This window comes from Dreissena polymorpha, chromosome 6 (genome assembly GCF_020536995.1).
Source record: "Dreissena polymorpha isolate Duluth1 chromosome 6, UMN_Dpol_1.0, whole genome shotgun sequence".
Taxonomy (NCBI): domain Eukaryota; kingdom Metazoa; phylum Mollusca; class Bivalvia; order Myida; family Dreissenidae; genus Dreissena; species Dreissena polymorpha.
This window is the reverse complement of record NC_068360.1, coordinates 30,412,943-30,485,031: the sequence shown is the minus strand read 5'-3', so window position 1 is coordinate 30,485,031 and position 72,089 is coordinate 30,412,943. Positions and strand designations below refer to the sequence as shown.

The 72,089-nt window shown below is 35.1% G+C and overlaps 2 protein-coding genes across 3 annotated transcripts in view; one reads left to right on the top strand and one right to left on the bottom strand.

Annotated features, from left to right (window-relative positions):
• The window catches only part of LOC127834668 (microtubule nucleation factor SSNA1-like), an 8,888-nt gene extending 168 nt beyond the window's left edge, over positions 1-8,720 (bottom strand). The window contains exons 1-3 of the mRNA XM_052360691.1: positions 8,572-8,720; positions 3,339-3,538; positions 1-2,286 (exon numbers count right to left, since the gene is read on the bottom strand). The exon at positions 1-2,286 is cut by the window's left edge and continues 168 nt beyond it. Coding sequence (XP_052216651.1) covers positions 2,185-2,286; positions 3,339-3,538; positions 8,572-8,623 — 354 coding nt within the window. The 5' untranslated portion in view covers positions 8,624-8,720 and the 3' untranslated portion in view covers positions 1-2,184. The remainder of the gene's footprint in view (positions 2,287-3,338; positions 3,539-8,571) is intronic.
• Positions 8,721-16,899: 8,179 nt separating this feature from the next.
• LOC127834068 (F-box/LRR-repeat protein 6-like) lies at positions 16,900-62,294 on the top strand. Of its 2 annotated transcripts, none has more exons than XM_052359647.1 (11): positions 16,900-17,068; positions 28,443-28,573; positions 30,291-30,433; positions 32,006-32,105; positions 44,735-44,939; positions 47,917-48,048; positions 49,377-49,499; positions 50,855-51,262; positions 52,093-52,250; positions 54,029-59,707; positions 60,802-62,294. In XM_052359647.1, the coding sequence occupies exons 2-10, from the start codon at positions 28,446-28,448 to the stop codon at positions 54,153-54,155; spliced, it is 1,524 nt and encodes a 507-aa protein (XP_052215607.1). In that variant the 5' UTR covers positions 16,900-17,068; positions 28,443-28,445; the 3' UTR covers positions 54,156-59,707; positions 60,802-62,294. The 2 variants fall into 2 exon arrangements, with proteins under 2 accessions (XP_052215607.1, XP_052215608.1); XM_052359648.1 differs by lacking the exon at positions 16,900-17,068 and adding an exon at positions 23,786-23,938.
• The last annotated feature ends 9,795 nt before the right edge of the window (positions 62,295-72,089 follow it).

Genomic DNA, 72,089 nt, shown 5'->3' with positions numbered 1-72,089 from the left:
AAATCCAGGCTTAACACGAAACTATTGTATCTTACATTGAAATGTGAAGCAGATACAACCGTTACAAGATGAACCCTTGAATTTGTTTTAAATTAAATTTTCATATGCTTTTAACATGTAACTGACTGTTGCTTATTTCAGGCTTATTCAATCTTTTTATTAACGTTCAACATATCAATATACTATAAATGCATGGCTAGTTTTGTATAATTTCTGAACAATCATATACCTTTGATAATCTCTAAAGAATAATAAAATATGAGATGTGTTTGTCAGACACACAATGCTCCCTACTGCGCCACTTTGAATATATATTTTTTTTCATTACATCCCTTTAAAAATATTACTTCCATTGTGAAAATGATCTGTACCTGCAAAATGATAAATAGAAATTATCTCCCTTTAAAGCTTGTTACTTCCCTTGGATGTTGTTATTTTACCTTTGACCTTGACCCTTCACCACTCAAAATGTGCAGCTCCATGAGATACACATGCATGCCAAATATCAAGTTGCTATCTTCAAAATTGCAAAAGTTATGGCCAATGTTAAAGTTTTCGGACGGACGCACAGACTGACAGTTCAACTGCTATATGCCACCGAGGCATGAAAAGTAAATCTGAAAATTTCAAGTGCAATATTTTTAAATGAAATATTTCTGTCACAAAAACTAGTTCTGTTTTTTTTTAAAGAAATAACAACAAACTGTTCGATTCACCAGTATATAACTGTTCATGAGGGTTTGTATGTGTAGTGGTACACAAAAGCACAATTATGATTAATCCTTAGATTTACTGCAAACACGGACTCTAGATTACAATCAATATACACTCCGTGCTGCAAACAATTGGACTAACAACCCCATGGCTTTGTTATACATTTCTGCCAACTGGGTAATTTCACCAACATCAAACATAACCTCTATCTCATGTGTACAAATAAAAAACAGAACAAATGAATGATACAAAATATCACAATTATTATGAGTATAACTGAACCATACAGTCTAAACACTCATTTAATACAATATGACCATCTATAATTGCAGATGTTTAAGATCTCATGCTATTTGATACTATAGATCTACCCAATATTGTTGAGGAATTTCGCAGATCTTGATGTTTACTATTATAAACCATACAGGAAACGTGTAAAAAATATAGGCACAACATTGAAGCATTTATCCTCAACATACCATATACAAGAACTACCAAATGATTTATAATTATTTCAATTATAAGGAAAAAATAAGAAACAAGAGCTATCTCCATAGGATGACATATGCCCCCGAAAAACACCTTCATAGTTGTGAAAGACAGCTAAATAACAGAACCAATTTTTGAAACCTAAATTCTGACAATAACTTCAAGGTCATGGCCACAGGGGTCAATATTTGTGTGTGTTTGGAAAGGTGTTTTCCAAATACACATGCATACCAAATGTGAAGGTTATACTTCAAGAGACACAGAGTTATATTAGCATTTTTCAAAACCTAAACGCTGATTTCAAAACCTAAACACAGGCCCAAGGGTTAAGGTCACAGGGGTCAAAATTTTTTTTGGTTATTGAAAGGTCTTGTCCATATACACATGAATACCAAATATGAAGGTTACATCTGAAGCGACATAGAAGTCATGAGCATTTTTGAAATCTAAACGTAGATTTTGAAACCTAAACGCAGACCCTAAGTTCAAGGTCAAGGGGGTCAAAATTTGTGTGCGTATGGAAAGGCCTTGTCCATATACACATGTATACCAAATATGAAGGTTACATCTGAAGCGAAAAGCAGATTTCGAAACCTAAACGCGGACCCTAAGTTTAAGATCAAGGTCAAAGGGGTAAAAATTTTTATGCGTATGGTAAGGCCTTGTCCACATGCATACCAAATATGAAGGTTATATCTGAAGCGACAAAGAAGTTATGAGCATTTTTTTTTAAAGTGTGACAGACAGACAGACAGTGCAATCACTATATGCGCACCTTCAGGGGCATAACAATTCAAACACAATGCAATAACTTTGTCATATAAGAAATGCTATAATATGGCATCAATTTCAGCCAAATGCCTGTAATACATTAATAAATAAAGACTGCAGGGTTTTAGTTTCTGTGAAGGAGGTTTTACATCATCAACATCAACAAGTGATATCAGTGAAAGGGGCAGGATTAGAAGCACGATTTATACATCAGGACATTGGTGCTGCACTAGACTTCGCTGTAGACTTTTCTCTTAAACTCTGTGACTCTCTCTTTAATACGTTCAAAAGGGTCTGTGAACTTTCCAGTATCTGAAACAGGAATTTTTTTTATTGGTACATTGTATATTGTATATGTTATTGTTTTTAAAACGTGAGGAAAACCATCTAAATATAGTGTTGTATCTGATGCATCTGATTTACGAGTTGTTCTTCATGCATCTGAGGAGAGTTCCTCTTAATGCATCTGAGTACAGTGTTGTTCTTAATGCATCTGAGCAAAGTGCTGTTCTTAATGCATCTGAGTAAATTGTTGTTTTTAAAGGATCTGAGTTTAGTATTGTTCTTAAAGGGACTGTCAACCAGATTGACGGTTCCTTTAATGCATCTGAATAAAGTATTGTTTTGAATGCATCTGAGTAAAGTTTTGTTTCCATCAGCCTTTGCAGTTCACACAGGCTTCTCCAAGACAAGTTGAATTTTTTTTTCTGCACTTTTGTTGCTCTCTTTTATTTCAAGGAACATTCTTCAAACCATGCTAAAGACAATAAGAGCACCGCATAACCAGTGCCAACGCTCAGCTGTGGGTGCAGTTTTCAGTAAATGAAAGCTTGTCAGAATTTTTTATATTTTTTTTTAGAGGTCACAGTGACCTTGACCTTTGACATAGTGACCCAAAAATAGGTGTAACTCATCAAGGTGCATCTACATATGAAGTTTCAAAGTTGTAGGTGGAAGCACTTTGATTTTAAAACAAAATGTCAAGGTTTTAGCACGCCGCGGACGGCACGACGAGCTGGCTATGACAATACCTTGGGTTTTCTCCAAAATTAGCCGAGCTAAAAAAATCTTAAAGAAATGAGGTCCAATAACCTTTAACAGACCTCACCAGATTTTATTGGACCTTATTCTTCTTTGACCAATCAATAGAAAATACCTTTTATAGAGTTAATTTTTATCAATATGAGATTCACAATGGTTTACAATTCTAAATACAAAAAAACAACAACTAAATTTAATCATTTCCTGTTAAAACCTTATTATGGTAAAAGTTTCACTTAAATTTAAATGAATAAAAAAACACACAGTTCTATCTATCACATGTCCTCAAACAAGTTAGATTAAAGATCATGTGAAGAAAATACCTTCATGTATGCACCCTCAGTTTCAGCGATGGTTTTGTCGAACTCATTTCTTGAAGCCATCTTTTTACTGAGGCTCTCATTGACCTTTGCCAGGCGCTCTGTCAGGATTCGAATGTCATTTTGCAGTTTTTGTTTCTCCTCTTCTTCTTGAAGAATCTGCTTGTGGACTTCATCCCTCTTTGCACAAAGGTCATTAATGCCTGAAATCAGGTTAATTGTAATTATATCCCATAAAGTGTGATTGAAATTGGAGCACAAACATTTCTTGCGCCAAATATAAATAAACTATCATGCATTACATTATTAGTATTATTAATACATTGCCCTGGGTCAAAAAGAGGCCATGATACGAATTTATTTCAAATTATATCTGATAGAATACAGTTTTTTTTTCAGAATTATTGTAGCAACATTACTAGATACAGCTATACTGCATTAAACAATGGTCATGTTCTTGTATTCATTCTGTCCTAAAGCCTCAATCAGAAATAAATGTCATGAAGTATTATTCATCTTTAATTTGAATGTTTGTTTTAAGACATCTGCATTATTAAAATTAAAATATACAGAATATAGAAACATTATATCATATAACACCATCAACACAATTGATAACTAGTATTTACATGTATTATTATTGCCGACAATTAACATTTGAAAAAAAAAGCAACAAATATAAAGACCAAAGGTTAAAAAATATGTTTATAATGACTCATACTAGTAGTCATATATTTATAAAATATTGGTGATGTAACAATTTTATGAAAATTACCCTTGACTCAACAAGCATATAACATATAGATTGACAGACACACAACTGGGGTCATTATTTAACAATTACTGAATTGCAAACATAAAATATGTGCACCGAGCAAATTAGTTGCAATAATTCAACTCTCAGCTTTATAACCCAAAGGGTTGCTGAAAGTTGCAATGCGCCGTCTATTGTACAAAGGTGCACAATTTTATGACCACTGCAGAGGCTAAGGAACACTGATACTGCTAAAACATTTACCTGTCTAAGGCACAAACTAATGCAAATGGTACCATTAACTTCATTAAATTTAAAGCAAGAAATAATTGCTTTTTATTTACCTTCTTATTCTTTCATACGCTCTATTCACCATATTGGGAACTGGTTATAGTGTTATTTGATGTAACCAAGTCAATAACGATGTCGAACAGTTGTCGAATATTTACACTGTTTGAAATTTTAAAATGAAAATGTCAGCAAGAATAGTATGTTAAAATATTGTCTTTTTATATAGGTTGCATGCAAAGGATAACGACCGTAGGCTGCCATTCAGGTAAATTAAAAAGGGCTGAATTAAATGGGTTTTTGAAATTTATTCATTGCTTTCCTTAATTTGCAACCAACGACGTCTGTTTAGTGATGCGCAAAAAATCTGTGCGCAAACTGCGATTTTGTTTATGAAGGGGTGCATATGGACTATGAGTAAACAATAAGGTAATATTTTGTTTTTAACTTGTTTAATTAACACAGTAAACTTTTCATTTATTGCATGAGCAGAGTTGGATTAGATCGGATTGGAAAGTAGTTTAGGCAGAAAAAGTATTTGAACGGAGTTTAATCTGATTTTACAAATGCCAGGGGTTTTTCTGCCTACTTTGGGAAAAGGAGTCTGACCAAATTGGGAATTTTTATCAACAAAATTTCCCATTTTGGGAATTTTTGTGTCGTGAAACGGCTCATTTTGGGAAAAAAAAGAATTAATCATGCTTAAATAAGTCTGTGGTTTAACAATTTTCTTTATATAAACACATGCAAAACAAACACTGCCCAAACACAAGTTACAGCAACCTTTTTTTTGGCCGAGCTAAAATAGAGCCATGGGTATTTCATTTCATACTTTAATGTATTAAATGACGATTGAACTACAACTTTCTTACAAGGCTCTGAGCATTCAGTTGCCGATTTTGTGATTGACGGCCCTGGCATTACTTTGGTTGCTGTTACATTTTGCTGCGTATAGTCCGAGTCTGTCTGTTCAGGGTTAATCGCGGCAGTAATTTCGGAAGATTCTGAGCGTTTCGAAAACATCGATGATATTGTTACACATCCTTTAGCGTCTATTTTTCGTGTTTTTTTTTAAATGTAATATTTACTATTGTGAGAAGCCATGATTGAAAATAAGCGTCTACAGATATGGTATAGAATGTGTATTGTGCGGCTCTATATACTCTTTTGTATAATGCGGAACCACTGGGGGCTGACGAGGTCAAAGCGTTGTCCGTTTCGCTACGACGTCGAGTATATGTTTTACTACGAAAACATTGTTTAAATACACATGACATCGAGAACGGATAAGTCGAAAATTGTGTTTAAAACATGTAAGATTATGATTTTGTAATAACAAAACTCTGAATTTAAGCACAATGTCATTTCATAGGTCTGTTACATCAAATTATAATCCAAGATGTGTCTGGTTTATGCGGTTAAACATGAAATAGACCGCTGATTTATCAAACCGAAGTCAAGTTTCACTTTTAAAAAATGCAATTAAGGTTTACAACTGTGTTTAATTGACACAATTTTACAATTTCCATATTGATCTATGTATTGTTAAGCCACTGGGGTGTTTAGAAATGTGTAGGGTGACCCAGTTATCAGAAATAAAGGCTACATATTATTATAAGGCATGATCATGTCTCTGACAGCATACGTATATGCCTCGCTACGACAACGCTTTAGCGTGCATGCGTTTCTCACAGAAGACGTATTGGTTATCTCTCAAAGGCAAAATAAAGAAGAAAAAAAATTAATACAGAGTCATGGAGTGGCTGGATGTTTCCTTTGAGACAGAGGTAGTAACAACGGCACAACATGATCCGAAGCGCACAGTCGACATGGTAATGCACATTATTATGATATAATTACATTCACGACTAGGCCAAAGGAAACGATTAAAATCGAAAATCCATATATAAGGTGACAGTTGAGAGTCGAGAACCTAATGTCGTCGGTCTCAATAAAAATGACGCATCTTCACCTTTTGACAATCCCTTATACGTTCATTTTGATAGAGACCGACGATAGGTTTTCAGCATACGGTACTCTTTATCAAATGACATTCGATTCTCGTTATTCCCAACTCGCTTATCTCGAAACTCTGCTTATGTCAAAGTAAATCCCATGTTCCAACTTCGATCATTATTTATCTCATACGGATTTTGATTTTTACATTGTATATATCAAAGCGATTTTCTTGAAAATCGGTAATCGTCAACTAATTTTGAGGTGAATTTCATGTTCGTATACATGATTGTACCTGTAAAATCCACACCTGTAACAGCCGTACGGTGTGGAAAGTAGGACCCCAATGGCACAAATCCGCAATTGCATAATCAATATATTGTTGTAAAGTTGTGGCAGTGGGTTTCTGTCACAGGTTATTATTAACTGCGTACATGACGGCCGGTAAATTTACTTCGTGTTACAATGCGGTTAAGGCCCAGTCTCACTATGATGCCGGCGGAGCCCCAGTGCGTGATCAGGCATCTACCGGGATGAACCGGGGCCCTACCGGGATGAACCGGTGCTCCACCGGGATAAACCGTGGACGACCGGGGACAACCGGTGCTCCACCGGGAAAGTATTAAAATGTTTAATACCTCCGGGATGAACCGGGAGTCACCGGGTAGGACCGGCAACGACCTGCGTGGCACCTGGAACAACCGGGACTGTACCGGGAACAACCGGGACGGCACCTTAGCTCCACCGGGGCCCAAAACCACCCCGGCAGAGCTACGGCAACGCCCCGGTGAATGCCGGCAGAGTCCCTTTATAGCTACGTTACATAAGTAAACCGGTGCTCTGACGGTACCGTCCCGGTTGTTCCCGATGCAGTCCCGGTTGTTTCCAGTGCCAAGCCGGTTATTGCCGGTCCTTCCCGGTAACTCCTGGTTCATCCCGGAGGTATTAAACATTTGAATACTTTCCCGGTGGAGCCCCGGTTGTCCCCGGTTAAACCGGGGCGTTGCCGCAGCTCTGCCGGGGTCTGATGCCGGTATAACCCCGGTGAGTGCCGGCGCAGTGACGGTATACCGGGGCTCTGCCGGGACTCTGCAGGCTTTCACCGGGTTCAACCTTTTCGTTTGGATGTTCATGCGCACAGTCAAGCACGGCATCTTTTGCACTGGGAAATGGCAGTCTGCAGTAACTGAAAACTGCATGTGATATGTCCAGAAATGGATACAGAAACTTCGTTGAGCAACCCATACATTATATTTGTACTTCGTTGCGCAACCAATACATACTCTGTGCGAAACTTTTACATAAAACGACTTGTAATTTCCTTCGAAACAAAGAATTTGCATAATTAAAATATATGTTCGTAACCTGTTTTGTACTTTAAAATGTGTAATGTACACTGAATCGAAGTAAAATGTAGTTTTATTTAATTTAAGTTACCGTAATAGGCTATTTTAACAGAATAACCACCTTATGCATTGCTTCAAATCAAAATATTTCGACTTTAGCTCAAAATAAACTTAAAGGTTGCAACTACGCGCATTTGTTATTAGTTTGTTATTGAAAATAAGTACCTACCATTACTGGATGTTCCGTTCTCTAATCCATAAACACAAGAAAATATGGAACTCGCCTGATTAAGTAGTGTATTTACACCATGTTTTCGTAGTAAAACATATACCCGACGTCGTAGCGAAACGGACTACGCTTTGACCTCGTCAGCCCCCAGTGGGAACAGTTCGAACGTCATCGCTGAGAGTAAATGCATCCGGCAAATACACCAAAAATCTGTGTCACTAAAGGTTTTATTACATCGCGAATGAAGGGAAGTCACTCTTTCAATATAAATTATGTTTACTTTTTACGATTTTGGAAGATTTTATTTTTTGGAATTGGGAAAAATGCAATCAAAATTCGATTGGGAACGGGTCCGTTTGCTTTGGGAATGCCTCCATTTCCCGGAGGCGCAGACAGTGCTGAAAAACCCCTGAATGCATACCACCTGTAGACACTTACAATGTCCCTAATTAAAAAAAATAACACCCAACTGAGTACAGTTTTCACCCCTTAACCAACAGGCGCCGGTTAAGATGGAGCGCTGTATCGCAAGAATAAGAAATGTACTGTAGTGCTCTTTAACCTGCTTGAAGTTGAGCCCTGAGGTGGACCATTTCATTAGCAACGCTCGTAGAATAAGCCGATTTTCTAAAAAACGATGTTCAAATGTATTTAATTACTTACATTTTACTAATTCGTTATTATAGCTCTGAAGAGCAGCGCCTTGCTGGGACATTTTCAAAACTTTGGGGTAAGGAATAAAGTTTTGAACCTGTCACGACAAACTATTTGTTTACAAGATACGGAAATGCTATAAACGTCATCAAAATATGTGGTCCGGTTTACAGTCAACTCGTACCTAAGTCAACTCGCACGGTAGTCAACTCGCACGTTTTTTGGTTAACTCGCACGGAAGTTAATTCGTACCTAAGTTAACTCGCACGGTAGTCAAATATTGATGTATTAATGGGTTCTAAATGAGTAATTTATGCATAAAAACAAATGATTAATACTTTCAGAGTTTAGTTAATACTTTTTATTGAAAACTATTTACAAAATAAAAATAAAAAAAATTCACAAAATATTGTTTATACCATGGAAAAGTTATCGGCACATTAAAACTGACATTTTAAGTACTTTAAAAAATATATTTTTTAACAATTATTTTAATTCTTATAACATTATTAATACACATTATCAAAGCTTTATATATGTACACAAGTAGACATACATCTATATACTTTAATTGTAATATGTATTTCAATATATTTACACACAGTATTATAGCTTTACAATATGTACACAAGTAGACATACATCTACATACTTTTCTTTTAATATTTATTTCAATATTTACACACATTAACAAAGCTTTACAATATGTACACAATGAGACATACATCTGTATAATTTTTTTTAAATATTTTCACACATAATCAAAGATTTACAATATATACACAAGGCGACATACATCTATATATTTTTTTTAAATATTTATTTCAATATTTTCACACATAATCAAAGATTTACAATATATACACAAGGAGACATACATCTATATACTTTTGTTTTAATATTTATTTCAAAATGTTCACACAAACAAAGATTTACAATATATACACAAGGAGAGATATATCTAAGTATTTATTTATTTATTTATTTATTTTATTTCAATATTTACAAGATATTTACATTGTAGTTCAATCAAGCACAGTTCTTGTACTTTGTGCTCATCTGTTTTATACATCTTTTCAAGCACAGTGCTTGTACTTTGTGCTCATCTGTTTTAGTATTGCCGTTGCGGATACCTCGCCCCGCCTGTACAATGACCACAACCTGGCAATCTGGCCTTGCATGGTTTTCTGCTGGCGTCGCTGGTAGCGAGTCAGTTGCAGCTCCGTAACCAGCTGTACGTTCCGAAGTGCAACGTTTGCCTCGTCAGAAAGAAGACGGATGGGGAGGTACATGGGAGGGGCAATCCCCGCTCTCCCATTGAGACGTCTGTGCCAACCTGTAGTTAAATTTGAAAGGAAAATTCTTTGGAACCCGCCTGTGCTACATTCTGTGCAGACGTTGAAATCTGAAACATATAAAGCGCACCATAGCAAGGTGTATGATAAGTACTAGTAAAAAAAATAAATTATACCAAACTGTCCCGATACACTATGAATAGAAATTATGGAAAGTTGTACAATACCTGTTAATTAACAGGCGTGTCTTCTGTCTCCATGTCATCGGTCGCATTGCCAAGTGCCGCAACTTCTTCGGATCCCACCTGTGTTCCGTTCTGTGCAGACGTTGAACAAGGCTTGCAGACAAACGTCCGTTTCACCGCGAATGGCGGCAAAGTACTGTTTTTGTGTAATGCCTACAAAGACAAAACATTTTCCCCCATAACTGTTACGAACATTCAAACCATTGCATCCTAATTAAAAAGGTTTATTTAATTTCAATTAACGAAGTCTCAAATATTTATTGTATACTGTTAGAAACGCTTAATTTTGTGTCCGGAATTGTGCATCTTATTTTCGGGTAACAATATATCAAATTAATAGAAGTTTAGGCACTTGCATTAAGACCCGGTTTCTCAAAGCAATACTCATTTTGTAAACACATTTTCCATTTGGAAGTTCAAATCATGCTTGTAATTTATGAAGTTGTAGAAATATTTAATACATGAAAAAATAATAGATAGAAAATGGAATTAATAAACAAATAAATAGTGCATGCACATATTTATTAATAACTATTAATTATTAAGACGTTAAACAATTAATGAAGATCCCGTTACGCATGGAAAACTTATTGAGCACACAATTATAGGAAAAACACGTATAACAAAAATGTCAACGTGAGTACAAATACGTATAGCTTATCTTAGTATCATATAAACCGCGCATATATGATTATCATACCTACACGTATTTAAACATGGTTGTACGAAACAATGATTAATTTTACAATAATTCTCAATCATACAATTTTACAAGAATCAAATGTTAATTTATTTAATACTAATAAAATTAACTAACATTTTTTGAAATTTGTACATGAGTTACGGTTCTACATTAATTAATTAAATATTAAATTGTATAGCATGAACAAATAAAAAATATTTATTTAAGTATTCCATACTACAGCCTTATCTCTAGACAACCCCTATCAGTAATAGCCTTATCTACCCCTCGATAATCAGTACCCTCATCAGCTCTGAATGACTGACAGATTATCTGTTTATTGTAACTTTAGTGGTGAGAAATAGGGTATTGTTACTGATTAGGTGACAGATGTTTTCAATATCTTTCATAGCTCATTAAAGGTAAAAAATATAAGCTTATACAAAGTTTATAACAATTAAATAGAAATTAGAATACAAACAATTAAATACTTTCCACTATTATAAATCAACACGCGAACAATTAAACGTATTTGAATTAATAATTACATATATTCCGATATTGGTTAAAAATACTTGGATCGAGTGATAACAGTATCACAAAAACAAACATTCGTCTACAATACAATACAAATAAACAACGTTTATTAAATAACTTCAAGCAAAGCTGGTATATTGAGAAAAGCTGGTATATTGAGATAACTACTTGACAAATCAGAAATAAGAAATACAACACACCACTAACACGATTTCGATTATCTTCACATTAATTAGAAATCTAAAGAGGTCGTTATAATAACAATACGCGAAAATAGAAAATGTAAGTTTTGCAACGGACACGCTATAGAAATGAGTATCACTTTTCACTTGTTTGAAATATTATAGTATACAATGACATGAATGGTACTTACCGGTTTCGCATGTTCGGTGTTGCCATTTTGGCAACTATCGCATTCAATTGCTTGCTGCCTTGGACCCACATTCCTTGAACACAATATACACGGTAATCCATCACATAAAAAACGCATGAACTCACTATACGTATGTATTCCGTAGCACATATATGTTGATAATGATAACCTATTCTTAATTTAGTCGATTTATATACAGTACTAAGAAACTTTGATCTATTATGAAATAACCGCATGCAACCAACATCACCTAATTTTCGTTTTAACTTTCTTTAATTTAACTCACACCTGATTATAAGTATATAAGACCTTTCACACCTATTACAAACATTCATATAACCCGTGAAAAACACCGACCACAAGTGTAAAAGAGCCATTAAATGTGACAACCGTATATTCAGATTATTGAAAAAGGACATAATTATTATTATTTTTACTTATAAACTTCTTATAAACTACTGATCATATTACATCCTTCATCTATTTCTATATATTTTTTCGAGGCGTGCGAGTTGACTTTGAAAAGTGCGAGTTGACCAGATATGCCATGCGAGTTAACCAAAAAACGTGCGAGCTGACTACCGTGCGAGTTGACTTAGGTACGAGTTGACCGGCACCCTGTGGTCCATACGGTAGATAACCGTTGTCATCTCTAAGAGAGTTGCTTCCCTTATCATAATCCGAGATAAACGGTTACGATCGCCGAGTAAGCCGCCAAGAAAAGGACAATATATTCTAGTACTAATGGAACAAAGTGAACGAATTATTGTTCTGAAAATAATATGTTTTGGAACATTCAACAAATAACAGTTGACATAAGACGCAGCTTTTAGCTTTTCCAATATAGAAATAGAGTACTCAGTCAGTATTGAGAAAATGCTGTTTTTAACGCAGCAAATAACATTTTACACATTTAACAACTTGTCAAAACGGGTATTTAACCGCAGGAAACACGTAGGCATATAGTTATATGATAAAATACAAAAACTAAATAACGTCATCAATCAGGGCCGGATTAAGCTGTTTTGGGGCCCAAGGCTGCATATGTTTCGGGGGCCCCTTCCCTCTAGCCCCTTCTGTATATTGAAAATCATACTTAATACTACAACTACGAAGATCAGAAAACTTGAATTTGTACACAGTTGACATTTACATTGTATATATAGCAAAACAACTAAGACAATGTATAACTATTTTATTAACCGAACTTAACATGCATGTTAAATGTGACAGATTCCAGCCTATAAGTTTCTTTTACGACAGCTGTGTAACGTCTTGGTCTCGGAGGACTTGACATTTAGTAGCAGTAGCCCAATGCTGTCAACCTTTCCTGACTCATGGTGTTCCGTAGATAAATTTTCACGCGTGGTTATGTTGAAAATGACATCATACCTTGACAGTTATCGACTGGAATTATTCGTAAAGCGATCGCAAAGTTTGGAAAAGTTGTCTGTAATTTACCGCCATCTAACTTCAACAGTTCACTAATGTGGGTGATGGTTCTGTCTTGGTCCGCTTCTAAGATGGCTTTGAAATGAACGAGCTCGTCAACAGAAGACGCTTCAATATCATCTTGATTAGATTTCACTAGATGCGTTGCACATTCCCGTAGATCATCCAAGGTGAGAGACTCAAACTATGTCATGAAACCAAACAGTTTGAAAGACCAGAATATGCGCTCAACCGCTTGGGAAGTTCAACAATGAGACAATCAACTATGCTTTAGAATGTGTCAATGAAAATATTCTCGCGTGCACTTACTCCGAATTAGCATCTGGTGTCCTACTCTCGTCACGAAATAGTTTCCGCTGTTTCTTGTAACGCTTATTCGCGTCCTACTATTCGTTGATTGCAACATACGCTTTGGCATTCTCTTCAATGTCGTCAAACGTGCCCAGATGTTGTCATGACCATACGGGAAAGTCGCATAATAAACAGAGAAACTAATGGTTCTGGATGGATATACAACACAGAAAGAAAACTGATAACATAGTAAATGAAAGCGAACTAAACGATTTCAATTCGACATACATCGGGAAACTGGTACAATTACACAGACAATTTCTACTGCATTCCCATTAGAGTCGTTCAATGGCGTAATAAAAAAAGACTATATATTGGGAAACTGGTCTGCCGTTGGGGGCCCCTCGAAAATCGGGGGCCCAAGGCTGCAGCCTTGTTAGCCTAGTGGTTAATCCGGCCCTGTCATCAATACCGGTAGTTTACATTCAACACGTCGTTATTTTAAACATATTAATATACATTTGTATATTAATGTATATTTTAGATACATTAGATCTGCAATATAGATTCTACAATGTTGTGGTCTGCTAACAATAAATGTAACAGCTGGTAAAATCAAATACTATCAATGAACAGTTCGTTAATAAATAAATATATTGTCAAATTTATGCAGATCAAGTTGTCAAGTCGGAGCAGTTCTGAATTTAAATGGTAGTATTGGTTATCATAAGATTTTCGGCGATTATGATGTTAGTGTTGTTAGAAACGAAGTGTAAGGTGATGGCATTGGTGTCGTTGGAGAAGATGATAATGAAGTTACTTTTTTATATGTAAGTGTACGTACATGTGCTTAAGTAGGCAGGTGCATGTGTTTGGGGGCAGTGAGGGTGGTGGAAATGGGGCCTGAAAAAAGGTAGGGTGACCTATTTTTTAAAATTTCGTCGGGTGATAAACTTAATACGTTGTAGGTGACTTAATTATCCTAATTCAAATTGAGTATTAATATTTAATAATCCATTCAGAATATTTCATGGGAAAAGTTCTTTATTAAATAACATTTACTGTTAATACCATTTAATACTGAATGCCACTCTATGAAATTGGCAATAACCAATAAAAACAAAAAGGTGTTTCTGTATTTGCCAGAGCATTTAAAAATTAAAAAAGAACGATAAAGGGTGATACATATTTTTAAAGTTTTGACATAAACATGGAATAGGGGCACATATTTTAACTGGTTGGAGCATAAAAGTGGACGCCCTACTCCCGCTTCTTTGCTTTATCAACTCTAAACATAAAGAAGTTAAATTGCACACGTTAACATGCTCATCGCACGAAACGACACTGTGAGCTATTAGAGCCCCTTAAGTGCTAAACTAATAATGTGATTCGTATTCTTAAAATCGCTCACGTGCGTTAAGATGTTAACTGTTTACACGCAGATTACAATTTTTATTCAATACGAAATATTGATATGGTCTCTGAGATATAAAATACCCGGGTTTAAAAAACAAACAAACTGGTTTACCTATGCGAATAGAAAGGCGTAATCAGGATAATGACAGCACGACCGTACGATGATGTTTATTGATAGTGAAACCGCAAAACTAAGTTGATGATAATGCGTATGATGACGATAACGCAAAACTACGATATTGATTACTAGACATAACGACGACGTCAAACGAAAGTGCATGTACTATAACAATAACGCAACTGTACGACGAAGAAAACGCGACATACAATATAGATAACGCGAAAGTATGAAATAAACGTATAACGATAATATTAAGACGAAAACTTTACTAGATATCAACATAAATATTTCCATGTTTAATTCGACAGTTTGATTATTAATAGACAAACTATATACATGGGTGGCACCAGCAGTGAACTTCAAGATCTCACAAACAGACTCTATGAGAGAGCAGGTGCATACGGATTGGAGGTCAGCACGGAGAAGTCAAAGATCATGGTGAACAGCACGACCAACACCAGTACAGACATTACCATGAACGGCGAGAAGCTAGAAGAAGTGACCAGCTTTAAGTACTTTGGCGCAACCCTGTCCAAGGATGGTACCAGTACCGCTGAGGTCCGAACATGAATTGCCATGGCAACTGCATCGATGGCCGAGGATCGAGCGTGTGATCCTTAGCCCGGCCGCTTTGTAACATAACACATTATTATGATCGAAATGTGTACCGAATTTCATAAATCTTAAATAAGCAGTCACCTAGATCAACATTTCAGTAGCCTCGGGTTATCGAACGTCAATAAGTACCAGGCACGAATATTTGCTTACCTTATGTGTCAATCTTCGGTCAATTCCGTATGTATTCGTTTTGTGTCCGTTGCATACTTCATATTTTTGTTGCAGACACGTGACTTTACACGGCCAATAAGAATTGCACACGTGACAATTATCAAAGCTTTCGTTCTTTATATCTATATTAATTAGTCGGTCTTACTTGAGCAGCCGAACAAAGAAGGCGCGTAATTTATTGCTGTCGCGGGGCGGCCTGCGGCCGTGCGCCGTATGTTACTGGTAGTTCAGAATATTGTTCGGACATGTCAATGTATTGGAAAACGTTGTGTTGTGTTAATAAGCAGAAATAAAACGTAAAGAAATCTGAATCGGACTTTGTCAAAGTTTCTTGTCTACGTTTATCCTGTATCAATGACTATGTTACATCTTAAGTTGAGTAGGGATTGGTCTTGAAATCCTTTCTACGACCATCCTTCCTTCTGTGAGGGAAATTATCAGTTAGTGGCATAAGTATATGCACATAGTACTGGTAAACCAACCAACCCATCACAAGTTTGAGTTGGCAAATAACCGCCGTGATATTGCTAAAATTATGTTGAAAACAGCGAAAATCCAACTAAACAAGCAAACATTTTGATAGTGTTTGCATGGTTGGGAACCCAAAAAAAAGCCAACCTCCGCGCAGAGATCTGCCTGGAATCAACACAGCTCGATCAAATTGTATGTAGGATCATGGAACCACAACTCGAGATCAAAGAGCTACAATAGATTTATCAATCTCCACGCAGAGTTGTCGTTCCTTGCTCTCGCATACAATCTCTGCCATCACAAGAAAATCGTACCAGATTTGATAGGATTTTATCTTTTAGTTTAAGTATAGTATGATAACAAGTTAAATCATTTTGATTTTCTTTTAAATTTTGAAAATAATTTATTAGTTTATGTCCATAATATAAATATAAATTACCTACATTGAAAAAGTAAAAATAATAACGGTTAAATTTTTGAAACGCGTGTCCAGGCTATCATCACGTGGTAGGTTATGAAGGCATGGATTTGATCCAGCTATATATGCTGGTTCCAGTCAAATCTCCATTGTGTACACACCGGTCTTTCTGACAATAACGTAGTGACGTCACCATCTATGTATAGAACGGTCAAATCTCTGCGCGGAGGTTGTAGATTTATCTCTGTGTAGCCTCTTAACCGGAAACGGCCGTCTGCCCCGAAATCTGTTGTTTTAAAAATTACAATTGCACAACAAATTGAAATATTGTTAAGCCTTTAGTTTGCTAATCTTAGAAAAATTTATTGCATCCAATCCATTTTTTTTAAATCTAACCGAATTATTATTGTCATCAAGGTAACTTATTTATATTGGTGTATCTTTTCTTTTGTTGTGATATTGTTATTATCACAGGTCTTCGCGATGCTTTTCGTGGTAATGTAACGACTCGCCCCCTTAACGACTCGCCCCATAACGACTCGCCCCACTTTTTATAACGACTCGCCCCACATATATAACGACTCGCCCTATCAAAATAAAATGTTATATTATATATGGTAATATAAATGAAATCAATTCATAATATGAATTTAAGGTTCGGCATTGTTTGATAACCATCGTTCAGCGGTTTTTTGCCTTATACCTGACCTTATATACGTCTATTGCAGGCATATTCTGAAAAGTAATAATTTTTATTTTATGATGTTTTTTTTTTACATCTTTGTTCAGTGACAATATTATCATAAAGCAAGACTATTGAATATCGGCACATTTGTCTCATGTCATACTTTCCTTTATATGTATAAAAAGAAGCAAAGGCTAAGATCATATCGACAATTAAAGATTCCCAGGTTTAATTACTCAAGAATTTAGGGATTATCGTTATAAAGGAGACCGATGAATTGATAACATAATTGACAGGTACATTACCGCGGGCGGGTGATGACAATCAACAATACACGTGTCATAATCGCGAAAGCGTGAATACCTTGCTTCGTGGTAAAGATATTTTCATATATACGGGTATTGAAAGGTAAGAAAAATGAAAAAAGGTCTTTGCCGAAATTTATTTTTTGCAGAAATTTTACGGACACAATTCATCTGTAAGATAATTTTTTATTTATAATTTTAAAATTACCATTATAATCTTAAATCTACCTATTTATTACCTGTTGTTCTGAATACAGAACGCACGTTTTAAAAATCTTTTTTCATATTATAAAATGCGTATCAGTCCTTTTGTGTTTTCACACAAACTTTACTTTAAAATGCTAATCAAATGGCGTTTCTTTTAAATTTTGGTGTGAACAATTAGCGCGGAAAGTTTTCAATGGTTTCAAATAAACATTAAATGCTAATTAAATGGCGGTTCTTTTAATTTGTAGGTGTGAACAATTATCGCGGAAAATTTGCAATGATTTCAAATAAACAAGAAACTATTTGTGATAAATCAATTAATTCCACGATTTGTTTAATTACTTTAATGGTTATAACTTTAATTGAGTAATACGTGCCACTGCGGAGTTTAGTATTTAAAGATGTACACATGATTATAGTATACCATTATTTTAAATTGATAATTCGACTAACACCATGCTTGCGCCTCCTTGTTTATTTTGTCTTCGACGGGTGTACCAAAACTCCAGAGCGGTGACATGTGACAACTGTTCACGGTGGCATCACATAAAATGTGGTAACACTGGTAAGTACTTCTAAAACGTACAATCGAAGATAAATTAAGGGGAAGCTTTGGGGAGTGTGGAAAAGATACAACGAGCGTTCCATCTCAACTAGTCAGCTGCTGGACTTGTGTTCAGCCATGTACGGACCTGTGTAAAAAGTTGTTGTTGCTGTTGTTGTTTGTGTAAATAGTGTTTAAATTTGTTATGAATAAAACGTTTGAATAAAATCATTTTCATAAATTCAATGTTGATAATATTAAGATATAATTATAATGATTACTGATGTATTACTGTCTTTTGTAAACTTTTCTTATTAATTCAATGTTTGATATTATTATACACACTGCGTAACTTTCTATTTTTATAAGTTGTTGTTGTTGAATATAAGTACATAAGTATCTAATAAACCATCAACACAAAAAAGTTTTTCTTATATATTTCTCTTTCTATTCATCTGTACTGTTTACATTTAACATAGATGCTAAAAATGTAACAATAAAAATGATGGGGGCGAGTCGTTATATATTATATACGCAAAAACATAGTTATGTTACTGTGGTAACGCATAATATTAATTGCAAGAGTTGATAAAATTCCAGGTGTAGAAATCTTGAACATATCATGCAAGATGCGATACAGTATTCCAGTTTCTGTTGAAAGTTCCTGAAAAAGGTGAAAGTTAAAGTAAAGCATTTTAACAAATTTCATCAAACTTCTAATTTGCCAAATCTTAAGATATTTTTTCAATACCCCACCAGTTTTTACCGACTTAAAACACAATAAAATCGAAATTAAGTAAAAAAACAACCATATAAGTAATGATGGGGCGAGTTGTTATCTATGTGGGGCGAGTCGTTATACATGTGGGGCGAGTCGTTATAAAAGTGGGGCGAGTCGTTATGGGGCGAGTCGTTAAGAGGGCGAGTCGTTAGTAAACCCTTTTCGTGGGCAGTTTTTCTTGTGGGTTAAACTTAGTCCAAATAATTAGACAGAGCTCCAGATAAGGTTTTGTGAAATTTCTTCCCAACTACTGACTGGAATACAATGAAGCTTTATGGGAAGCTTAACTACCTTGAACATGTTATTTGTGGGTTCTGGTTAGATGGTTTATTTAGAGAGTTATGGCCCTTTGAAATTTTTAAGTTGCTAAACCATCCATCGTAATATGATAATAGGTGCTACCTAATTTACGGGCAACAGCTTATTTGATGTTTGATAAAGATAACACGGGTAATATATGTCTGCACATTATCATGCAACAAAACATTCAATTTCTTTACAAAACAATATGTAATTTAGCAAAACAATAAAATATAATTTGTTTAAATCTTAAACAACTTTATGAAGCTATGCTTTTTGTATAGTAACCCCTTGTACTGTTTTCAAACTCTTAAACATGTATTTCATTTTTTGTTTCCATTTTTCAAAACAATGTTAGAATTTAAAAAAATAAAATAAAAATCTCGCGAAACTGTGTTTTATTGATGTTTTCCATATGCAGGGATGCCATTTATGTTTTAGGGTGAGATTATTTCTAAAACGATTTTATTTAACTTAAGCATAAAAAAGAAAGGTGCCGTACTTCATTATTTTGGTCCCATGTCTAAGTCATCGACCTCGTAAATGTATCCCCTGCATATGTAAATGAAAAACTTTTTGTACTTTATTAATGTTAATAAATATATAAATGCAACAATGCTTGCGGGAGTGTTTGCGTCTATCTTGAAAGAAGTGCATAGACCTCATTCACTGCGCAAAATTACACAGACCAGAAATATCACCTTTGGCTTTGGACAAAATACTCTTTGCATATCTTCCGCACTGTTAGAGCTTATGTAATGAAATGTGGTAAACTTATTGTATTTTTCTGAATCCTCAGGAATTAACAGTTGGTAAAAACTATCGCTTATGGCATACACAGATTGAACATTACTAGGTTGGTGCTAAGGAGAAAATACTAGTAGCAAAAATTTAGGTTTATGATGAAGACCCACATCATAAGCTTAACGCTAAATATATGAGTGTACAGGTTTTTTTTTGGCTCGATTTTATAGCCGAAATTCGGCTATGTTCCCAATCCCAAAAATTATACTTTTTTCCCAAAATTAGGCAAAAAATTCCCAATTTCCAAAAAAAAAAAAAAAATAAAAAAATTTTTTTTTTTTAGAAAGAAATCTCAGGCCACGACTTTTTTTTTTATTGGTTTACAAAAATTATTTTGAAAATGGTCCATCGGGCGGTCGAAAAAAAAAAAAAAAAAAAAAACATCATTGGAAAAAAAAGTTAATACTAATAACATCAGAACAAAGACAACATATCTTTTATAACCTTAACACAGAGACAAAAAATCAAATTATGCAATGAAACATATCTATATCTTCAAATGAAATGAGTCCTCAAAGCACCTTTTGTAACATCAGGCAATTTTAAACACTCCATTACATGACATGCGTTCTTCTCCCATTAAAACGAAAAACTGCGCTTCATTTCCATAATTCGATGCGCACCATTACGCAATGCGATGCCCGTTGCATAAATCTTATATAAGATAAACTACTCATACACAAATTACCCGGTATGTGTTTGCTCTTACTCGACTTATGAGATCGTACATGAAAAAAAAATCGAGGTAGAGCGATCCATGCGTCGTTGCGGTAATGTTTGTCAAAGTTGTTGTTGTCATGAAAACTCGTTGATTTACAACGCAAAACGTCTTATTTGAACTGACGCGAATTAATTTAATCATATTTGTCAACTTCGCTCATGCTTTATTTTGATAATTTAATCCAAAGTGTTAGCAAGTGGTTTTTTTACTGGAATTGTAAACAAGGAGTCAGTTAAAGTCTTCCGAAAATGTGATGTCTGTGTGAATTGACAGTTTGACGTCATCAAAGGAAAGCCGCTTTCTGTCGGAAGCAATAAAGCGACAAATTTCGCGCCGAAAAAATTGGCTTCCTTTGTCTAGCAATCAACATGCCGAACCAATCGTGTGTTTGTTTCTCAATTGCAATCCTCCAATTTAATAAAAGCACGTGCATAGCTCCGCCTTCGAATCTTTTGCAGAGAACGGAGGCGGAGTTTAACGGTTAATTGAGCTAGTGTTTTACGCAAGTTGAGTTCCGATTTGTCGAAATTACTCGGCCCTAAGCATTGAAACGACAAATACATTTATCAATGATTTTCCGAGATATACCGATTTGTTCCGATTTCCAAACTTTCTGTACGGTTCCTATAAACTATGGCGGACGTGTTTACAAAATTCCTAAACACATATATCGTAAATAATGGCAGTGTTTTATTGGATTATTTATACTAATTATCAAATACTTTTTTATCTACTATAATATCGGGTTTGTTGAATATAATGAACATGTTAAACAATATAGTTGCGTCACAGACTCGGAAATAAATTTTGATGGGGTCGACATTTTACTGACGCTGATTTTCTTATTGTCTGTAATTTTTACCCGAAATAAATTTTGAGAAGTGCCCATAAAAGGACTGGTACATAATGTGTCACATTGAAAAATATCCCGATCTCTGCAATATATGTGAACCAATCGTTGATTGTACTTACTTGATTTTATTCGCAACCGTACTCAAACTGAATCGTTTTTTTTTCTCGTTTCGCTCGTTTTGCAGTGCGGTCGGGAATAAAATATTTAAAAAAAAGACGATTTTCCGATTTTATTTTTTTTCCCATTTTCCAAAAATTAGGGTCGGCGGTTTTGTAAACCAAGAAATATAAAAGTCGTGGCCTCATGTGTATTTTATCTCAATTTTAATTCAATTACATCTAACAAAGTATTATATGATTTTGTTCTTTTAATTTGAATGATTTTAAAGGGTTATATAAAATTTAGTATTTCCCTAATCAGTGGACTTTTCGTGTGGAAAAAAGGCTAATGAATTTATTTTCCCAATTTCATGAAAATGCCGATAAAATTCCCAATTCCAAAGCCATGGGCTATCTTCCCAAAAAGTGGAAAAAAACCCCTGGTGTACCTGTCACTTTATGTGTGAGACAAAAAATATACAACAACATACTTATTTTCACGAATTTACTGTTATGAACAAGAACTGTTTTACCAGTAAATAATTTACCAAACCATATTTAAATAAAATATAATCAAATATTTTTCACCTGAATTTAATTACATTATTTCGTTTATTTTCATTTCATTTAATTCATTTTCATGTTTTGAAAGTAAAGATACTCAGTCATTATGGAATGTGGCATTAAACATATAGACAGCAGCTGCGTATTGCATGTGAATGAGGCAGTTTCCACATGAATATGATTATAAAATAACAACCTGATTTTTAAACTGCATGTACATCCCAATTGATTAAAGTCAAGTTTTTGTATGTTCAAGCTCATTAACAAAATAACACATTCAGTATGTTCATTTATACCCTTATCTTCTCGCCCTTGTTTCTGTGCACTCAACACATATAGTATTAGACACACTGTTATGAGTTTGCATATATTCGGTAAATTCCTACCACGCGTTTGTTAGTTAATAAACACGCTCAGTCATGGCACTAAATGTCAATGAGTTGACTTCATCAAAGATGTAGAACCAAACAAAATACTCCACTCATCCAGTACGCCTTCTATGAAGAAATAATAACAAGCAGTCATCAAATAAAATGAATACCGTATCCTACACTTTCGCTTCTTATATGATCTTCAAAAGTAAGTAATCAGTGGTAATCAGAGACAGTTGACAAGACTAAACGTCTGCTTTTCTCTTATTTGCAATTTTTTCCAAAGTGTCGGCATAAGGTGCAAAATAATAATGGTAATACACAACATGGTCTCAGGTGTGTCAAATGAATTTTTAGGCAAGGATTATTAATTATAGGTATAAGTTCAAGTGTACAACACACTCTTTTGTAATTAAAATATTGCAAAGTGTGCTACTGGCACTGCATTATGCACATTTATATTTAAGCAAAAATTAACATTCATTTATATAATAAACAAGAAATCTGATACTTAAAAACAACTTAGTAGATATTGTTTAATGTACAATGTATTACTCAAAGTCATCATCACACAATGAGACAACACAATGGTCTCTAAACAGAGTGTGCTTTTTAATTGAGGCATACATTTTATGAATAAATACTTAAGTAACAGAAATACAGAAACAAACGTCTAGAGCTGCCTGGGAACTATCATTTTTAATATCAACAATTCATTTGACATGCCTGATTGCAAATTGTTAATTTCACTATTTTTCACATTGTTTTCACACCTGATATTTGTTATGCTGTATATTCTTTTTGCTTACAGACATACAGAGTCTCTTCACAATAATTGCAGTTTCTTGACAGTCCACTAACGTTGAACATTTATACAGAGTCACAATTGCTAATGTTTCAGTCCCGGTCAAGCTTTAGAGGTCCAGAATTGCTTCGTTGTTGAGTACAAAGCACGCAGTCAGTTTTGCTCAGCAGAATGCTGCATGGAATGTGTGAAGTCCAGCATTTGACAATGCAGATCTTCTAAAAGAAAATCAAAAAGAATCCATAAAATGTACATATGAATTAGTCTATTTCCAATGTGTATGTAAGCACAGTTTGATTTTTTACAGTTTGAAACAGTTTGGTACGAAAATGATCGAGTATGAGTCGGAGATGCAATATTGTTTACAATCACAACGTAACTTAATACATCACAAAAGAAAGGGTCTTGAGAATAATCACGTAGAATATACTCAAGAAATAACTCCAAAACTTAATATAATGATAACTTTTATGTTCCATTAGTTTGACTGAATAATAATGACCTTAAATTTAAAATCGGCAAATTTTTGTATGTGCCGAAAACAGTTCCCATGTTATCAAAGGTAATCTTTAGCAATATTACATGTATATAGATTGATGTTTATGTAACCAAACGCAATATTTTAATTTAATAATGACTTACCAATCGAGTGCATTCCATTAATTTATTAAATTTCAACAATGTAAACATCCATTAGAGTATGTCAGTTTCAATTTTTACTTCTTAATGACGTATGGACGAAAGCAGTGACGTCACACAGACATGTATAGTTGTCGACGAAAGAAACGCGGCTGTTCATGTTGTGAACAAATTAAACTTTTAAACAATTGTTTATTTATTTAAAGGGATAATATTAACTATAGAATATTGGTTTCATTGAAGAAGTTAATTCAAAACGAATCTTATTCGGTTTTGTAAACCGGAAGTACGCAAATAATTTAGACGGGTTATCTTTTTTAAGATTTTGTTAACAACATCTAGAGCAATTTTCAATTTGCAATGCATTATGGGAAACAGGAAGTGTCACACAGGGAGGCAAACAGACGTAATTTGATCGTAGAAAATCATAATACAATAACATAGAGTACGATTCGCTACTTAATAATTACTGCCATGCCGTATTATTTCACGAGGAATGCATCTACGTGTCATATAGCGTTTGTCAAAGTGCCTATGTGCTCCAGCGCTCTATGATTTTCCATCGCGAAAATAGGTGACGGCAGAAATTATTTGACTTGTATCCCTATAAGGTAATGTCTCTTTGTATTTCAGAAAAGTGATACAAATAAACAGTCAACGACCGCTTTGCGGGCTTTTGCCCGTATTATTTTGTCCAAAGTTATGTCCCTCAAGACGTTTCCTTTTATCTGAATATATAGTGCAATATTGTGACAAAAAAAACCTTTGGGGAGCATCACCCGTCCCCGACGGTTTCTTGTTTGTTTAAGTTTCGACCCGTCGTGTCGCGTTTATTTAGCTTTTCCGACTGTGTCAGCAACTGAACATACAAAATTGTATAAGATCTTTTCTATAATGTCTTTCTTAACATTCATATTCGGCTAACTTTGCGTACAATATGTTAAAAGCGTGTTTTTGCACGCTTTGCAGATTTTAAGGACGCTCTCTGGGCGCCGCCATTGTTTTTTGACAGACTGCACACGCCGCTTTTATTGGAAAAAATGCTAAATAAACCCAATAACCATTATATATTAACACCGAAAAGATCTTTAATACGCGAAAAGAACTCAATAAAAATAGTTACAAACCGATTTAAAAATATTATTCGTAACATGATTTTGTAATTCTTAATGGTACGACAAGATTTTAAAATAAATAGGTAACGGACTTGAAAATAATTTGTAATTACGAAAATACGACCCTTATCTGGAGCTCTGATAAGACGTAATCTACTGATGTATATCTACCTCATATTTATAGGAGTAGGTTAAACTCAAAATATCTGGGTTACTTTTTTAATCGGCAGAATTCTGTGCTATTTCACATTTCGTATTTTAAGTTTTATAATCAAGAAAATGTTTTATTATTGATATTTCCCTTATTAAGTAAGTCTTCTTGAATGCTTTGGGCTTATACATACAGCCCAGAGTTCTTTTTGATAAATTCAATGTTCAAAAGTTAAGTCTCAAGTTTGTCTATAAAATCATATCAATCAACCTAAAACATTGTACAAACACAATACCTGTTACCATCAACATCAATTTGCTTGTTATTTGTAAAGAAATCCTCAAAAGAAAAAGTCGATATAAAGACACAATCAAACCAAAGGCAGAAGTATTGAATTAATGATTTGATCTAAGTTACAGAGGTTCCGTTGATAATAGGTGTAGCACAATTGGTTGATTAGACACAAGATCTATCTTGACAGGGTTTTTTATCTGATTTTGGGGAAAGGGCCTGGCCTTTTTTGAGGGGAAAAAAATCGCGCAAAATGCCGGATTTTGGGGGAAAAAATCACGCGAAACGCCGGATTTTGGGGAAAATAAGGAAAGTCTTAAATAATCAATTCAACATATTTTGCTGTTTTTAAAACAAAATCAAGGCAACAGATAATTTAATTATGCAATATGTTATATTTTCAACACTGGATCAGGTTAACTTATGTATTTAAAGTTTAAAAAAAAAAAAAAAATTTTTTTTTTTGGGGGGCGGAAAAAAATGATGTCTAGGGGAAAATTTACCTGCTGAGGGGAAAAAAATCTGAGGGGAAGGGCCGATTTTCGGCGGGTCCCAAAGAAGGAAAAAAAGCCCTGTCTTGCCAAGGATTTTGGAATAATTCATGTATAAACTGGCATATTTTCAATTGCGGAATACTCGGCCCTTTCGATTGCAAAAAATAAACACATTTTCTTCAATTGTTGATTTGTTTGAAATTCGGATTAATATCATTACTCTGCAATCACACCATATCAAGTAATATGTCTTTATTTGCGCATTAGGGATATATTTACGATCTGTGTTTGGTTATTTATGCCAGAAAATAGTTTATCTTGTTCATTTTACCGATTAAAGTTTGGCATGAAAAATGCTGTTACCAGTTGCAACTCCCAGTGATCGTGGCGACCTGGAGGGTCATAGCTGGGAGTTGGATTATTGCAACTTCATGGCGTAGGCGATATTGTGTCTGCCTAGCGACCAGGTGATCACATCCATCCCCACTGTGCGAACTTTCTTTTGATCTCCCCCTGAGACACAAATTACTGGTTCTAGTGGCAGGAAACTAACTTGAGTGTGCAATCAAGCCAAAATAAATAGATTTAAAAGTAAACATGGGGTTTTAATAGTTCTTTTTGAATGTTTAAAACTTTTATGAGTATGGCTCAAAGTTCTTCCTTATAAACCAAAGTCCACGTAAAAAAATTAAGTCTCAAGTTTGTCATAAAATCAAATTCAATCAACCTTATACATCATAACAAACACCATAGCTGTTACCATCGACATCAATTTGTTGTTTGTCTGTGGATAAATGCTCAAAACAAAAAGGTTGATAAAAAACCATAATCAAGCCGAAAGCCAAAGATTTGAATTGATGATTCCATCTATCTTGCAGAGGATTCTGGATATAGTTGATGTATAAATTAGCATATTTTAAATTTCAAATACTCTTTATTTTCAATTGCAAAAACTTAAACATTTTCGTGAAACGTTGACATATTTGAAACTTTGATTAATACCATAATTCTGCGAGCACACCATATCAAGTAAGTTGTTTTTATTCGTGCATAAAGGATATATTTATAATTTGTTTGTGTTTATTGATTCGGGAAAATAGTTAATATTGCTCATTTTACCTATTAAAGCCACATAAATACTCAAAATCAATGAATATTTTGTAAAGTATTTCCTTAAGACAGGGCTTTTCTTCTTTCTTTGGGACCCGCCGAAAATCGTCCCTTTCCCCTCGGATTTTTTTCCCCCTTCAGCAGGTAAATTTTCCCCAAGACTTCATTTTTTTCCCCCCATTTTTTTTTTTTTTTAAACTTTAAATACATAAGTTAACCTGATCCAGTGTAGAAAAATAAATATAACATATTGCATAATTAAATTATCTGTTGCCTTGAATTTGTTTTAAAAACAGCAAAATATGTTGAATTGATTATTTAAGACTTTCCTTATTTTCCCCCAAATCTGGCGTTTTGCGTGATTTTTTCTCCCAAAATCCAGCATTTCGCGCGATTTTTTCTCCCCTAAAAAAAGGCCAGGCCCTTTCCCCAAAATCAGATAAAAACCCCTGCTTAAGATAAAGTTAACCCATAATAAATTAGTGTTTCTTATCGATTAAGGCAAAATTTCAACATTAAATGTGGTATGGTAACATAAATTTAATGAGATGCAAATGCTCGTTTTTATTTTTTGTGTCCCAATACAATCCCTGTGAATTTCCTGCCACCATATCAGACCATTTACAAGCAAATGCAAGATTTGCTTTGGGCAGCATCGGAAGCCGGACGTATATCTCATTAACTGCTGTGCAGCTCCAAAACGCAGCAGGGGGCATTGCGTTTCACAAACACAGCCCTTGTTGCATTATTAAGTTAGATTTCTGATAGGTTTTGGTTTAAGAAAGGTCATCAAAATGTACAGTTTCACTAGAGTAATACGCTCAAAAAGTGGTAAATAAATACCAGGAGTTCCTTGTATTGTTATTAACTTAAATCATAGTCTAAAGCTTTGGTCAGTTTTTTTTCCAAGGACTGTAATGTTAAGTATAGTAACAGATGCTGTGCACTTACAGGACATGCCAAAACATCCAAGAGGAATTCTTGGTGTGCCAAAGGACCCGTCACGACAGATCTTGTTCTCATTCCACGCCCGAGATGGTGAGGAATGGCCCTCAGACGAGGAGGATTCCGACTACTCTCCAGGGTAACACAGTATTCATTAGATATTTGAGCCGAGTTAGGCGAAAACTCGGATTAATTCAAGTGCAAAGTCTGCATAGACTTATCAGGGATGACACTTTCCGCCTTCAATGGATTTTTGTTTAGAAGATACCCCTGTACTTCATTTTAACAAAAAAAATCTTAAAAGTGGAAGATGTCATCCCTTATTAGAATGTGAAGACTGCATAGACTTATCTGGGACAATACTTTATGAACATGCATTAAGCCCCATTTGCCCAGAGTGCAACTCATTTGTATACCTCTGGAAACAAAGTTTTAGAGGGACTGTTTTGCAGTCAGTCTGTCTGTTGTTAGTCAGATGGAATAAAATGTAATAAGTTTGTGGAGCGAGCTGCTTTCATTTTTCTCAAGAAATTCAACTAAAGCTTGAAATACGCCATGAGCATGAAGTGTAGATGTGTGCTTTTTCAGCTTTGTTGGAAATATGGCAGGTCCCGTCAGATTGGGAAATATAATGCACAAGGGAAATAATTATAGTTTTGTTGATAAAAATCAATACATCTTTTTATTCTCCTTTGTTTAGTTAAAAAACATTAATCTAATAATTTTTGACAAATGCTGCTTATTAAAATGCTCAAACTTTGTTTGATGAACATTAAATTTTGTAGGAATATATACCAAAAATATTTAACTTTGTTAAATTTTGTAACATTTTGTCTTATGTCTTATGTTTTCAAGATAAAGCTTGCATTGAGCGTGGATTTTAGTCATTACAGGGGGGGGGGAAATTATTTACTTTTTGAGCAGTGGAGTTATGCCAAATTTTGACCCCAAATAAGTCATATTAAGTATCACTGCATGGCACATGATGCGCAGAACACTTCATTCACAGTTATCCACTTATTTCTAAGTTATGTGCCCTTTATCTTACATGACAAAACGGTGGTGGGGTATAAGTATAGTTTGTGATAAGCTGCAGTTGCCATAGATACCATCAAGTAGCTCTTCCTTCACTTGCAGGTAGACTTAATAGTAAGTAACTACTCATTTAAAATTTGAATATCTCATTTTAATTACACAAAAGTAATCTTTAAAAATATTTTGAAAATGATTTTAAAATGAAATCCTTATATATCCATGTAATTCCATCAGGACATAAGCAAAACATTAAAATAATATAAAACAATAAAACTGCAATTTTAAATATTGCCATTCCATTATTTGTTGATTCTTGGGAAAAAACACTCTTTTTGTTACATTTAAATAGTAATGTGTTGAATACAGCCTGTGCTGCAAGAAACCACTGATTCATCAGCTGGGAGCCGCCCATCAGCAAGTGTTTCATCCTTTAATCCCAGGACATTCCGGGCGGTGAAACCACAGTGCTGATCAGGCACTACGAGTCAGTGGTTAGCTGCCAGCTCTTCTCCCTCTTAACCCATAGCCAACTCGACGCTCTCTCTGCTGCTTGACCCAGTCTCCCAACAGCTCTCTTTCTCTCTCCTCCTCTGATTCCAAGGGCACTTAGCATCCTCCACAGTGATTGTGCGGGAAAGCCTCTTGCGCCAATTTCCATCGGGAACAGCCATGTACAAGTACTTCTATAATAGCCATAGACTTGAGGCTATTGTAAAAAACACATATCAATGGTTTAATAGTTATTCTATCCATTTTTAGGGTGCCGATTGTCGACATTAGCAAGGTAAAAAAAACTGGAGTGGATATATACAATTTTTCAGATTTGACTCGGATTCTGACCGTGAACGTAAATCGGCTAAACAAATAAACAAGAAGAGGAAATCAAACACTCAGAAAATCAAAAATTCTTCGCCAAAAAAGAGGAAAAGTTCCACTGTATTGTCTACAGTAGGAACTTCACAAGGTATTTCTTGCAAGTTTTAACTAAAATTGCGTTGTTTTGATTGTTAATTTGGGAAAATGGTGTTTTTTTTGTTTTCTAATAAATACGTTGAAATAGAGATAAAAAGTGTTTATATTCATTATTATGATATTAACTCTGGTTTAGCTTATAGAGCTGAATAGGGAATTCAATTGAAATCAATGTTTCAATTTATTGTTATTATTATTTTTTTATGGGAATTTATGGCATTCATTTGGGGAAAAAACATTTTGAGGTTGAAAATGTGGCCGAATTTTGACCAAAAAATTGGCAGCATAATAATCAAATTCATATTTTGCTTATTTTAAGTTTAGGTTTGATTAGTTAATGCAGCTGTTAGAAGTTAATATATGTTTAATTGTGTAATAGCAACATAAGAATAGACAGTCAAGCTGGAATTTATGTCATGTTTTGATTTACACATATATTTTAAATCTTCTAGTGCAGTTCTTACCTATGATAATTAACTTTCTACTGCAGTTCTGGTGCAATTTACTTTCTACTGCAGTTCTGGTGCATGTTTTAAAGGCGTGTTCCTGATAAGCATTAGATAAGAGATTGTACTGTAAGAGTACCACTCTCTTATAGCTTGTACTGTAAGAGTTCCACTCTCTTGTAGCTTGTACTGTAAGAGTTCCACTCTCTTGTAGCTTGTACTGTAAGAGTTCCACTCTCTTGTAGCTTGTTTTGTAAGAGTACCACTCTCTTGTAGCTTGTACTGTAAGAGTACCACTCGCTTGTAGCTTGTACTGTAAGAGTACCACTCTCTTGTAGCTTTTTGTAAGAGTACCACTCTCTTGTAGCTTGTACTGTAAGAGTACCACTCTCTTGTAGCTTGTACTGTAAGAGTTCCACTCTCTTGTAGCTTGTACTGTAAGAGTACCTCTCTCTTATAGCTTGTACTGTAAGAGTACCACTCTCTTGTAGCTTGTTTTGTAAGAGTACCACTCTCTTGTAGCTTGTACTGTAAGAGTACCACTCTTTCGTAGCTTGTACTGTAAGAGTACCACTTTCCTGTAGCTTGTACTGAAAGAGTACCACTCTCTTGTAGCTTGTACGGTAAGAGTACCACTCTCTTGTAGCTTGTACTGTAAGAGTACCACTCTCTTGTAGCTTGTTTTGTAACTTGTAAGAGTACCTCTCTCTTGTAGCTTGTACTGTAAGAGTACCACTCTCTTGTAGATTGTACTGTGAGAGTTCCACTCTCTTGTAGCTTGTACTGTAAGGGTACCACTCTCTTGTAGATTGTACTGTAAGAGTACCACTCTCTTGTAAATTGTACTGTAAGAGCAACACTCTCTTGTAGCTTGTACTGGAAGAGTTCCACTCACTTGTAGATTGTACTGTAAGAGTTCCACTCTCTTGTAGCTTGTACTGTAAGAGTACCACTCTCTTGTAGCTTGTACTGTAAGAGTACCACTCTCTTGTAGATTGTACTGTAAGAGTACCACTCTCTTGTAGCTTGTACTGTAAGAGCACCACTCACTTGTAGATTGTACTGTAAGAGTACCACTATCTTGTAGCTTGTACAGTAAGAGTACCTCTCTCTTGTAGCTAACTCACCAGCCATTGTCCCCAGTTTGCCCCCAGAACTCTGGTACAGAATTTTCCAGATGATTGTCCGCCAGGAAGGAGCACTGCCATTTCTTCAGAGGTAATCTATGTCATACCAAGCATTTATTTCAGGCTCATTTGGGAAGATGGTCTTAAACCACGTGTGTAAAGTGTCAACCCAGATTACTCTGCTCATTCCACACAGGCAAATCAGGGACAACAATTTCAGCCTACACTGGATTTTCATTAAGAAGAGACTTCCTTTGACCATAGATATCCATAAATTGTAAAGTGTCATCGCTGATAGCCATTGGGGACTGCACAGGCATATCTGGGACAACACTTTACACACAGGTGGCTCATTTTTAGCTCTACTGCCAAAGGCAGAAGAGCTTTTAGGATGGCATGGTGTCCGTCTGTCTGTCTGTGTGTGTGTGTGTGTGCATGCATTAGACTTTTCTTGTTTATCTGATAAAGTCCACAGTTTTCATCCGATTCTTTTCAAACTTGTTCAGTGTCTTTATATTATTGAGGACTCGAACCCTATTGATTTTTAGGTTACTGGGTCAAAGGTAAAGGTCATAGTGACTCGAAATAGTAAAATGGTTTCCGGATGATATCTCAAGAATGCTGAGGCCTAGGATCATGAAACTTCATAGGTACATTGATCATGAATGGCTGATGACCCCTTTTCATTTTCAGGTCACTAGGTCAAAGGTCAAGGTCACAGTGACTCGAAATAGCAAAATGGTTACTTTTTCTTGTTTATCCGATTAAGTCCACAGTTTTCATCCGATTCTTTTCAAACTTGTTCAGTGTCTTTAAATTAATGAGGACTTGAACCCTATTGATTTTCTGGTCACTGGGTCAAAGGTCAAGGTCACAGTGACTCAAAATAGTAAAATGGTTTCCAGATGTTAACTCAAGAATGCTTAGGCCTAGGATCATGAAACTTCATTGGTACATTGATCATGACTGTTTGATGACCCCTATTGATTTTCAGGTCACTAGGTCAAAGGTCAAGGTCACAGTAACTCGAAATAGTAAAATGGTTACTTTTTCTTGTTTGTCCCATAAAGTCCACACTTTTCATCCGATTCTATTCAAACTTGTTCAGTGTCTTCATATTAATGAGGACTGGAACCCTATTGATTTTCATGTCACTGGGTCAAAGGTCAAGGTCACAGTGACTCGAAATAGTAAAATGGTTTCCGGATGATAACTCAAGAATGCTTAGGCCTAGGATCATGAAACTTCATAGTTACATTGATCATGACTGGCAGATGACCCCTATTGATTTTCAGGTCACTAAGTCAAAGGTAAAGGTCACAGTGACTCGAAACAGTAAAATGGTTTCCGGATGATAACTCAAGAATGCTGAGGCCTAGGATCATGAAACTTCATAGGTACATTGATCATGACTGGCTGATGACCCCTTTTCATTTTCAGGTCACTAGGTCAAAGGTCAAGGTCACAGTGACTTGAAATAGTAAAATGGTTACTTTTTCCTGTTTATCCAATTTAGTCCACACTTTTCATCCGATTCTTTTCAAACTTGTTCAGTGTCTTTAAATTAATGAGGACTTGAACCCTATTGATTTTCTGGTCACTGGGTCAAAGGTCAAGGTCACAGTGACTCAAAATAGTAAAATGGTTTCCAGATGTTAACTCAAGAATGCTTAGGCCTAGGATCATGAAACTTCATTGGTACATTGATCATGACTGGCTGATGACCCCTACTGATTTTCAGGTCACTAGGTCAAAGGTCAAGGTCACAGTGACTCGAAATAGTAAAATGGTTACTTTTTCTTGTTTGTCCGATAAAGTCCACAGTTTTCATCTGATTCTATTCAAACTTGTTCAGTGTCTTCATATTAATGAGGACTAGAACCCTATTGATTTTCATGTCACTGCGTCAAAGGTCAAGTTCACAGTGACTCGAAATAGTAAAATGGTTTCCAGATGATAACTCAAGAATGCTTAGGCCTAGGATCATGAAACTTCACAGTTACATTGATCACGGCTGGCAGATGACCCCTATTGATTTTCAGGTCACTAGGTCAAAGGTAAAGGTCACAGTGACTCGAAACATTAAAATGGTTTCCGGATGATAACTCAAGAATGCTGAGGCCTAGGATTGTGAAACTTCATAGGTACATTGATCATGACTGGCTGATGACCCCTTTTCATTTTCAGGTCACTAGGTCAAAGGTCAAGGTCACAGTGACTTGAAATAGTAAAATGGTTACTTTTTCCTGTTTATCCGATTTAGTCCACAGTTTTCATCTGATTCTTTTCAAACTTGTTCAGTGTCTTTAAATTAATGAGGACTTGAACCCTATTGATTTTCAGGTCACTGGGTCAAAGGTCAAGGTCACAGTGACTCAAAATAGTAAAATGGTTTCCAGATGTTAACTCGAATGCCTAGGCCTAGGATCATGAAACTTCATTGGTACATTGATCATGACTGGCTGATGACCCCTATTGATTTTCAGGTCACTAGGTCAAAGGTCAAGGTCACAGTGACTCGAAATAATAAAATGTTTACTTTTTCTAGTTTATCTGATAAAGTCCACAGTTTTCATCCGATTTTCAAACTTGTTCAGTGTCTTTATATTTATGAGGACTCAAATCCTATTGATTTTCAGGTCACTGGGTCAAAGGTCAAGGTCACAGTGACTCGAAATAGTAAAATGTTTACTTTTTCTAGTTTATCCGATAAAGTCCACAGTTTTCATCCGATTTTCAAACTTGTTCAGTGTCTTTATATTAATGAGGACTCAAATCCTATTGATTTTCAGGTCACTGGGTCAAAGGTCAAGGTCACAGTGACTCGAAATAGTAAAATGGTTTCCAGATGTTAACTCAAGAATGCTTAGGCCTAGTATCATGAAACTTCATAGGTACATTGATCATGACTGGCTGATGACCCCTATTGATTTTCAGGTCACTAGGTCAAAGGTCAAGGTCACAGTGACTCGAAATAGTAAAATGGTTACTTTTTCTTGTTTGTCCGATAGAGTCCACAGTTTTCATCCGATTCTATTCAAACTTGTTCAGTGTCTTCATATTAATGAGGACTCGAACCCTATTGATTTTCATGTCACTGGGTCAAAGGTCAAGGTCACAGTGACTCGAAATAGTAAAATGGTTTCCGGATGATAACTCAAGAATGCTTAGGCCTAGGATCATGAAACTTTATAGTTACATTGATCATGACTGGCAGATGACCCCTATTGATTTTCAGGTCACTAGGTCAAAGGTAAAGGTCACAGTGACTCGAAACAGTAAAATGGTTTCCGGATGATTACTCAAGAATGCTGAGGCCTAGGATCATGAAACTTCATAGGTACATTGATCATGACTGGCTGATGACCCCTTTCCATTTTCAGGTCACTAGGTCAAAGGTCAAGGTCACAGTTACTTGAAATAGTAAAATGGTTACTTTTTCCTGTTTATCCCATTTAGTCCACACTTTTCATCCGATTCTTTTCAAACTTGTTCAGTGTCTTTAAATTAATGAGGACTTGAACCCTATTGATTTTCTGGTCACTGGGTCAAAGGTCAAGGTCACAGTGACTAAAAATAGTAAAATGGTTTCCAGATGTTAACTCAAGAATGCTTAGGCCTAGGATCCTGAAACTTCATTGGTACATTGATCATGACTGGCTGATGACCCCTATTGATTTTCAGGTCACTAGGTCAAAGGTCAAGGTCACAGTGACTCGAAATAATAAAATGTTTACTTTTTCTAGTTTATCTGATAAAGTCCACAGTTTTCATCCGATTTTCAAACTTGTTCAGTGTCTTTATATTAATGAGGACTCAAATCCTATTGATTTTCAGGTCACTGGGTCAAAGGTCAAGGTCACAGTGACTCGAAATAGTAAAATGGTTTCCAGATGTTAACTCAAGAATGCTTAGGCCTAGTATCATGAAACTTCATAGGTACATTGATCATGACTGGCTGATGACCCCTATTGATTTTCAGGTCACTAGGTCAAAGGTCAAGGTCACAGTAACTCGAAATAGTAAAATGGTTACTTTTTCTTGTTTGTCCCATAAAGTCCACAGTTTTCATCCGATTCTATTCAAACTTGTTCAGTGTCTTCATATTAATGAGGACTCGAACCCTATTTATTTTCATGTCACTGGGTCAAAGGTCAAGTTTACAGTGACTCGAAATAGTAAAATGGTTTCCAGATGATAACTCAAGAATGCTTAGGCCTAGGATCAAGTCAAGTCAAGTCAAGTCAACATTTTATTAAAGAAACAGAGGCCTCCGGCCCAAAATACATATCATGCAATGTACAGTTAGTTGTGTGTTAGTGGTATTATTCAGATGTAAATGTTAGCACATGTATCTAGTCCCTTTTCCAGAATTCATAGGAACGAAAACATACACTGCAGATTTTCTACATACATATCCTGTAATATATAGAAATTACAAAGTTACGTCATAGTGATAGTATACAGACAATAAGTCTCTAATCTTTTACAGAACTCGTAAGACAGAAAAAATACACCACAGATTTTATACATACACACCATGTAACATAAAGAAATTGCAAAGCTATGCCACAGCAATATTGTTCAGATGCAAAAGTTAATACATGTATGTATATCTAGTATTTTCTAGAAATTACAAGATAGAGAACATACATTGCAAATTTTCCACAAACATACCATGTAATATACAGAAATGATCACGTTGTGTCATTGCAATATTGTACAGATGTACATGTTAATACATGTATCTTGTCTTTTCTAGAATTTACAAGATAGAGAATATACATTGCAAATTTACCACAAACATACCATGTAATATACAGAAATGATCACGTTGTGTCATTGCAATATTGTACAGATGTACATGTTGATACATGTATCTAGTCTTTTCTAGAATTCATAAGATAGAAAACATACACTGCGTATTTTTTACATACATATCATGTAATATACAGAGACTGCAGAATTGTGTCACACTATTATTGTATTGAAGTAAATGTTGATACATGTATCTAGTCTTTTATAGAATTCATAAGATAGAAAATATACACTGCTAATTTTCTAATAGTTTCAAAATCATTCGTTGACAATAAGTCATAGAAGTTATTCAGGTCAGTACCAGAGTTATACCAGTTGAACAGAAACTGATTTCTAATACTTGTATATTTAGTGCAATGGAAAAATGCATGATATTCACAATCCACAAATGTCATATTAATATTAATTTGTGAACAAACATTACACACGCGATTCTGGAAAGTAATATTCAGATGTCTGCCAGTTTCAACTTGTAGTTTATGGTTTGAACATCTAAATTTAGCATAGGCTATTTTGTGTTTGGCTGGCATTTCTATTATCAAATATCGCTCAATATTAAGTAGGGTTTTAAAATGATTATAATGGTGACAACGACTTGAGTTACTCACGGTGTCATGCCAGTTTTGAGTAAAACAGTCAATCAATCTATTTCTAAAAACATTGATAAACATATCACAATCACCAATTTCTTGTGATATCCACACATATCCAAAACCGTATGTGAAAAGTATAGATTTTACTTTGGTCGCCCAACAAATTCTTCCAGCATCATCTATTGATTTAAGCATAATATAACATTGCCTAGGGTATCTATCAGATGTCATAGTCAATAGTTTACACCAGTACCTGATACAATTGGTAAAATAAGTAATACATAATGGGAGTCTTCCACATTCCCCCAAAACCATGCAAGTATTGGTAGTTTTACGAACATGTAATATTTTTTTACAAAACATATTATGGACAAATTCAATAGCAGGGCTGTACTCGTTACCCCATATCTGGGAACCGTAACATAATATTGGCTTTACCATAGTGTCAAATATTTTAAATAAATCCTTTGCAGGAAAAAAACCAAATGGTTTCTGATAATTTCGTATAGCAAATATTGCCTTTTGCGCTTGGGAAGCTAGTTTATCATGGGCTGAGCTCCAGCTTAACTTTGGAGTCAACAATAACCCCATGTACTTGTATACAGGAGTAACGTTAAGTTGTTGTCCGCGGAAGAACCAAGATTCATATCTCCGGAGGGGACCACCATTGCGAAATACAGTGATTTCGGTCTTATCCAGATTAATTTCCATACCAGTATCAGTACAAAACTGATCAACAATGTTAATTTGTTGTTGTAACTTAATGGCGGTCTCGGCACAGTTGGCGACATCGTCTGCAAACATTAGACATAAAATATCTGGGATATCATTAGTTATGAAAATACCAGTTTCACATTTAATCCTTAAAAGTGACGATAACTCATCTATAAATAGTGCAAAAATAGTCGAACTCGATTTGTCTCCCTGCCTGGTTCCAATATTACAGGGAAACGCATCTGTAACATCTTTTGAGACTTTTACACGAGAAGTCAAGCATGAATACATAGATTTAAGAACTCTGAGGAACTTTCCAAAAACTCCTTTCTTCTCTAACGATGAAAATAGTTTGACATGGTTAACTTTATCAAAGGCTTTACGGAAGTCAACGTACAAACAATAGAATCGACCACCCCGTTTTGAAAGATATTTTTGGATCATAGCCTGTAAACAAAAGACATTATCAACTGCCGAATATCCTAAACGGAAACCTGCTTGAGATTCATCAATCTTATTATTTTCTTCTGCCCAGTCATACAATCTCTTATTAATTATTCCAGAGAATATTTTATATAGAATATTCGTAATAGATATACCACGATAGTTACCAGGGTTATTACTTGGACCTGACTTATGAATCGGTGTAATGATACTTTGACCCCACGACTCGGGAAAGTTACCAGTGTCTAATATTTTATTAAACAACAACAACATTATTGGAGAAATATCCGTTTTTGAACACTTGTCAAATTCAGATGGAATTCCGTCCAGACCACAACTTTTACCATTTATTAATTTGGATATTGACCATTCTATTTCTTGCAAAGTGAAAGGATCATTAAGTGAATACGCCGTATCATCAGAATAAGCATGGTCATTTCCAACAGTGGAATCAATAACAATAGAGTTTTCATCGAATAAAAGGCCACTGAAATATTGTAACCATTCTATTTTTGAGATACTAGAATCAATTGGTTTGGCTGGTTTACTTTTCTTTAAAAGTTTCCAAAACATTGTATGATTATTACTACAATTAACTAGTTTTTGGCGGTTTAACCTTTGATATTCGTATACTTTTGACCTACAGTGATTCTTAAAATTATTTCGTTTATCTTTAAACAATCTGAGATCTGACTCTAAATTGGAGCTACGAAATTTACGAAGGGCGATATATTTAACCGACTTTAAATAGTCGCACTGGTCATCCCACCAAGGTGGTTGTGATGAAAAATACCGAAAATTAACCAGCATACATTTACCGGCATCCTGATATATAGCTGTAATCAGATCTACCGCAGAATTAACATTAGAATCTATGGTATCAAGCAAAGTGTTATACCGATTATGTAATAAGTCCCTTAACGTTAGTACAGAATGCTTAGGCCTAGGATCATGAAACTTCACAGTTACATTGATCACGGCTGGCAGATGACCCCTATTGATTTTCAGGTCACTAGGTCAAAGGTAAAGGTCACAGTGACTCAAAACAGTAAAATGGTTTCCGGATGATAACTCAAGAATGCTGAGGCCTAGGATTGTGAAACTTCATAGGTACATTGATCATGACTGGCTGATGACCCCTTTTCATTTTCAGGTCACTAGGTCAAAGGTCAAGGTCACAGTGACTTGAAATAGTAAAATGGTTACTTTTTCCTGTTTATCCGATTTAGTCCACAGTTTTCATCCGATTCTTTTCAAACTTGTTCAGTGTCTTTAAATTAATGAGGACTTGAACCCTTTTGATTTTCAGGTCACTGGGTCAAAGGTCAAGGTCACAGTGACTCAAAATAGTAAAATGGTTTCCAGATGTTAACTCAAGAATGCCTAGGCCTAGGATCATGAAACTTCATTGGTACATTGATCATGACTGGCTGATGACCCCTATTGATTTTCAGGTCACTAGGTCAAAGGTCAAGGTCACAGTGACTCGAAATAATAAAATGTTTACTTTTTCTAGTTTATCTGATAAAGTCCACAGTTTTCATCCGATTTTCAAACTTGTTCAGTGTCTTTATATTAATGAGGACTCAAATCCTATTGATTTTCAGGTCACTGGGTCAAAGGTCAAGGTCACAGTGACTCGAAATAGTAAAATGTTTACTTTTTCTAGTTTATCCGATAAAGTCCACAGTTTTCATCCGATTTTCAAACTTGTTCAGTGTCTTTATATTAATGAGGACTCAAATCCTATTGATTTTCAGGTCACTGGGTCAAAGGTCAAGGTCACAGTGACTCGAAATAGTAAAATGGTTTCCAGATGTTAACTCAAGAATGCTTAGGCCTAGTATCATGAAACTTCATAGGTACATTGATCATGACTGGCTGATGACCCCTATTGATTTTTAGGTCACTAGGTCAAAGGTCAAGGTCACAGTGACTCGAAATAGTAAAATGGTTACTTTTTCTTGTTTGTCCGATAGAGTCCACAGTTTTCATCCGATTCTATTCAAACTTGTTCAGTGTCTTCATATTAATGAGGACTCGAACCCTATTGATTTTCATGTCACTGGGTCAAAGGTCAAGGTCACAGTGACTCGAAATAGTAAAATGGTTTCCGGATGATAACTCAAGAATGCTTAGGCCTAGGATCATGAAACTTCATAGTTACATTGATCATGACTGGCAGATGACCCCTATTGATTTTCAGGTCACTAGGTCAAAGGTAAAGGTCACAGTGACTCGAAACAGTAAAATGGTTTCCGGATGATAACTCAAGAATGCTGAGGCCTAGGATCATGAAACTTCATAGGTACATTGATCATGACTGGCTGATGACCCCTTTTCATTTTCAGGTCACTAGGTCAAAGGTCAAGGTCACAGTGACTTGAAATAGTAAAATGGTTACTTTTTCCTGTTTATCCCATTTAGTCCACACTTTTCATCCGATTCTTTTCAAACTTGTTCAGTCACAGTGTCTTTAAATTAATGAGGACTTGAACCCTATTGATTTTCTGGTCACTGGGTCAAAGGTCAAGGTCACAGTGACTCAAAATAGTAAAATGGTTTCCAGATGTTAACTCAAGAATGCTTAGGCCTAGGATCATGAAACTTCATTGGTACATTGATCATGACTGGCTGATGACCCCTATTGATTTTCAGGTCACTAGGTCAAAGGTCAAGGTCACAGTGACTCGAAATAATAAAATGTTTACTTTTTCTAGTTTATCTGATAAAGTCCACAGTTTTCATCCGATTTTCAAACTTGTTAAGTGTCTTTATATTAATGAGGACTCAAATCCTATTGATTTTCAGGTCACTGGGTCAAAGGTCAAGGTCACAGTGACTCGAAATAGTAAAATGGTTTCCAGATGTTAACTCAAGAATGCTTAGGCCTAGTATCATGAAACTTCATAGGTACATTGATCATGACTGGCTGATGACCCCTATTGATTTTCAGGTCACTAGGTCAAAGGTCAAGGTCACAGTAACTCGAAATAGTAAAATGGTTACTTTTTCTTGTTTGTCCCATAAAGTCCACAGTTTTCATCCGATTCTATTCAAACTTGTTCAGTGTCTTCATATTAATGAGGACTCGAACCCTATTGATTTTCATGTCACTGGGTCAAAGGTCAAGGTCACAGTGACTCGAAATAGTAAAATGGTTTCCGGATGATAACTCAAGAATGCTTAGGCCTAGGATCATGAAACTTCATAGTTACATTGATCATGACTGGCAGATGACCCCTATTGATTTTCAGGTCACTAGGTCAAAGGTAAAGGTCACAGTGACTCGAAACAGTAAAATGGTTTCCGGATGATAACTCAAGAATGCTGAGGCCTAGGATCATGAAACTTCATAGGTACATTGATCATGACTGGCTGATGACCCCTTTTCATTTTCAGGTCACTAGGTCAAAGGTCAAGGTCACAGTGACTTGAAATAGTAAAATGGTTACTTTTTCCTGTTTATCCCATTTAGTCCACACTTTTCATCCGATTCTTTTCAAACTTGTTCAGTGTTTTTAAATTAATGAGGACTTGAACCCTATTGATTTTCTGGTCACTGGGTCAAAGGTCAAGGTCACAGTGACTCAAAATAGTAAAATGGTTTCCAGATGTTAACTCAAGAATGCTTAGGCCTAGGATCCTGAAACTTCATTGGTACATTGATCATGACTGGCTGATGACCCCTATTGATTTTCAGGTCACTAGGTCAAAGGTCAAGGTCACAGTGACTCGAAATAATAAAATGTTTACTTTTTCTAGTTTATCTGATAAAGTCCACAGTTTTCATCCGATTTTCAAACTTGTTCAGTGTCTTTATATTAATGAGGACTCAAATCCTATTGATTTTCAGGTCACTGGGTCAAAGGTCAAGGTCACAGTGACTCGAAATAGTAAAATGGTTTCCAGATGTTAACTCAAGAATGCTTAGGCCTAGTATCATGAAACTTCATAGGTACATTGATCATGACTGGCTGATGACCCCTATTGATTTTCAGGTCACTAGGTCAAAGGTCAAGGTCACAGTAACTCGAAATAGTAAAATGGTTACTTTTTCTTGTTTGTCCCATAAAGTCCACAGTTTTCATCTGATTCTATTCAAACTTGTTCAGTGTCTTCATATTAATGAGGACTCGAACCCTATTGATTTTCATGTCACTGGGTCAAAGGTCAAGGTCACAGTGACTCGAAATAGTAAAATGGTTTCCGGATGATAACTCAAGAATGCTTAGGCCTAGGATCATGAAACTTCGTAGTTACATTGATCATGACTGGCAGTGACCCCTATTGATTTTCAGGTCACTAGGTCAAAGGTAAAGGTCACAGTGACTAGAAACAGTAAAATGGTTTCCGGATGATAACTCAAGAATGCTTACGCCTAGGATCATGAAACATTATAGATACATTGATCATGACTGGCATATGGCCCCTATTAATGTTCAGGTCAAAGGTCAAGGTCACAGTGACTCAAAACAGTAAAATGGTTTCCGGATGATAACTGAAGAATAATAAGGCCTAGGATCATGAAACTCTATAGGTACATTGATCATAACTGGCAGATGACCCCTATTGATTTTCAGGTCACTAGGTCAAAGTTCAAGGTCACAGTGACAAAAAACGTATTCACACAATGTTGCCACTACAACTGACAGCCCATATGGGGCATGTTTTACACTTGGCATGTTTTACAAACAGCCCTTGTTTAAAAAGAGCAATATCAAAGCAATAAGTCCAGAATGACTTCCCCTTGAATATGAGAAAATTTTGAAATCCTGCTTGTTTACGCAATTAATTCCAAAGTTTTCATCCAATTATTTCCAAATTTGCACAGTATCTTTATATCAATTAGGACTTGAACCTTATTGAATATGAGCAGTACTGGAGAAATAAATACACAATAATCTCCCCTTGAATTTGAGAAAATTCTCCTTGTTTTAACGATTAAGTAAACAGTTTCCATTTTATTCTTTCCAAACTTGCACAGTGTTTATAGCAGTAGAGCGATTCAGGCCCTCATGGGCCTCTTGTTATCTTTTGTATACCGCTGTGTTCTTATGTCCATGCTGTGTATTGAGTTGGATGAATGACTTATAATGTAATGCATGCTATTTTTTTTTTTGAATAAATTAATGGCCTTACATTTTGAAAAGAAAAAGTCAACTTTTATTTGACCGTTGTTTGGAAATTTTACAGTCATGAATGAGTTTAAAAACAAAATTTATGTTTAAACATTATAAGAATTTCCTTTCTTCAAACTGCTGCTGACTTGGTAAACAAAAAAGCAACTGCATCAAACTTATGAAAGGCAAATTACTTGCCTAATGATGAAAAATAAAAAAATTACTGATATAAATGTTTAAGGTTTCAAAAGGTACGCCTCTGCATGTACATAAATCAATCCAAACCATAACTCATCTCGTCAAAAGTTTCGAAACCATTACTGATATCAAGTTCTGGGCCAGTACTTACCGACAATTCTTGGTAAATCTCTCCAGCGTTCCTAGTTTTTCCTAGTTTTTCCTAGTACATGTATTTTTTTAAGTCTCCTACTTTTTCCTAGTTTTTGCAAAGAGCTCCTAGTTCTCCTATTTTGTTCCCAGTGACGAGTCTTAAAATTCTATAATGGGCATAATAATTTTTTGGTTTTGTTAAGTTAATGTCACTTGGATATATATACATGTATTCATAGTGTTTTAAATATATTTGGGTATGGGATCTGGTTAACTCGTAACTTTTACTGAACCAATTCCAAATTGCTGTCTGGTAAACTACAAACTAATACTTGAGTTATTTACTTGCCACGAAGGCCAGTGTTATTGATCTTATTTATTGACCTCATTGAGTTTTGCTAGATTTGTCTGAGGGATGTCTGACTTTCTTGGAGACAGCCTGACTTTTTCAGAGTTTTTTTCTTTGTTTTGTGAATTGTCCCAGGGCCATTCTGATTTGATTTTTTTGTGTGTTTTTAACAAAAATTGGGAAGTTAGTGTTGTTTTTACACTTTAAATTTTGAATAAGTGTTTTAAATATTGCACAAAATAAGTGTATACTTAGAGCTGGATAGGGAGTTTAAAGAAATGTTAAAATCTTTTGAATAAAAAAAGGCGGCACATTTTGCCAAAAAACACTGTTTTGTATTTTTATGTAGAGCCCAGAAAGTGTGCCCCCAGTGGGCCCATTTGGCGACACAGCCGGAGCTCTGGGAGAGAGTGGACATGTCCCTGGGCATATACAACGGGTGGAGAAAGCTAACACATGCAGGGTTCACACGTTTCTGTCAGAGCCGACTGTCTGCTTGCAAGCATCTCAACCTGTCCAATTGTGTTTTCATGTCCAAGCCATGGGCTGTCAAGGTTTGCATCTCTTTATATATTTAATATACTGTGAAACCATTTTTCTTTGTCAGCACGAAATTTCCTCATTAAAAAATGACTATTTCGTCTGCACCTAAATTCGCCAATTTCTGATTTGGAAAAAAAAAGCGTCAGTCAATATACGATTTGTTTGTTATACATGTGGTTGTGACAAATCGTGGTAGGGAAAAGGGAGGACACTTGGGAGTCTTGTTTGTCACATGCCAATAAATAGTCTTTTGTTATCAGATGGTAGTAATGTGCCCTTATTGTATGCCATTGACAAGTTCATTGTTATGATTAGCGGATAAACAGGACTGAATAATGAGTGTTTGAAACAACAAAGCCAATTGCCAATTAGTCAACACCCTTGAAAAACACAATACACACAATGGGTAATAAAGTTGTTAACAATTAGCGCTAATCATTAATATACTACCTTAAGGAAGTCAAATCATTGGACAAAGCTTAACTGCATCCGCTTTTACAGCATTGCGACATGTCAATTATGTACACTGTGTAATGTTCACCCTTTCAGGGGTGGCGAAATCAAATGTCCGAGTTGCCCGAGTCGTACATTTGCTTGTCTGGGCAACTGACTTTTTTCAATTAAGTTGTCCGTGGACAACAAGTTTTTTAAAAGTCGAGTCCAGGTATACAAAAATACAAAAATACATTGTATTAAAGCCGTAATTAAGTTTTACAAAACCGGATGTTGACACGCGATTACATTGTCAGTGCTATTTGCGGAGCAATCAAGCTAAAATACGTGCACTTTCCTGCGCAGTGATCTCCCTTATTCTATATGAGACCGGAAGCATGCCGCATTTTCAACATTCGGCCCGACTGTTAGACAGTGTACAGACTGGTTTTTTTATTTTTACAATCAGACGGAAATAAAAAGTATCAATCTAAGATAATCAAAACGCGGTCTACCTTGTTATTCAAGACGACTTTAATGGTAAAGATGAAACTTTTTTTTTTAATCTTCAACAACGGAGCAGAAACCGGAAGCTTTGAGCAGCCCACCTCCCGAAAAACTAAGAAAGATTATGATAAAAAATATGATCTAAGTAAACGCACCAGAACTTTTCAAGAAACTTGGCTAACCAATTTTCAATGGTTACCAGTTTATATAATCAAATTGCTACCAGTAGCGGAGCCTCAGTCTGATGAGGTCCACATATTGGACTAGTTTAATTTGTTAAGATTACAATGTACTTATGTTCAGCACATGTTTTAATAACATTAGCTTCGCAAAATTTAAAGTTTGAGAAAGTCTTTATATTGTTTATAATATACTGCTATAATGAATGTACCATTGAAATACAATTATAAACAAAACAAGCAAATCATACTCATTTTGATATATTCCACATTATTTAACATTAATCAATAAATGCGTTTATAATTTATATAATCATTAACGGACAAGTGTAGTTCAGCAACGGGCAAGTTAAATTTCCTAAATGGTTGTCCGTGGACAAGTATAGTTTTTTGAGATTTCGCCACCCCTGCCTTTGTGTCAAAACCCGATTTGTCTTGACTACAAAACAGACGAAGTATGTATGCGTGGCTTACATTGGATTTTATTGTCTCATTTTGGTAATTCAGTCTTAATTATGTTTCAACATTGGACATAATTATTCGTTAGGGTCTTAAATCCATCACTTGGTCCACTGACGAAATAGACGAAAATTAATGCCTGACGCATAATAATGGTTTTCCAGTAGTTTTGATAGCTCACAAAGTGCTCATGATGAGCTATAGTGGTAACCCTATGTCAACCGGGATAATATCTATGCCATGTTCAAATCTGGGTCATGTGCTTCAAAAAACTAAGTCACCAGGTCAAATTGTAGAAAAAATTGTAACCATTAAAGATGCAAAATCTATTAATCTATCTGGTTGAAACTTGGGAAGAATGTTTACCTTAACACTACATGTATCTAGGTTTAGGTTGATTCTGGGTCATATGCGTCCCCAAACTGGGTCAAAATATCAAGTTTTGACAAATGGTGTACCTTTAACTGCTTCAGGGCTATCATGGAACATTTGTTGTATAAGAAATTCTATTGGGTTTGTAGATGAGTGTTATTTGGACTACACCAAAGATTGTCATATACATATATTTTGTTTTAATTCAAATAGGCTCAGTGTGTCATACAGCAGGCCTGCTATTTTTCCGGCCTGGGCCGGATTTCCGTTTTTTAAATCCGCTCAGGATTGATTTAGAGACACAGGCAAATCAGTTGAGAAAATTGGAGGGTGGGTGGGGCGCCAAACTATGTATTAACTATTAGTGTTCTCGGAGGAACCTCATACAATCTGTACCTGTAACCCTTAATAATAGCACACCATCTTTTTAACACCTTTTCTCATTGGACACAATTTTTCTTTTGTCCAATGGAACGCACACTAACAATTGCTGATCAATGGCGTATAAACGCTTATGATGTTATGTTAGTTTTTCAAACATTCAAGAGACTCATATTTGAAGAAATTTTGAAAACAAAATGGCAAATTAAATTGAGCAGATGTTTTTAAATGGTTATGTGTATGTGTCAAAGGGCATTCAATTTCATTATAAAATACATGTACGTATGAATCATTCAGAGACTAAAGGCTTTCTGAGAGCCTGACTAATGGGTTTTAGAATGCTCAAAATTATTTTCGTCCGGATGTGGGGGGGGGCATTGACCCTGGACCCCAATGGAGGCCTAAGCGGCAGCAAAACCCCTGCTGATGAGTTTCAGGAATGGCCTTCAGCGCTTAATATCAGGCCTGTACAAGCTTAAACTGTGGACTTTGTTTATAATGCAAAAATGTGTAAACAAATACTAGTTGTTGTTTGCTTTGATTGAACTTGTGATGCATGAAATATTTTTCTGCAATTAAATGATGGATCATTAACTGAGAATCTTTGAGATTGTTGATTGAAGATAAAAATACTAGTAATCTCATGTGTTTGTTGCAGGCCATTCAAGACCACTGCACACAGCTTGAGAGTTTGAACCTGTCCCACTGTAACAAGCTGCCCAATGGCTCTTTGGAGCAACTGTTTCAACACCTGACACACCTAAGGGATGTTGACCTGTCAGCAACAACTGTGAGTACTTGAAAAGAAAAACACAATTACACAATTTTAGCATGCATAATTGCACATTTGGTGTCATGTGTTTGCGATAAGTTCCAGAATGTGGGACACACACAGCTTAATGCATTAATGTCACAACTGTAGTAAAACCTGGAGAAAAATAGCAGAGTGCTGCCTCCTCTTGCCCCACTGTGCTGGCCAACATAAAAGTGTGAACATCTTAAAGGGACCTTTTCACATTTTGGTAAATTGACAAAATAAAAAAAAATTGTTTCAGATTTGCAAATGTTCATTGTTGTTATATTTGTGAGAAAACAGTAATACTGAACATTGACTATGCTCTAAATTATCCATTATATGCATCTTTTGATGATTTAAAAACCTTAAATTATAAAGCGTTGCAACGCGAAATGATTGAATAATTTGGAGAGTTCTGTTGTTGTTGTTATATTTTGTGACACTACAAGTATTGCTTATTTATAGTATAAAACACAACAATCATAGTATGAGCACGGATGGTCGAGTGGTCCAAGCTATAGACTTTTACACCAGGTGTCAGTGGTTCGAGCACAGTTGATGGCTACTTTTTTTCTTTCTTTAATTTTATTCTTGTTTTTTTTACATTTATCAATATAAAGCATGTAATGACAAACTTCAATGCATGCCAAAATCTGTAAGGTCCCTTTAAGAAATTTTATATATTTGTGCAAATATTCACATGCAGAGGAAATACTATGCTTTAAAATCTTAATTGTAAAACTGTGATATAGAAATTCCTTAGATTGAGCAAATTAGTTGAAAATGTTAAGAAATTGGTGTTTTTCACGCCTTCCTCTTTTGTAATCCGAGATCTTTTGCTTCCCTTGAAATCATAGCACATGTGCTATGCTCTTGCAAATAGAAATGTTTGTTATTATCCATATTGGGGATTGAGGATGATAAAAAGGTAGAGGGTTGTTCTCAAATTAAGCAGAGTTTTAAATCATTATCTTATAGCATGCTTAATGATGAATGGGTAAATCCATAGTATTTCTCCTGCTCCAAAGGGCAGCAGTGGGAGCAAGGTGGAGAAAGTCAAAAGGATCGTGCTGTCTGATCTGTATATTACAGGGAAGTCACTCTAATTTAAACACATAGTATGGACATTCACGCAGCTGTGCATGTACAACCGCTCAGGCTATTAAATAATGAGCATAAAACACTGTCTTATGTTTGTAATGTAACACATTTCCGTATCAACCTGAAACACATCTATATGTCTGATTGCTCATATCCCCGTCAACATAAATTAAAATTGTCTGAATGCTCGCAAAACTTGTATCCAAATGTTTTACTTCCAGTCAGATGCTGTGTCAATAAAGACACTCTCGGTTCTTACCTTGACATGTGCAGAGCAGCTGACGAGGATAAGCCTTGCTGACAACCGCCTTGTTAGCGTTCAGAGATTGGCCGAATGCTTTAAGGTAACAATACAGTTTAGTTAAAAAATTATTAATGTCAGCCAGATTGCATTGGAAGCCCTATTGGGATGCTCTCAAGTTTGTTTTCAGGTATAACCAGAACTTTGTGTAATACCAGACCTTCTTGAAAAGGATTTCATATCGGTGCCCAGTTAAACAACCAGCCCATTAATTTGAACCATGGAAACAGATAATTGTTTACATGCTTTACAGGCAATTTAAGGCATATTGAGGCTACTTTTTTCTTTTTTATTCTGGTTTGAATTTCAATGGCTTGCTTTTTTCTATAAAAAAAGTTTTTCATTTAAGGAAGGAAGGATTTCTAGTTTGTAACTTTTTCTTATTTTATGAAAAGCAGTGCTATGTTCAACATAATTGAACTTTTTATATTTACCAATTTTTTGGTACCCAGCTACAGCATGTTTGTGGGGAAAAAATCTGTACCTCATTTAATTTGGAAGAAAAAAAGCCATAGAAACTAAACATTAATTTTCTAGGCTTAAGAACTCCATTATGATATTTGTATTGTGTTTTACTAGAGGAATTTTAAGGTGGCAACAATTAGTCTGTTTGCAAAGCAAGTAAATACATTTCAGTGTTGTAAAATGCAATAAGTCTGTTGTTCAGTCTGTCATACACACACACATTTGTCTGCATATCTCTTACATTTCTTTATATACAACATTTAAATTTACTGGGATCATTCTCTATGATACGAAGTCTTGAATTTGTGATTTTTATCGTTTTGTTTTTATATGTTAAAATCTACACAAGTTATGTCCCTTTGCCCACTTAATGAAAAATTATAATTATAACGAAAAACATACATCTTTCTAACTGCAAAGCTAAATGTGTCATATTTTGTATGTTACATTTTATACTGGCCATCTACTTAGTTTCATCAAATCATTGCCTCAGGGTAAAAACTGGCCACACCCAGTTAGTCAAATAAAGTGTGCAGACTTATATAGCAAAATAACTTTAATTCACAAAGCAAACATATTTGGTAGTAGGATTGTTGTTGTGCTAGGGGTCAAAACCGGCTAAACCCCAGGGTCTTATTTTTTTTTATACAACTTGCTACATATTATGTAAATTGCGGCATAAGGGTGTATTCAACACTACTAAGACAAATTCTAGTTTAAAATAAAGGTGCAGATGTTGATAAAGGCTACTAGATGCCAATGAACTCTTAAAAATCTGAACTGCGTAGCAACCATGATTATCTCAAGATATTTTATATTACTTAAAAATCCTCTGATAAGTCAAGTATATCTCCCTTGATCATTCACAGTGTTGTGACTGTAAGTCAATTTTGTGCAACAAGTTAAACTTGTTTGTTATTAATCGTTTTCCAGGAATGCAAATATTTACAACACCTGGACTTGAGCAATTCCAAGCTGTCCATGCAGACAGTGAACATTGAGCATCTTCAACAGACGTTTCCCCAACTGAAGACCCTGTACCTCTCCAACACATCGATCGCAGCTCTCGATGTAACGCTTGATGTGGAAACTGCAAGTGCTGGATTTCCCCACCTTGAAGAATTGAGCGTTGCTTGTACAGACTCCTCTATGATCTCGCAGTCTTTCATTTGGCGGATGTTGAAAGGGTCTACTAAACTTCGACTGTTGGACATGCGGGGTTGTACCCAGAACCATGTGGTCAATGCACTGACCAACATTCCAGCCACGGATGTGGAGCAGCTTTATCTGGGGCGCAGTCAGGCCAGGTCATGTAGGGAGTTGGAAATGATTATCAGAAAGGTTTGTGAACTTGTGCTATTATGTAGGTGTATATCAGATTGATAAAACTGTTTTCGGCAGATTTGATGCCAATTGACCACATGAGTTTTTCCTGGAAGATCAAGTTTTGAAAGAGAATACCAGCTGTAAAAGGTTATCCTAAAAGGTAACCACGAGGATAATGTAATCCCTGGGGATAAAATGTTTTTTTAGAGGATAAGAACTAAAAAAATAGAAATTTAGTCTGTTTTAAGTGAACAAACAACTGGCTCAGATAGCAAGTTAGTCTATCTGGACTTTTTCATAAAAACTATAAACATTGTGAAGCATGTATGGTTGTTTTGCGTGACTGGTACTTTATGTTAAAATGCAAGTGGAATCTGTATAGGAATGTTAAGTATGCATTATATTGGAGTATGTTGGGTCTATCAGTTTGTTTGACTGTCAGTATCAAATGTTGAGTTTGCATGGGGTACCTCTTCCACATTTTTAAGCGATTTAATGGAATTTTCGAAGTCATCATAATGAAGTGCACATGTGCAAAACATTTTTCATCTCCAATGATCCACACATTCTTGAGTTATTGGCCCTTGAACATGGCTGACAAAGCTAAGAAATCACAAGTAGTAATCGAAATGCTTTTTTTAGAACGTAAGCTCAGAAAATGTGAAAATCTCCAGTTTAAAAAAATAATTTACATAAATTTTAGTAGCGAATTTGAGAATTAAGTATCCAATTTGAGATTTTAGTAGCCATGGTCTATTTTTGATTTCTGATAAATCTAACACAGCATGGTGTGCAAGTCATGTTTGTGACAAACCTCTAGTAGTACTTGTACCGGACCCTTGCAGTGGCAGCACAGCCTCACCGACTTGGACCTGTCCGGGATGACGTTCCCGGACCAGGAACTGGCTGACAATCTTGCTGCTCTCCTTCCTGCGGGAGGCTCCAATGACAGGCTGCACACACTGAACCTCTCAGGAACAAACGTTACCATGCACACACTCAGGTAGGCCCATCATTTACAGTTGCAATATCAATAACCAAACTTTAACTTGGTGACAATATAACTGCTCTAATGTTCTCTGGCCACCCCCATTTAAACTTGGTTAAAACATGTTAAAACACCTACCAAAATCATTGTTTTAGCATGTGTATTACATGGTTTACACAGAAATCTATTAATGGAGGGGGAGGGGGCTAATTTATTTGATTGAGTGAATTATTATATCCATCTTCACCTGTGTAGTTACTAGACGCATGAAGCTGAAATTTTTCACATCTTCATGCTACTTTATGACAATGCTGTAATTACAGAATCACATGTCATATATTTACCTCGGCCGTTTTCTGAGAAAACCTGAGGTATTTTCATAGCCAGCTCGTTGTGTCGTGTCCCAAACCTTAACATTTTGTTAACCTTTTGAACATTGACTCTGAAATCAAAGTGCTTCCACATACAACTTTGAAACTTCATATGTAGATGCACGTTGATGAGTTCTACACGCAACATCCATTTTTGGGTCACTAGGTCAAAGGTCAAAGTCACTATGACCTCTAATATAAAACTTAAACATAGGCTCTAAAATCAAAGTGCTTCCACCTACAACTTTGAAACTTCATATGTAGATGCACCTTGATGAGTTCTACACGCAACACCAATTTTTGGGTCACAAGGTCAAAGGTCAAGGTCACTGTAACCTCTAATATGAAACTTTAACATAAACCTTAACATTGGCTCTGAAATCAAAGTGCTTCCACCTACAACTTTGAAACTTCATATGTAGATGCACCTTGATGAGTTCTACACGCCACACCCATTTATGGGTCACAAGGTCAAAGGTGAAGGTCACTGACCTAAAAAAAAAAAATTCCGAAAAACTTTCATTTATTTAAAACTGCACCCGCAGCCAAGCGTTGGCACCTGATATGCAGTGTTCTTGTTTATTGATATTCCAACTTAAAAGTTAGTTTCAATCTATTTATTTTATCTTGATTGCATTCCAAACCATGGGCTTGAATAATTTGCAAGGACATAACTTGGTGTTTTGTTTAAAAGACCCTGAGAATGAGCCTCTTGTGGAAATCAAACTCGTGACCTGGTAGATAAACATCATATCCATAAAGCAACTGCGGCCTATTAAATTAAATTAATTTCATTTTATGTCATAAACAATCATTTTGTTTACAATTGCAGTGTGGAAGGTTGATAAATGACGTATCTTTCATCGCCTACACACAGTTTCAATAATTAAGACGCAGATATTACATATTAGATATATTGTTTAATATTGATTTCAAACACCAGATATTATGCTTATTTGGCCGTTGGTAATGCTTGTGGACCTATTTTCTGCGTAGGGATAAAGGGCCGAGAGAAGCTGGCTGAAACAGGAAAATTGGATAAAGCAAAAATATATTTGTGGATGTCTTATTCCCACCTCTGGATAAAGAGGATTGGTTTATCTTCCAATACCAAGGGAATTTAATATTTGAATAAAAAAACATACACATTTTTATTCCCCACTTTGGCTTCCAACCCATACACACCTGTCCCATGGTTGAAAATATTCTTATGTGCATTACCAGTATTTTTTTTAAAGATACAGATGCATTATTATCAGTAAAATCATTCATTTTATATATGTTTAATATGAATTGACTAACTGACGAATGTTTAGCAAACAATCGGTGATATTTCAATTTTTTAAATATTTTCCAAGCAAACAATGTTGAAGTAGGAAATGTAAAATAGAAATTTATAATACCAATGTCTTGTGTTTGCAGGTCCCTCTTACCAAAACTGCCCAATCTCAGGGAGCTGTGGCTGAGTTCCTGTAGGGAGCTTGAAAGGGGCTGCAAAAGGGACTATAAAACCCCCGCTGAAATACGGGAGCTTCAAACAAGCCTCTAGATAGTGGAGAGTTGTGAAAAGGGATTTACCTTTTTTTCGTAATACCTTATTACACATGAATATACATAATTTTAATACATGTATTTTTTATTTTTTTAACATATCCGTAATATTTGTTGTTATTTAAGTATTTTTATATTGTAATACAACCAACTTGCCAGAGACATAAAACATATGTTTTTGCTTTATTAATACTTGTTAACATGTATTTTTAGATAGTTAAAATTAGCAACAACATAAACAGTGGATATAAGTAAACATATGCATCCTTGATGTTGATTAATAAGTTGTCCATGGCTGCAAATGTTTGTTCACTGCCCTATGAGTAATGTGATTTGTATGTATGTATGTATACGAATGCATGAACTTGTTTATATGTCTTTTGTGAAGTAAATACAGCCTTAAAATTAGGTATATCATATAACTATTCAGATGTTTGTGTACATACAGAAGCAAGGGAATACAGATCTGTAATCAAATTTATGTCAGTAATCTTAATGTGTTTTAAGCATTTACAGTCAGATAAGTTATTTTGGCACTTTGCTTCCTACATGGTGCACATATTTGTAATGATGCTAATATAAACTTCACTGTTTTGCGGTTTAGTTCAACTGACAGAATGGTTTTATTCTAAAATAAAGTTTTGTGGTCGGTGTCAGTTTGTAATATATAATATTTGTTCCTTTGCACAGCAATATATTCCCAAAAACTTAAATATAACTGCTTGAGATAGAAATTAACAAGACGTGCACTGGATGTTCTTGATAGATCATTAAAAAGTTTTTGATTTAGAAGACTATTTCAACCTCAGTTTGTCATGGCATAAAGAGTCAAACTTCTCCATTTTTTTATGTGCTTGGCCAAAATTTACAATTGATATGGAAAAATGCTTTGTTTATTTGCCCAGAGCTGCATCTACTCATGCAGGGACACAAACAGCGATTGGCCTGTCTGTCCATCTGTTCGTCAAAGATTAAACCAATATAAGTCTTATAACATCAAAATGCTTGCTACAAAGCTTTTAAAGCCTTTGAAACTTGCATGGATGATGTCATTGTACAGTATCAATCCATCCACATTACCCGACCTCATTTTGACCTTGAAATTTACCCACATTTTTATTTAGACTAATGTAGAAGGTCCAAATTCTTGGGTAACTGAAAATGACACATTTCATCTAATACCAATAATGCTTCATGAAAAGCTTTCCAAAAAGGTTGTCTATGAACTCCCGCAACACAGCCACCCTGAGATCATCCTGCAAATGTCACTATAGCGAGGTATTATACCCTGGGATCATCGTTAAGATGTTTTTATATAGTGGGATAATACCCTGAGATCATCCTGCAAATGTTATTATATAGTGGTATATTACCCTGAGGTCATCCTGCAAATTTCACTATAGAGAGGTATTATACCATGGGATAATCCTGCAAATGTGATTATATAGTGGTATATTACCCTGGGATCATCCTACAAATGTCATTATATAATGTGATAATACCCTGAGATCATCCTACAAATGTCATTATATAGTGGTATAATACCCTGGGATCATCCTGCAAATGTCATTATATAGTGGTATATTACCCTGGGATCATCCTACAAATGTCATTATTTAGTTGATAATACCCTGAGATCATCCTACAAATGTCATTATATAGTGGTATAATACCCTGGGATCATCCTGCAAATGTCATTATATAGTGGTATAATACCCTGGGATCATCCAACAAACGTCATTATATACTACTCAAAATTTGCTAAGGATCACTTTTTATTTTCACATTGTCTTCAATTTAATTATCCCCCGCCAGAGGCGGAGGGATATTGTTTTGGCGTTGTCCGTCCGTCCGGCACTTTTGTGTTCGGAGCCATATCTTGGAAGTGCTTTGGCGGATTCCATTGAAACTTGGTATGAGTATATATATGCATAAGAGGATGATGCACGCCAAATGGCATTGTACACCATCTGTTAAAAACAGAGTTATGGCCCTTTGTATCTTGAAAAAATGCTTTTTACTATAGGCACTTTTGTGTCCGGAGCCATATCTTGAAAGTGCTTTGGCGGATTTCATTGAAACTTGGTATGAGTATATATATGCATAAGAGGATGATGCACGCCAAATGGCATTGTACACCATCTGTTAAAAACAGAGTTATGGCCCTTTGTATCTTGAAAAAATGCTTTTTACTATAGGCACTTTTGTGTCCGGAGCCATATCTTGGAAGTGCTTTGGCGGATTTCATTGAAACTTGGTATGAGTAATTATATATGCATAAGAGGATAATGCACGCCAAATGGCATTGTATACCATCTGGTTAAAACAGAGTTATGGCCCTTTGTATCTTGAAAAAATGCTTTTTACTATAGGCACTTTTGTGTCCGGAGCCATATCTTGGAAGGGCTTTGGCAGATTTCATTGAAAGTTGGTATGTGTATATATCCCGCGCCAGAGGCGGAGGGATATTGTTTTGGCGCTGTCCGTCCATCCGTCCGTCACTTTTGAGTTATTGTCCTCCGTCCGTCCATCTGTCAGTATGTTCATCCGTCCGATTTGCACCCATCCTCAAACAAAGCATATGTTGCGGGGGATATCAATTCTACAAATTTGCTTGTTTAATTTAAATTGTTATTTTGCAGGTTTTGATATAAGAATGTGTGTTTTTATTTTATTTTTATGTATTGATTTATCATTGATGTGTGACGCTGGCTGAATCTAGCTAGGGGTGAATTTCAAAATACACATTCTATAAAAAGTGATCCTTAGCAAATTTTGAGTAGTATATTTTTAGATAATACACTGAAATCAACCTTAAATGTCATTAATTAGTGGTACAATACCCGGATATCAAATGTCATAATATAGTGTGATAATACGCTGAGATTATACTGCACATTTAATTTTATAGTTGTATGATACCCTGGGATCATCATTGAAATGTAATTATATAGAGGTATAGTACCCTTGAACATCCTACAAACGTCATCATATATTGGTATAATACCCTGTGATCATCCTACAAACGTCATACACTGTGATAATACCGTGGGATCATCCACAAATGTAATTATATTGTGGTATACTTTCTAGAGATCATCCTGCATATGTCATTATATAGTGAATTAATACTCATAGATCATCCTAGAAATGTCATTATATAGTGGTATAATACTCTTAGATCATCCTACAAATGACATTGTATAGAGGTAAAATACCCTGAGATCATCTTACAAATGTAATAAAAATACCCTGAGATCATCCTGAGAATGTAGGTATATTGTGGTATTATACCCTTATATCATCCTACAAATGTCATTTTATAGTGATATAATACATTTTTGTCATCCTGCAAATGTCATTATGCAGTGGTTATTAACCATGAGATCATCATAAAAATGTCATTATATTGTAGGATAATAAACCTAGATCATCATGCAAATATCATTATATAGTGGCATAATATACGGAAATCATCATGCAAATATTATTTTATAGTTGTATAATACAACGAGATTATCTTGCAAATGTCGTCATATAGTGGTATTATACCGTTAGATCATCCTCAACATGCCATAATATAGTTGGATAATGAACTGAGATCATCTTGCAGATGTCATTACATAGTGGTATAATACCCTGAGATCATCCTACAAATGTCATTATATAGTGGTATTATTCCCTGGGATTATCATATAAATGCCTTTATATAGTGGTATTATACCCTGAGATCATCCTTCAAATATCATTATATAGTGGTATACTACCATGACATCATCCTGAAAATGTCATTATATAGTGGTTTAATACCATGGGATAATCTTGCAAATGTCATTATATAGTGGTATAATACCCTGAGATCATCCAACAAATGTCATTATAAAGTTGTTTAATACCATGGGATCATAATACAAATGTCATTATATAGTGGTATAATACCCTGAGATCATCCTACAAATGTCATTATAAAGTGGTATAATACCCTGAGATCATCATACAAATGTCATTATATAGCAGTATAATACTCTGATGACATCATCATACAAATGTCATTATATAGTGGTATAATGCTCTGAGATCATCCTTCACATGTCTTTATAAAGCAGAATGATGAGTGGCTTATTTTTCGGATGTTAAAAAGTGCGGACATTCTCATCTCGCGATTAAGTTTCATAATTAAAAGATGCTTCCGTTTTTGTTAGTTTTGACCCCAGATACATCATTTGAAAAAACGTATAAGAAGAAAAGAGGAAATTTATTTCAAGTAACACACCAAATATCAAACCCCTGACCATTGTGGTTTCAAAGAAGAAGATTTTTGAAGTTATCGATATTTACTTTACAAGTTGTAAATTAGTCCCTGGATGTGGCAAGACTTGACCCCAGGGGGCATGAGTTGAACAACTGAAGCAGTGGACTATTATGAGAAGTTCCATTCAAAGTTTTCAGTGACACACATTTTTTTATATAATTAAACAAGTAACACTTCGGGCTGGGTCAAAAAAAGGAATGATTTTAACAAAGTTGTTTCAGGACCAGTGTACGATGTTAAACAAAACATAAATCCCTGCCTTAACGTTTTGAGAGATTTTTTTTAAAATATATGTCTTAAATTATTTCTTCATAATTGGGTGTTGACAGTTTTTCCCGAGGGACGATATTAAATAAACTTGGTAGAGGACCACAATACAATGATACATGCTAAAAACTATTTGCCTTGCGAGTTCAGAGAAGACATTTTTAAGTGTTTGCGCCATACATATAAAGCAAGTAACCCTCAGGGAGGGGCAAATCTGTACCCCGGGGGATTATTTAAAAAAAACTTATAAAACTTCGGTTCGTCCGAACGATCAATAAGAGTGACTTCTAAATAATCCCTCCTTAAACTACTTTCACCTTAAGTCGTATTTTGGAACGGATAGAATCAATTTCGAATTCAGTTGAAATATCATGAGCACGATTGTTCTGAATGTTTCATAATGATTTGGCAAAACGTTTGACTTATAGATTGTTCACCCACATAAGGAAAACTCTTTGCCCACAGTCACTCATATTTTTCAGTAGACCTGAACCTTTTTCAAACTCAACAGATACACCATTTAAAAAAGCTTTCTTAGCAAGTTTCATGAGTAATTAGTCATGTTGCTACAATATTTCTGGAAAATAAATGGTATTCTGTCAGATATAATTTGAAATGAATTCTTAACATTGCCTCTTTGACCCAGTACAATGTATTAATAATACTGACTATGTAATGCATGATAGTTTATTTATATTTGGCTCAAGCAATGGTTGTGCTCCAATGGTAATCACACTTTATGGGATATAATTACAATTAATCTGATTTCAGGCATAAATGACATTTGTGCAAAGAGAGCTGAAGTCCACAAGTAGATTCTTCAAGAGGAAGAGGAGAAGCAAAAACTGCAAAATGACATTCGAATCCTGACAGAGAGCCTCGCAAAGGTCAATGAGAGCCTGAGTAAAAAGATGGCTTCAAGGAATGAGTTTGACAAAACCATCGCTGAAACTGAGGGTGCATACATGAAGGTATGTTCTTCACCTGATCTTTAATCTAACTTGTTTGAGGACATGTGATAGATAGAACTGTGTGTTTTTTCGTTCATTTAAATTTTAGTGAATCTTTTACCATAATTAGGTTTTAATAGAACAAGATTAAATTTAGTGTGTGTTTTTTGTACTCGGAATTGTTGACCATTGTGAATGTGGTATTGATAAAAATAAACTATATAAAAGGTATTTTCTATTGTTAAGTCAAAGAAGAATAAGGTCCAATAAAATCTGATAAGGTCTGTTAAATGTTAAAGGTTATTGGACCTCATTTTCTGTAAGACTGTTTTAGCTCGGCTGTTTTCGGAGAAAATCCGAGGTATTGTTATAGCCAGCTCGTTGTGTCGTCCGCGTCGTACTAAAACCTTGAAATTTTGCTCTAAAATTAAAGTGCTTCCACCTACAACTTTGAAACTTCATATGTAGATGCACCTTGATGAGTTCTACACGCCACATCCATTTTGGGTCACAAGGTCAAAGGTCAAGGTCACTGTGACCTCTAAAAAATATTTTTTGACAAGCTTTTATTTATTAAAATCTGCGCCCACAGCCGAGCGTTGGCACTGGTTATGCAGTGCTCGTATTGTTTTTCGCATGGTTTGAAGAATGTTCCTTAAAATAAAAAAGAGCAACAAAAGTGCGGAAAAAACTTAAGTTGCCTTCAACTTGTCTTGGATAAGCCTGTGTGGACTGCAAAGGCTGATAGAAAAAACTTTACTCAGATGCATTCAAAACAACACTTTATTTAGATGCATTAAAGGGACCGTCAATCTGGTTGACGGTCCCTTTAAGAACAATACTAAACTTAGATCCTTTAAAAACAACAATTAACTCAGATGCATTTATAACAGCACTTTGCTGAGATGCATTGACAACAACACTTTATTCAAATACATTAAGAACAATACTGTACTCAGATGCATTAAGAGGAACTCTCCTCAGATGCATGAAGAACAACTCGTAAATCAGATGCATCAGATACCACACTATATTTAGATGGTTTTCCTCACATGTTTTAAAAACAATAACATATACAATATACAATGTAGCAATAAAAATAATTCCTGTTTCAGATACTGGAAAGTTCACAGACCCTTTTGAACGTATTAAAGAGGGAGTCACAGAGTTTAAGAGAAAAGTCTTCAGCGAAGCCTAGTGCAACACCAATGTTCTGATGAATAAATCATGCTTCTAATCCTGCCCTTTTCACTGATATCACTTGTTGATGTTGATGATTTAAAACCCTCTTCACAGAAACAAAAACCCTGCAGTCTTTATTAATGTATTACAGGCATTTGGCTGAAATTGATGCCATATTATAGCATTTCTTACATGACAAAGTTATTGCATTGTGTTTAATTTTTTATGCCCCCGAAGGTTGGCATATAGTGATCGCACTGTCTGTCTGTCCGTAACACTTTAAAAAAAATGCTCATAACTTCTATGTCGCTTCAGATGAAACCTTCATATTTGGTATGCATGTGTACATGGACAAGGCCTTTTCATACGCACACAAATTTTGACCCCTTGACCTTGAACTTAGGGTCCACGTTTAGGTTTCGAAATCTGCGTTTGCGTTTCGAAAAATGCTCATAACTTCTATGTAGCTTCAGATGTAACATTCATATTTGGTATGCATGTGTATATGGACAAGACCTTTCAATAACCAAAAGAATTTTGACCCATGTGACCTTAACCCTTGGGCCTGTGTTAAGGTTTTGAAATCAGCGTTTAGGTTTTGAAAAGTGCTAATATATCTCTATGTCTCTTGAAGTATAACCTTCAAATTTGGTATGCATGTGTATATGGAAAACACCTTTTCAGACACACAAAAATCTTGACCCCTGTGGCCATGACCTTGAAGTTAGGGTCGGCATTTAGGTTTCGAAAATTTGTTCTCTTATTTAGCTGTCTTACACAACTATCAGAGTGTTTTTCGGGGGCATATGTCATGCTATGGAGACAGCTCTTGTTTCTTATTTTTTCCTCATAATTGAAATAATTATAAATCATTTGGTAGTTCTTGTATATGGTATTTGAGGTTTAATGCTTCAATGTTGTGCCTATATTTTTTACACGTTTCCTGTATGGTTCTATAATAGTAAACAACAAGATCTGCGAACTTCCTCAACAATATTGGGTAGATCTATAGTATCAAATAGCATGAGATCTTAAACATCTGCAATTATAGATGGACATATTGTATTAAATGAGTGTTTAGACTGTATGGTTCAGGCCTCGTGTTCACAAAACATTTTTGCAATCGAAAATCGATTTTAACTGACATCGATTTTCATTTTTGCCTATTAACTACAATACAATGGAAATCCATTTAAAATGTCATGCAAAGTCGATTTTCGATTGCAAAAACTGTTTTGTGAACAAGGGGCCACTTATACTCATAGTAATTGTGATATTGTGTATCATTCATTTGTTCCATTTTTTTATTTGTACACATGAGATAGAGGTTATGTTTGATGTTGGTGAAATTACCCAGTTTGCAGAAATGTACAACAAAGCCACGTGGCTGTCAGTCCAATTGTTTGCAGTAAATCTAAGGATTATTCATACTTTTGCTTTTGTTTACCACTAAACATACAAACCCGCATGACCAGTTATATACTGGTCAATTCCATGAATTCAACAGTTTGTTGTTTTTATGGCCCCGAAGGAGGGCATATAGTGATCGGACCGTCAGTCCGTCTGTCTTTCCGTCACACTTTGCGTTTAGGTTTCGAAAAATGCTCTTAACTTCAATGTCGCTTCAGATAGCAACTTGATATTTTGCATGCATGTGTATCTCATGGAGCTGCACATTTTGAGTATTGAAAGTTCAAAGATCAAACAACAAATCCAAGGGAGGTAATAAGCTTCAAAGGGAGATAATTAACTACCTGTCAAATGATAAAAAACAATTTATGAATCAAAACGCAGAAGGGGGCATTTTGTTAGTGACAAACACATCTCTTGTTTCTTTAAAAAAGCAGAACTAGTTTTTGTGACAGAAACGTTTAAGTTAAAAATATTGCAGTCGCGTCAACGTTCAGACATACACACAGCCAGAAAAACAAAACATAACAAGGTACTTGAAAGAGAATACCTTTGATTCTCATTCTTGTGAAATTTCACTAAGCGGACAGGAATGTTTTAGACGTGTTTATAAAGGATTTGCTCTCTTTCTTGTGATGCGGGTGGTAAGCCTGGTGATGTTCCAGATGCAGCAGATGACAATTTGTATGTGAGTTTCCCAAATTGGTATTAACATAGGGAAGACTTAGTGCAACTTAAATTTATCATTATTAGGACTTGGTCTAAAGTAAGTTCTATCACACGACTAAAGTCAAAATCAGGACTTTACAGGCAATTCATTATATTACATAAGTGAGAACTTGACGCAGAAGTTTTGGCAAATATTTGCTTACAATTATGTTAACTTTAAAGTTCATGTAAATTGATGATTTCAATGAATCGATGATGTACGTTGTGATAAATCAAGAGTTTTTAATAAAAAAAACTATAAAACCAATGTTCTATTTTTTTTATAGAAAATGAAAGTTTCTGTTAAAATGGCCGTCAAGGATTTACGATCAAGGTTAATCCTAGGTTTCCGATCAACGATCCGTTCTTACACAACGTTGGAAACAGAAGACAAGCTATAGATTTAATAAGCAATAACCAGTCATACATAAAAACTGTACAAATTATGTATATGTGATATAATTACATTATGATGAACGAATAATTACAACAGGTGGAATTAAACATACGTTCCGTTTAACCATCTACGAGGAAGGTTTAATTAAATGTATAAAAGACACTGATACCGTCATGAGATATGTCTGGACAAAGGCAAATCCTCCAAATGGTTGCTTCTAAAGACAAATCCTCGAATCGGTTGCTTCCACAGACAAATCCTCCAATCGGTTGCTTCTACATACAAATCCTCCAATCGGTTGCTTCCAGACAAAACCCTCCAATCGGTTGCTTCCACAGACAAATCCTCCAATCGGTTGCTTCCACATACAAATCCTCCAATCAGTTGCTTCCACATACAAATCCAATCAGTTGCTTCCACATACAAATCCTCCAATCAGTTGCCGACACGTACAAAGCCTTCAATCAGTTGCTTTCACATACAAATCCTCCAATCAGTTGCTTCCACATACAAATCCTACAATCAGTTGCTTCCACATGCAAATCCTCCAATCAGTTGCTTCTTCGCTGAAACTGCCAATTATATGCCTGTTTGTAATTCATAATCATAAGAGATTAAAGCAATAACTTGACTAGTTTTGTTCCAACAAGTATGTAATACTTAAATTCACTGACACAGCATTTACTTAAGATACTACATAGAACTAATTTATACGTAACCTTTCAAAAGTTTTGTATAGAAGCGAATCAATACATGTTTATTGCTATTACCGTATTTACTTTTAGTTTTAACTTTTTTGCGTGCGAAAATTTATATACAATTTTTTTTTTTAATACGGGTGTCCGAAAATTTAGAGACAAACTAAAAGATTGCATTGACGATCGGATGTGGGTTTGCAATTGGTAAGCGTCCATTGTATTTACATCTAATATCACGTGCTTGTTAAATACCACGCCGTATAGTATAATTTACTTTTACAAATATTTGCACTTTATTACAAATAATTTATCATGCTCTTATGTACAGAAAGTTACCCCAATGCTCTTGTTTGATAAATGGGTTCAAAGATGAGCTTTTTATTTACCGATACTCAAGATGAACTCGTAATTAATGAACTTAAATACGTTCTGAAGCATTTATTATATTTCACAGTTATATCTCAGGGGTGAAACCATTTTTATAACCAATACACATGGTTATTTACCAACAAAATGGAAGAAACATGGTAAAATAGCGCTGTAAAATGTATTGTTAGAAAATTTAGAGTAATACATTATTGGCGCAAACCCGTAATTCCGAAAATTTTGGGTCACGAAAAATAATTATTTGTGCCAAAAAGAGGGTGTCCGAAAATTTAGAGTTTCCGAAAACTTTGAGGTATTACGATATTCAATGGCCTTTTATTTTTAACTGAATAATCATAATCGTCTTCTTCGGAAGAGCCCTCCTTTATGATAAAAGAGTATCGGAGTCTAGAATATTACAATCAGATGTATCATTATCTTTAGTATACTGTTATTATTAAAGCCACACAACTTATTTGGCATAGTAAATTTAAGTATAAATAAGAAACATATGTTATCTATGCCAATTAGAATATATCTGGTGGTTACAAGGTAGAAATCCGTCTTTTTGCGCTTTAAAACTTACAAATAATCGCGTTTGTCGAAATGGTCGAATACGTCTAGAAATCCTACTTTCGGGTTTAAAAGCGGAACCGTTTGAAAAATAATAAATAACTTGCTAACTAGGCTATAATTTAATTTAATCTATGTCAATTAGAATATATCTGATGGTTACAAGGTAGAAATCCGTCTTTTTTGCGCTTTAAGACATAAAAATAATCGCGTTTGCCGAAATGGACGTATATACGTATAGAAATCCTACTTCGGTTTTAAAATCGGTACCGTTTGAAAAATAATACATTACTTGCTAACTATGCTATAGATTTAATTTTATCTATGCCAATTAGAATCTGGTGGTTGCAAGGTAGAAATCCGTCCTTTTGCGTTTCAAACTTAAAAAATAATCGCGTTTGTCGAAATGGACGTATACGTATAGAAATCCTACTTTCGGTTTTAAAAACGGTACCGTTTGAAAAATAATAAATTACTTGCTTACTAGGCTATAGATTTAATGACAATTTTGCACACTTTCAAATTGCATCTATATGTATTGATTAACAGACAGAATGTTTTATTGACGTAAACTTTACAGTTTTTTGTCATTCTCAAATAGTTGGTCATATATTAACATATACTTATGTCAACGTTAACATAATTGCATTTAACTAAATACAATCTTGATCGCGTAAAGTTTATCACATACATGTATATAACAGTACATTTTGAGTGATTGTACACATATAACAAAATATGCAACTGTTATAAAGAGTTGTGTTCGACTTATAAATGATTAATCTTTTTTTTAATATAAATAATAAATTCGACAAACAAGGCTTGCAAATTACAAAATATGCAACTACAATATTAAGGTTTTGCGCGACAAATATACACATGTATAAATGATGGCTGTAATGAAGTTAATGATTAAATTGTACATAAAATTTGGAGGATGAAACCATAGTACAAGAGTAAAATTAAGGTATACAGCGTTTTGTTAGACAAACAAGTACACTTAAATAATAAATTGAATTTAAATATTAGGTAGTACAAAAACTTGCGTTGATTTTTATGCATCTATACTATCAGAGACAATTTCACTAACATATAGACGATGAATGGAATGAATTCAATTGTTAAATTTCACAGAAATGTCGGAGAATGAAAACCACAAACGAAATACAGTTATTAGAACGTTATTCAAGAGGAGTTGGTAAGAAAAAACACACACAACACTTACAGATGAAGAGAAATATATATATTAATATTTGAACAACTTTGTCCAGGATGAGTTATGTTGGATCACGTGTAAGGGCTCTACATATATACTTGCTCGAATTTTTCATTTGCTTTTTGTTTGACGTACCCATTAATTGAACACATTTAAACATACTTGTTTTTTTATAGTAGTATGCTTTGATACACTCTTTTCGCAGTGAATTGAAGGCTGGGCATATCATAATGAAATGGTACTCGTCTTCAATATCTCTGACATGGCATTTTGTGCATAAGCGCTGAGATATTTTGATATTGTTATGTCTATCTGTTTCAATTGCTAATTTATGGGACGAAAGTCGTGATTTTGAGAGGCAAATTCGCAAGATCTTTGGCAAATAATCAAGATAAGGCTCGAATTCCAACGTTCATTTAAATAATTTGTAGGTCATTAACGAGCTGATATTATTAATTGAGTTGTTCCAAGATTGTTTAAAAACATCTACAACAGTGGTCTTAAAAACGATATTGAAGGTATCGAGATTGACAGAAGAGGGATTGAGCCAAACGTATGAAAACCCATAAGAATCCAGTAGTTACTTCACATTTAAGGCACAAATACTTTTACAAGTTTTCATGCTTTTGAATCTTTCATACAATTTAGATATAATTATGTTATTTGATTCGATGAGTTTACACCAGAACTTTATTATACGAACGTTTCTGTTTATGTAGAGTGGATACCTTCCTAGTTCCCCATATACTCCAATATAACTGCTGCTAGAAGATTTGATACCTAGGAGCATTTTATAAAATTTTAGATGTATTCGTTCTAAATAAATAAACTTGTCGAAACCCCAAATTTCGCACCTATAATTCAAAGTTGCACCAACGATTGCGTCAAAAATTTAGCAAGCAATTCTTTGTCTATATCTAGATTTTTTATTTGTGAGCGTTAGCTCACAAATAATGCAGACGCAAAACTTCAAGTCGGTTCGGCTTATCTACGGGGAGCCTACTAACTGCAACATCCGCGTGAAAAAGAGTTGTATAATTTATGCAACAGGTTTAAGTTCTCCAACTATATTCATTCACAAATGGAAACATTATATGAATATCGTTTTAAATGTAATAGTTTCAAACGGAGCTTATAAAGAAACGAATCAATAAACAATGAATGTGTTATACGTGTCGCGGAAGAGATTGTTTATGAATGATTAAAATAGTCCACTTTCTGCTGCGTCTTCATGACGTAGCAGCTCATTCACAATCTGAAGCTATTAATAGATGCGGCTGTCGATATAACAAGGGAGAGTCCAATTGCACGGCAATCTCCACGCAGAGTTGTCGTTTCTTGCTCTCACATACACCTCAATGACGTAGTACAGGTCATTCATAATCTGAGGCTATTAATAGATTCGTGAAAACAACGCAATAGTATAAGCTTACGCTTGTTTATATTCTCAATTTATAAAACGTTGAACATGAGTTCAACAATAACTTCAGCGGTACGATAGTCCACAACAAAAATGCTCCATAATCGCTTAAACCGAATATAACAAACAATTAATTATAATAATAATACGAATGGTCTGTTTCGTAACCTAGCACGTTCATGCTTCTACAGCGGGGATTTTTGGGAAACGTTCTTTTGTTCTCAACAGATAGCGGCAACCTTTTGTATTTACGGATGCTACGCAACGCTCGATTGATCGGGTACTACTTACATGTATCCCGGGTACATGTTAGTATACTTACATGTACCCCGGGTACGGTAAAAATACTAAAACGTACCCGGCCAAATGTACCCGAGTTTTATTCTCGCCCAAAATCTGATGTCGTAAAACGCGCTACCGATTGCCGTTATTACGAAACAATATAAAGAAGTGAAACTCAAGCTGCTGGAGCAGTATTGAATTTTCATTAAAAACAATTAGTTGGTCCTTTATTTAAGGAGAGTGACCGATTGCCCAAACAGTACAAAACAGCACAATACAGCACAATACAAACCAACATAAACATAAAATATGAATAAAGCTGGGGTCACCGCCTTGGAACGGTCAATGCAAAGCATTGGGGGTTTAAACCTGGTTATAGAGCGCTCAACTTCTTTTTTAAATGTATCAACATGCTTTTTGAATGAGAGTTTCGATAATATAGAGGCCATTTAACAGAAAATTGACATAAATATTAAAATATTTAATTTAAAAAAAAGCCGACACCGACCAATTTAGCGTTAAAATTCCCGGGTACGTTTAAGTATATTTACTGTATATATGTAAGTACATGTATACTTACGGGATATATGTAAGTACATGTATACTTAAGTGTACCCGGGGTACACGTAAGTAGTACCCGAGCCGACAATGACCAATCGAGCACTAACGCATTAGTAGAAGGTTAGTAGAAGGTTAAGCTTGTTTATATTCACATTTCTCAATTTATAAAAGTTTGGACATGAGTTCACCAATTACTACAGGCATACTTTAGACAATCTCAAAAATGCTTTATTATCGCTAATACCGAAAACAACTAAATATAACAAGAAATATCTTTTAAAAATGTAGTCGGCGTATACGCTGACTTTGAAATAAAGTTTGCAATTTACTTTTTTAAATAAATAAATAAAATGAAAACAAAAGTTTAACTATTGCGTGTTTTTTTTTCACTTGTAAGTTGCATATTCAACGCATGAAATGTGTATTGGCATTGTAAAACCACACATTAGTGTAAGTAGATAAAAATATACTACGGGAGTGCACATCATATGTGTCCTCTTATGCCTTATTATGAGTATATTTCTTCACTATCGAAATATATCGTATGTTAATATTTGATTTAAACGCAGTTTTCTTTCGACACATTTAAATCACACGTTCAAAGCTGCGTCATGCGAAAATGGTCTTATGCGTTTCGGCCAGCGTTTGTTAAACCCAACATGTGCCTTTGCGCAGTCAGGTCAGAGGCGATGCTGTTCGCTATAAAATCACTCAATATGTTATGGTCCCATTATGTATCTCCTGACCAGACTGAGAGATGCGCATGCTGAGTGGGCTATATATATGATGGACGCATATGGAATAAGACCCATTTTCACATGACGAGGGTCATTAAAATCTCATTGCGAATTGAAAATGGCACATTTTAGCACAATGATTTTTGCTACAAAATTGAATCTAAAATGGCAAACTTGTAAATAATGGCAGCCTATCCAGACGTTCAGGAACGATTTCCAGACGTGCTGACCAAGTACGGCAAACATTGTGATTGGATTATTAAACGATTTTCTCTTATCGTGACACTATACTATTTCGGTAATGATTATTTTCTCATCTTGAAAGCAAAACTGAAATTCTGCGAGTTGGATTTTAACGCGTAATTGTAACTGGGCAACAATTTGTGTCGTTTGAACATACAGAGAGTACCGGTAGTCCAGAATTCCTTACACTGAACAGTGCTACAGCCTTTGCACTGAGCACAGACACAGTGATGTAGCCAAAGTTTAGAGGTTGTATCTCGAACCAGCCTATGAAATATTCGAAAATATTCATGCGTGTCTGTTGGCGTTATGTAAAAGTCATTAAGATGAAAAGTTGAGTAAAACAGCTACGCCGAAAAAGCGCATTAGTGCTCTATAAGTGAGATAAGTATGCGATATTCCAACAATATTCATTAAATATGATGGTGATTGCAAATTGTCCTTATATTCAGTTGTCATTACCATTTTCATCATACTTTCTATGCTTTCAGAACGTCCAAAACGAGCCATGTTGTTGTTATTTTGTCTTAGTTATCTCTATGAAATAAATAGGATGACACAAAGTGCACACAAAGCTCGACCCGTGCGTTATGACACACTCTTTGAATGGCGTGTGTTCATTTCAAACCTACGATTAATTTTGAAAAATGAATATCGTCTTAAATCATGCAATAGCGAACAACTTCAGTGCCTTCAGCGCTTTGATTTTTATTTATAAGCGTAAGCTCACAAATAATGCAGACGCAATTTTGCAAATCAGTATGCCTTAGCTACGACAGGAACCGTAACCCGTGACTGCCTGTGTGGATTACTGCAGTAAACTTTAGCAGACGATAATGCTCAAAGCGTCTGCTTTAACCACCGCATCTGCCTGTTCTCACTGGTACAGTATATTGTGTGTATTTAACAACTTGTAAGACAACGTTGGTCAGTCTAGTGTTTATCATTGAAATCTGTACATATTGGCTGCTTTCATGGAAAACGGGGCTTAATGCATGTCAAATAAGATTAGCTTGTGCACACTGATTAGCTGTATCAATGATTTGAAAAAAACAAACACATCTCGACCTGTGTTTTAAGACACACTCTTCATAAATTTGAATGGGTTGTGGTCATTTCAAACTTGCGATATAAAAAGCTATAACATAATTTTGAAAACTGAGTTGCGTCTAAGATTATACAACAGCGAGAAATTCAGTGTCTTCAGCGCTTTGATTAGATTATGCATTGACCATTTAGGGCTTTAATACCTTTTCCAGCGAGAGACTCAGCGAGAAGAGAAAACGAACCCGTGTAATTAAATTGAAGTCATCTACTATTTCTAAATGTTCACGTTTAAATGGCCACTTTTCATTATGAAAAGACGGTCCTCTTCTTCTAAAAAGAATTACCTTAGTTTTACTTATATTTACTTCAAGACCCAAAAGATCACACTATTCGCTTAAGTGATTAATACTTCGTTGTAGGTCAGTTACAGACTTGCCGAATATAACCATATCATCAGCAAAAAGCATAAGTATGAATATCAAGTCATCATATGACAGTCCAGAATTGATTTCTTTTTCTAAAAATAGTTCAAGGTCATCCAAAAATAAAGAAAATAGTATGGGCGATAATACCTCTCCCTGTTTGAGTCCAATCGCACATTTAAAGAAATCCGAGTATGAATTACACTTTTTTTACGCAGCATTTAACTTGGGAATACATGTCTTTCATGATTTTTAAACATTTACCGTTAATATCTGCGTTATAAAGCTTATACCATAGTCCATTTAAATTGACGGAATCTAATGCACGTTTCATATCGACAAAACAACAAAACAAACGTGCGTTAGTATTCACGATATTTTGAACAATAGCAATTAGTACAAATATTGCGTCACTAGTTGAACGGCCTTTTTGGAAGCCGAATTGTGCGTCACTTAAAATATTATTACTTTCAAATAAATTATTTAATCGACTATTAAGAATGCTCGTAAAAAGTTTAGACAGACAGCTCACCAAAGGTATGCCCCTTATAATTACGTACGTCGTCTGGGTCATTCTTAAAAACAGGCACAATGAAACTTTTGGACCAATCTTTAGGGAAATGACCTGAATTCAATAAAGCATTAAATATCGTTAACAGATGTTGTGATAGTATATCAAAGCTTTCGATGAAATATTCGTAAATCAAATAGTCAACACAACACAATTTATTGCGTTTGAGCCGATGAAATGCCTTCTCTACTTCTTATATAGTAATTGGACAATCTAGCTCTTCAAATCTGCCGTTATCAGTGTTAAAATTATACAAATTGCAAAATTGTTCCGCTTGGGTATTATTTACGCTTTTAAAATCGTTCTGGAGAGAAAAAAATCATTAAAATCATCAACGGACAATGAATCACTAATGCTGTTTTTATTTTTGCTAAAAAGCTTCCAAAAATCTCTTGGCTTCGAGTGTCTAAGACTTACGATTTCTTTTAATCATTTGTTTTTATATTTTTGACGCTTCAATTTAACAGTAAGTTTGTATATTGTTTTCTTTTTTATCGTAATCAGTCTATCGCTATTTGATCTGCTTTTATTGTATTCCGCTAGAGCTTTGAAATAGGCGAATTTCGCTAG

What these genes read in the sequence shown, in the direction of transcription:
- LOC127834068 (XM_052359647.1), top strand. Translation starts at nt 28,446, where the DNA reads ATGCCAAAACATCCAAGAGGAATTCTTGGTGTGCCAAAGGACCCGTCA. An exon ending in GATTCCGACTACTCTCCAGG is followed by an intron (nt 28,574 to 30,290) that starts GTAACACAGTAT and finishes ACAATTTTTCAG; the next exon opens with ATTTGACTCGGATTCTGACC. An exon ending in CCAAGCCATGGGCTGTCAAG is followed by an intron (nt 44,940 to 47,916) that starts GTTTGCATCTCT and finishes TGTTTGTTGCAG; the next exon opens with GCCATTCAAGACCACTGCAC.